Source organism: Daphnia pulex, chromosome 8 (genome assembly GCF_021134715.1).
Source record: "Daphnia pulex isolate KAP4 chromosome 8, ASM2113471v1".
NCBI lineage: Eukaryota > Metazoa > Arthropoda > Branchiopoda > Diplostraca > Daphniidae > Daphnia > Daphnia pulex.
The window spans coordinates 4,656,125-4,725,527 of record NC_060024.1 but is presented as its reverse complement, the minus strand read 5'-3'; the positions used below and the strand labels follow the sequence as shown (position 1 = coordinate 4,725,527).

The following is a 69,403-nucleotide window of genomic DNA, read 5'->3' as shown; positions in this document are numbered from 1 at the left end:
TCGTCGACGGTTGCTGGTTGTTGGTCCCCGTGTGGAAAACAATAGAAGGACTTCGAATCGGAAATCCATCATCGCTCTAACGATTTTAAAGAAATTAGAGGAAATGAGTTGAGGTCAAATTACTTTAGTTCAAGAATTTTTACCTTAGTATACTGTCTGCATAGGTAAACAGAACCGGGCATTTGAGGGGAGGGGGGAAAACAGTTATTTCTTTTAAAGGATTGCAATGGCGAATAGTCACGAAATTATGGTGTTGCAGTGATGACACACTAAAGCGATGATCAATTGATGATTCATTTTTCGATAATTAACTGGAAGTTACGAAGTGGATTTTTTGTTCACAACAAATTCAAGAGGATCCACGATCAGTAAAATGAAACGTTGTACTGTGGAGTCGGGTTTGTTTGCAACGTTTCCCTTTCTAAAACAAATAAATAAAATCAAAACCAAAGTTTTGACGATGTTTTACGCGATAATGTTGTATTTTCTTTTAATCCTCTTCTGATTTAGTTTCTCGGAAATTCAATTTCGTTATTTCTTCATGAACTCACTTTGCCTTGAGAGCTATCTATTTCCCGGCCAATTATATTCTATTTTTTTCGTTGACACCTTCGGAGTTTTTTTCTCACAAGAATTAGAAGAGGATATGTCAATGATATTGGATAAGATTGATTGAGCCAACTCCTACCATTCTCCTGAAATTGTTATTTTTTTTAAATTTCTCTAACAGTTAAATATTGCCTAGTCTGTGGTACATTTTATACACGAATTCTGAGGAAAGGGGATGATTATTGAGTAATCCAAACTCAGAAACAAAATCTATATAAGTTACCAGTGGTCTTTATTTGTTCCATCTGTCGGGTCAAATTCTGAACGTATGACTTGACTTAGTGTGAAACTTGACTTTCCGTGACTTGAGTCAAGTCCAAGTCAAGTCAAGTTTTTTGCCCAAGTCTAAATTTTTTCAACTCAAGTTTAAGTCTTATTCTGAACCAAAAAATCCAAGATACTTTTTACTTAATTTGACTTTCAATAAGTTTTCTACCCAACTTGACTTAGGAAAATACTTTGCTTAAGTTGTAGGCTCTTACCCAATCACAGAAGAGTTTTCAAAATCATTCAAGGCAATTTCAACAGAAAATAAACATTTCACTCGTGTTGTTGATTGACTTGATACACGTGTGAATAAGTTATGATTTCTGTGGAACAAGAGTGAAATAATTAACGAGATAAAATGACTGGATACTGAAAACAGCTAAACAAAGAGAAGTTTGGTTACCAAAGGAAATGACAACTCTTTTGGACCGATTTATTATTCGCAAGGTAGTAAATTACTTTGCTGTGTGACATTTTTCTACTGATACATTTTTGTGGTTTAATTCAATTTACATAGGAAACTGTAACGGTTCCATACCTGACCTCCAGTGTGTGCTCGAAAGGCACAGCGACGTCAGCATCCCACCAGTATTTAGAGGAGTCTAACCTAGACTCCACAGGACTGTATGTTATACACCGTTAGGGAATTACGATTACGGCCTGGATCAGCTTTGCCGTAGTGATCCAGCAGAATGACAAACATTAAATTAATTTAGACGAGAAGAGACAAGAAATAAATTTGAAATCGACGTGCCTAAAAGGTGTCGACGATTCCGTGATTGACCAACCACCATAGGTCGGACAATCAGTCGTAAAATAATACTCACAATTTAGTGAAGAAAAAATAGGTGGAGCTCTGCCACCACGATTCAGCAACCAAAAACCTGGGATGAAGAAGACCGGAATGCCGATTACGAGCTGGATTCGCTTTGCCGTAGCGATTCAGCGTACAGGGAAAATCACAAACACGGCAACGGGGAAGATAAGGGCCAAACAGCAACAGCAACGCGGCAGCAAAAACTAGATTAAAAACATGAAAAGTTACAAGGTTCCAACGATGATGATGATTGATGAATGACAGGAACGATAGGGAATACTTTCCCGGTCAATGCACCAAAAAAAGTTATCGAGAAAACTTTAACTCGAATTCATTGATTATCGTGTATGAGCCGTCCCAACTGTGAATGTTCGATCTACAATTACGACTAAGCAATTAAATTTCGATTCTAAAATTGAACAGATTTTGGAAACATTTCAATGTGAAGTATCTGATCAGCCAGCGTGTATTAACTAGAGTTGAACCGGAAGCAAACGTTCCTTTTTAAGTTTCTTCTAAGTTAACAGTTATTTGTTCATAAATAAAATAAATTTTCTCTAATTTTGCATGTTGGTAAGTGTTTTGTTGGTTCGCATCCATCATCCTCTTCCTTGGACTGTTTTCTTTTCTTCCTGTAGTGTGCAATGCGATGACTCAAGCTTGATTATTTAATAAAAGACTGAGAGTACGAAAAAAAATTATTAGAGAGATATCTGTAAGAGAGGATAGATAGCAAATAGTTACCTTAGAGCATACTTCACAAGTAAATATGCAAGATTTTATTTGGGCAGAGGGAGGGTGGCTCGACTTCCATGATTACACTATAGGGATTTGTCTGTTACCAGAGTAGGCTATAATTGTAATTAATTTTCTTGTTAAATAAATTGTTGTTCGACAAGTGTTGGACATGCCCATCGTAAAATTACCGGAACACGATGACGAACAAAAATATTGCATGGTGTTATTTTCGAAACTCTGATAATTTTTATTCGATTAAAAAACAAAAAAATTATACCTGATCTCGAGAATTTTTTGTTGCTTGAAAGTTGAAACTAACCCAGGATAGGTTGTTACGGGAAATAATTCACCAGTACCGAAATGAATTCTTTAATATGCAGCAAATGTTGGAGATGGTATGGTCAATAGAGTTAAAAAAAAAAGGAAGTCGACAAATTTCTTTAATTTCCTGATCCTTTTCTCTTCCATCTTCTTCTAAATTTAAAAAAATCGATATAAACGAAAATTTAAAATAAAAATTTTGTAATTAATTTTATTAGTTATCCATACATACATTCTGCAATAAGAAGTAACGATTTTCGCCACTCATTTTTGGAGCGAGTAAACTTCAAGGGATAGGAAAAAATCTTCAAAAAATAATTTTGAAATAAAAAAATTCATTATTCGAATAAATAAATTACGCCAAATCTTATGGCACAAAGAAAAGAGTTTTAGCGCCTTTCTAAGTATTTATTATTTATGTGAATAAAAGCCAGTTTTAACACTGCACTTATGGAGGAAAACGCATTAATATATGTGCCGTTGTACTTACACAAATTGAAATCTCACCTCGCATTTTAGGTCAGACTCTTCCAAATCCTCGTCGACGACAGTTGGTTTTTCCAACGGACTAAAAAAACCTGAGCGGGCGGCAAATCAGCCGGTAGACTAGGCGCGTTGCCCAAAGACAGGTTTGGCTGACTGGCAAAAGAAAGAAGATGGATGGCACGAAAATCCAAAGGCTTGGCACGAAGATCGAGAGGCAATGGATTATGATCAGGTACGTCTTCCAATTTTAGCTGCTTGGAGTCTTCGGCAGTTCCATTGCTCCTGATAAAATCACCATTTTCCCAAATAATTTAGTCGGAAATCAAGGCCTCAAAAAAGATGGATAGCACGCTTGCCAAGAGGTCTTCAATTCCGAATACAATTTCAATGTTTCAATCAACAATCTCTACCACTTTTTTCTTTGTGAAACTTCTTTTTGTGAATAAAAAATATTCTTGAAATTGATTGAAAGTTCAAATATTCGAAATGAAATATTTCTCGACTTTCTTATTTCTCGTCTTTTTCATAGTCTAAGTTTTTCTCCAAATTGGATTTAGACTCGTCGCTATCAATGACCAATGTCATCCAATTCCGCAAAGCAATAGGAATGTCTGCTGGACACGGATTGAGCTAAAACTAACACTCTCACAAAATGTTAAATATATTACTGCAATGCAATAGACATAGCAACCCCAACACTGAATTTTGAAAGACATCTCGTCCTTTCAAGGCGAAGTCCCATTTCACTATCTTGACGCCTTTCAGCTGAATGACCGTCTTCCCTTTTTTCCACTATTATTATCAAGATCTGACTTCAGAAATTCAAATTTTCCAACGATAATCTGGAACAAAAACGAATATTATTTACTAAAACAAATAATGCCATAAAAATACAAGCATTTTTTTTCCTTCAACAACGTTGCGGAGTCTCCGTCTCGCTCTCCAGCTCTCAATAGCCGCGACTGGCTTGGTCTCCGTCACGACCCACCTACCAGTATTATGTATCACAGCTTCAACCCCTGACTGTTCTATGCTGCGACCTTGCCAACACCGTCCTTGATCAGTCCGTTGCGTACACTTGGGCAAATTACCAGTAGGATAACCTCCTTGTCCTTTCACAGCGGATCTCCCGACTTTGGCTCCAACGACAAGCTGGCTTCTCCACCTTCAGAGAATGAACCCTACGGGACCACCCGTAAAGAAACCATGGTCACCGACGTGAGTTAAAATTGTTCTTCCAGGGAAAATTTGAACTTTGTGGCCGATAACCTCACCACCGAGTGACACAGGGTCACGCTGAAGCCAAATACATACTCTCCTACTACCAGCAGGCTATCCGACCACCTACTCCGCTTACTAGCAGCCCTTCTCGCCAAAGACGAGCCAAGGACACGCAAAAGCAGACCATTCGGAAAAAAAACAACCCCAAGCGATGGGATGCGGCCAGAAACTTCACTCTCTTGAAACACTTCTCCAAGCAGGCCACCCGGAAAATTCCAGGCGGATCTTCGCAGGGCTACACGGGATAAATGGAGGCTGCAGTTTCTTTCCTTAAAGGGGCCTACGAATAACTTCGTCCAACCGCCTACTTCTATTCGGGAAACCAACGGTACCGACTTCCATTGGTCTCAATCATCTGAAGAGGAAACCAGCTGTCTTGCTATCCCTCCCTTAAGACAGGAGATGAAGATCCCTCAGTCTGGAAGTTGAAGGGGGTCCAACACTCCTCCAACTGGATTCCGAAGGTCGAAAACTGGAGGTGCTTTACGATGCGGTATGGCGACTGGGGATTCTATCCTCCTGGAAAACTTCCCGCTCTATCCCATTGTACAGTACCCTGCATAAAAATCAGAAAGCGATTTCAATTTTTAAAACTATCTAGGGGCAAAACATATAACTTGTCGTAGTATTGTGCAATACCCATCCTTCATCAAGGTGAAAGGTTTGCGCAAGACAAGTGGCTGGGAAAAAAAAACATAGCTTAAGTCATAATATTTTTATTGTCTGGTTTCCATAATTTTAGAAGAAATTAAGAAGATGCAATGATTACACTTTAACAGGGAGATGTTTTCAAAATGGAAAGGAAAGACCAACTGGGTGGAAAAGTTGGATAGTGATGAAAGTAAGACAGGCAGTGATTGGAAATATTGAAACTGAGAGAGCGAGGGAGAAGAAGAAAGTTTGGGAGAAGATATCAAAGGATAAGAAGTTGACAGCGAGGAAGAAAAGAAACAGAATGCAGATGGAGGACAAGACAGTCAGAATTTTTCTTTTTCTTTACAATTACCTCTTTGCTGCTGCTGAACCACGAATCCTTTACGCTGCTTAACGGGGCTGGGATGACCTTTTTCTCCAAATACGGCACCAAGGTGTCGTCCTCCAAAGATTTCTACAAAGAAAACGGTTAGTTAATATGTATTAAAATTTTTTAGAGTAAACTTACGTGTGTTTAAAATAGTTCATTATCTTTTGATTTTAGGAGCATCTCCTGCAGCTCTTTATGAGTCATTTGACTAGGCATCTAAAATAATAATACTAAATTAGTAGAAATTTTTAAGTTATTTTTGTTTTTTGTTTTACTTACAGTTAGGATTTCCTCTTTGGTGCTGGCTATCTTCTGCGTCAGGCTTAGTGTTTAAAGGAGAAATGAAGTTATTGTAATTTATTACTGGTGCCTTTATATACAAAATGAAACTTAATTGAAAAATCCCTTCGCAAAAATTAAAATCACTTTATTTCTCCTTCAGGAATTTCCGTTTCGTTAATTAAGCGTCGGCATTTTGACATTGCAGGGATTTCTGGTTATGTAGCCGGATGTGGTTCTTCTTCCTTTGTATTTTATTTTGGGTTCCATTGATTTTAATGGCTTTCGTTGTTTATTGTCCCTTTAAAAATTTCACAGGTGAATCCAGGTGAGTCCAGTTTTTTATGGAAGACCCCAGCCAGCACGTTGTGACGTTGTTACTTTGTGGCGCCAGTGAAGTTGTTCAGATATCAACAGGATATCCGTCTGGATATTTGCAAAATACAGTTTTATGTTGCATGGATATCACTAAGACTAACATTTTGCCACCTATTCGATGTCTATGTAGGAGATCCACAAGATATCCATAAAAATATCTTTGGATATTGAATTGATATCTAATAGATTTGGTGTGGACATGGGCAATATCTTAAAAATTCAGAAATTAACATATAATTAACGTTGGATATAATAAAAATAATACGCTTAATTTGCCATTAGTTTAACCCGTAAACAGTTTTAAGGAAACAAAACAGTTACATTTGTTCGAAAATCAAACAAAAAAAACGCACATTATTGCGTGTTTAACAAAAAATAATTGCACACATAAATAACTTAAGTCAATCTTCTTCAAATTAATTTCTTTCAGCTCATCAGGAATTCGTTTTGACTCTTGCTGGTGCATGGCGTAACATATTTTTCACGTATCCAGTCATTTTTTTGTCAGACTATGAATAAGCATTTTTTGATTTGATGGTCGCTAACAAATAAAAATATTGTAGTAAATGTGTAAAAAGATTTTTTGCAAACGATGATGACCTTTAAAATGTTTTTTCAAATTTCAAATTACCTTCCCGATCTATGTGCTGGACAAGACAATCTTTAAACATTGCCTTTAAGCCTCTTTCAATAGCTTTCTTCGCGATTGCACCACCTTAAAATCTTATGAATTCCCCCTGAAAATATTGAAATCTAAATTTGTGTGTGTGTGTGTGTAAATTGTTTTGTGTATTTTTGTGTCAACCATTAACATTTGTGTTGCGAAACACAAAATGTTCCGAATGTTATCATTCTGAAGCTGGTTCTCAAGTTCTTCTACTTAATTTAACGGACTAGTGGGAGGACTTCACTGTAAGGTAATGATTTTCTTCAGGGGCTCGTGAAGGCCACCACCATTTAACAAGACGTTGATTTGTTGTTGCTGCTGCCCAGGCATGTTAAGAATCTCATCTACCACATCACCTTGTCCTCGTAGATGACGTGGTGGACGGAATTTTTAAAATTCAGCTCCATTATTATCAGTTGGTTGATGTTGTCTTAATTCTTCACGTTTCACTTGTTCACGTTCAGATTCAAAGAAATAAAATAGATTCCAGAAAGGGAAAACCCCTTATAAAAATTATAGAAAAAAATGTATACCTGTTTCTATTAGCCTATTTAATTTACCAAATTTATTTTAATTTTGCATCTCATTTTTAATATTTAGACTGCTTCAAATTCTTCTTCAAATTTTACTTTAGGATTGCAGGACATGATTTTGTTGATATTAAATTTGAGCTAAAAGTTTGAGGGTTTTTATTATTTTTGCTTGTTATCGGGATTGGTCGAGATACCCAACTTAAATGCAAAGCGACAAAAAAACTCAAGTCTCTAGAAAAATTTAACTATGTGTACTCTTATTATTTTTATCTTAACTGGGTGGGTGAAGGTTTTCTTTAACTCGGTGACATCATTACAGAAAAAAACCAAGATCTTCCAATGGAAATTGAAGTAATATTGTCATCAAGCTGTCAAGTCCCAGTTATTAACCTTCATTCCAAAGAGACACCATCTGCTCAACATCTCGTGAATTTGGAAAAACACCCCATAGTTGCTTTACTAGCTTTGGCTGTAAATTCCAGACAAAATAGATTTGCTGCATCAGCTAAGCTTTATGGATCTACCCCGGAAGAAGAAATAAATTTACTTGAAGAACTCAAACGTGTAGTGGAACAAAATTTTGATATCGTTGATTGCGGTTGAATCGTCGATGAATTTCAGCAAATAGCAATTCGATGTTTCAATAAATATTCACTTCTGTTTCGTTGTGCTTGCTGCGCAATTAGAGAATTCCAAATGAATGAAGTACTCTACCATCCAGTTCCTATCACCGAATTAGATTTGCTTCAATTAAACAGAGAACGTAAAGTGTGTTTTACGCAATACCCCACCCATATCAACTATGTGTTAGCTAGCTTAGGCAGGTCTCATCAAATGGCGACACAGGGTCCCCCCTCGAGGCCCGCAGTAGAGCTGGCGGTAGGCCCAGTTTCCCCTCGTTTTTTTTTTGTCTGTTTTTATTCTCTTGTACACATAACCCTTCGCTGTAAATACTGTATATCTCCATTGGCGTGCAATACACTGGGCTATACTCGGAATCCGAGGTGCACCCAATTTCAAAAAAAAAACAAAAAATACCTTTAGAGTTCAGGTTAGCAGTTTTCTTTAACCGAACCTTACCTAACCATAGGTCGTCAATTTAATTTCGGGGTTTGAATTGGTTATTTGTTTCAACACGTAAACTTTATCATCATCATCCTGGGCTGGTAAAAGACGGTATTGCCTCACTTTGTTCGACTTGACACATCAAAAGTAGTAAATCGAAGATTCAAAAACTCTATATCGCTGCCGGTATTGACTTTGTTCATCCTGGTCGATTAGGACTTCCGCAATTAACTCTCTCAGAAGAACTTCTTTTATTTGTCGCAGTCGTCAATATGTCTCAATTTTGAAACTTTTCAGATATAATGCTTCCGAACGAAAAAAAAAAAAAAATTTCACGTGATTACGTATCCAGATGTCACTAAAAAATTGGTGGAACTTGAGAGATCGAATTCAAATTTTTGTAATAAGTAATTTGTTGTGCTATAATCACTATGTTGGACTAACCTAAACTAACCCATCTAAACCGAACCAACTTTTCAACGGCATTTTTTTAAATCTATATTTGTATTCATTATTTAGAGATGGAGGAGAGTATCCTAGAACGTAAAATTTCGGTAAATTTCTCTCTGTTTGTTTTATCGGTTCCCGACTACAATTCGACTCTTTTATTCCAACTCGTTTCGGAGACGTCAATGAATTGCGCGTACGAGTCGAAGTTGCCTGTCTTTTGCTTTATGCTCTTAAACATCTCAACCTTGTATATCGCAATGCATATGAAGTTGCAAAATATTTTAGCAGAATTAATCAAAAATGCTTCAAATAATAGTTGACACAGAAACGGAAATTAAAACTGATCGTTTGGTAACTCCAGTCTGATGTGCCAAAAGACGAAAATCAAGATTAGGATGAAAATCCAGACAACCCAATTGCGCGTTTCTCCCCTAACTCGTAGTTTGCGTGGTGACGTGCAGGTGAAGGTGACGTTGCAGACGACAGAGGGAGTACGGGCAGTAACAGGCGGAAGCCTCTGCTTGCCTCCTATTTCCAACACTACCAACATAACACAATCTGCTAGGGTAGCTTTAAGCGGTATTTAAGGTATTTTTATTATTTTCTACATTCACGTTAACCCGTATCGATTTTCAGTGACTATTTTATTTATTATATTTTCAGAAACCTTAGATACATCATGTTCTACATTCGTCAAATAGAGAACCCTTAAATGCCGAAAACGTTAATGAAGAGATTGACCAACATAAAAGCCAGGTAACCTATAAAATAGTGTTTTGCTGGCTGAAGATACTTTAAAAATACGCTCTTCAAAGTAACGCCGATACTGAAACGATACTATATCACTAGCGGAATTAAATCGATATCGATACCGAAACCGGTATTATAACAACACAACTTTTACTGTTATCATATTTTTCTTTATTTTTCAGATTCATATCGAGAGGGAAGCTTCACCCTTCAATAAATTTGAAGAAAATGAAGGCTGTTTTACTCATCGTTGCCATTTCTCTTCATTTTGGGCTGTGGGCTTGAATCAAGTGGTGCTGTGTCTTCATCTTACGTAAGACACACGATGTTTAAATTTACCGGAAGTTTTTCATCATGTATTCGTCTCATCTTTGTTTTATTCTACCAGCTTCAACGTCACGCAGATTCACGCGTAATCGCTTCCAGGGTTAAGTGCAATCCAACATCGTTTGACACTTTTTCCAAGTGAGTTAATGATCCGGCATTTATTGATCAGTTGAAAGAAGCAGCAAAAGATCCTATATCAACTTCTTCTATGAAATTATTAAACAAATTGAATGTACACATCAATATTGCACTTCAAGAATCCCATTTACTACATAGTCAACGAACAGCTTCTGTTTAGACCGATGCTGTGGGGTTAAAGAGTGTATTACCTTAGATCGATCGTAGAAGGACGAAAGCACAACGTTACGAATAAACTAGCTAGCCAAGACTGACTCTCCTGCTCCCCTGTGCGTCCTCTGCTTGACTCGCCGTCCGCAGAGTCAATACATGCCCTTTCTTTCCTTGTTTGTTTTGTTTCCGGGGCTTTAATTGACGAGGAAAGAGGGTGAGCATAGCTGTGAAGGACAAAAAGAAATTTGGTTACGTACGATACTTGGTAGCCTTACAAGATTTAAGGAATATTTTTATGATTTTATGAATAATGAAAAGAAAAGAATGAGAATTCTGGTCTGTTGAGACGAAGGGGGGCATATAGCGGGGGAGATTGAAAACCGTGCCGCGACTCGCATTTTCCGGCGTTAGGCCGGATAGCGAAGTTGGGCGTTGTGCGTTCTGGATGAAAGTCGAGTCACCGGGTCGTAGTTCCTGGGCTGACGCTACCGTCTCTTACGCGGCTCTAGGGCTGGAGGTGGAGCAATTTGGGCTGGGACTTTCGTCAGTACCGCGGTTCCCAGCATGACCACCAAGCATTGGCGGAGTAGGCGGCGGTATTGGCAGTATAAGCGTCCTGATGCCGTTTTTAAAATGTAGTCTCCGTTGTCGCCAACTTCTACGACGACGACAGGGGTGTCCTCATCACTTTGTCGCTTGATGCTGCACGAGCACGTGAGTGCCAAGCGGGAATGCGGCTAAATGACAAGGGGAAGCGTTGTATCGGGTTGTTGTTAACGCTAATGCGCGATGCATCCGTTGTTCCAAAACTTCGGCCGCTCTCTGCCACTCGGGGGCGAAGGATCGTTGGTGGGCGGGCAAATTGTCTCGGATGGGCCTGTTGAATACTACCGGTGAGGCCCCACCATAACGGCGGGCGTTTCGAAATAGTAGAATGGCCTTTGCAAGTTTGTCCAGATCTGGTTGTCTCCCGGTTTTTTCGGTCTGGAGCCGATGACTTTGCTCGATTGGAAGCTGCTTCCACCCTGCCGTTTGATGTCGCTGTTGCGTGTGCATTATACAATTCCTGCCCGTCGGTTGTCCCATTAGCCTAAAAAATTTGTATGTAGATTGATTGAAATACAATGTTATTGGCCTCATTCTTAAATTTCTTGGTTTATTTTCCCTAATTTCACAGCAGGAAACATGAATATCTGCGTTCTCTTAAATAACAAACATGTATAAAAACTACTTGTTAACAGTACTAAGCGGGATTCGGGATGTTGAAGCTCGTTTTGATTTTACATTCGTCTGGTTCTCTTCGTCTTGCTTATTCTCTCTAACCCTCTTCTCTTTGGCTCTAACCGAACGAGTAACCTTCTTACAAGTATCACAGGACCATGACTTTGTAATTCTTTTTAGAGAAGGAGAACGATCATGAATGCATTTTAAATTAAACATCTTCAGCTTACAATTTTCATTTGAGCAAAACACAACTGAAACAATAACCGGCTCATTTGTTTGACAGTAACAAGGAATATATTGGTTTGTATGTAAAATAGATGGAGAACTGTGGAAGAAAGAGTTTTTGTAGAAATATCCAGAAATGATCTCAGGCATGATTATAGTTTGGAAATATTCTGTCGCCCTCGGGATCGCAATTTCCTCCATAAAGCAGTGGTCATAAGGAACTTCTCTGTACATGAGATCAACAGTGGTGTACACTACGAAAACAGCAAAGCGGTAGCCCGTGGTGTACATTTGCAACTGCACCTGTTAGTTATAATCATGTGCTTTGTTCATGTGTTACTCCTTTTTTCCTCATCAAAACATAAAGGGTGGTTTGGAAATTTAATTCATTGTTTTACTGTGATGAATCTCCAATTAAATGGGCACTTGATTTCAATTGTGACACATCCTAATGCTGGGGAGCTGAATATTCCATCTGGTGACGATGACAAAAAAGGATTTTCAACCGAAATAAACATTCCGGTTTTGGTAATTTCAAAACCTGGATGTTTTCCACTCTGGCGCAGATGTGCTTCAAACGTTTTCATCGCAATGCATTCGTGTTTTATGCCCCAACTATATTACAAAAACAAAAAAATAGTTTTGGTTATAGATAAAATTCTTAACAACAAAATGTAGTACCTAGTAGCCTCACTGGTGAACTGGAAAGCTTCAGGATAACATATTGAAATAGATGGGAAAACAAGGTTGCTATGCAAAACCTGTCTGAATTTTGAAGCAGTAATTCTGAAGGAATTGTATGTGAACCAATGTTTGCTAGAGGTTTGGCTAGCGGTAAGAGAGCAAATCGCTTCACTTTGTTCCTTCATCAAGGTCACAATTTTCCTCGTTTGTAGGTTTTCTCACAGTTGGTAGTAGTTTCTTACGGACTCTTTCCATTTCACGAACTTATTTGTAGGTACCCTAAAAGATGTTAAGGCATTAAATTGATACATAAAAAATTTTTTGTTCTTTATATTACTGGCTGTGAAGAAAGATATGCCCAAGTACACTTATCCTCGGTACGTCCTTTTCCCTCATGAATTTCGACTGAATAAACACTGACGAGTAAAAGACATCCAATATGATTACAAACTTTTCCTAATCTGTAAAATTTTGCCATATTCTATGAATTGTTAAATTTTTCTTATTAATACATTAAGTATTACCCTACAGCACAGGTACAATGAGCGTAAATTACACAGTCATCAACACCTATTGCAGCCCATGGTGAGTGAGGAGTTTCGCTGATAGCTTGAGATGGAGTTACCTAATTGTGAATTAGAACAGAAAATATAATTCATTTCAATAATAAACAACTTTAAGGGCTTACCTTAGCTTTAACTTAAACCACTCCAGATGACAAACACATTGCCTTAAATTTTTTCAGCCAGCCATCGTTCACTGCTTGTTTTGACTCAGCTTTGAGACCTTTGAAGGCTCTCTTTGTTTTCTCAACATCTATAATTCTTTTTGAGAAAACTAAGTAGGCGAATATATCCCCATGATCTATTTTGGGAATAATTGTGCAACACTGAAGTCCTTCTTTCCACAAATCTTTAGATAAACTGTAGGGGCAATCACACTGAAGAATATCCAATTTATCAAGGTATTTTTTTTTTGCTTCTACTGAAAGCCCACTAACGTAATTCGATAGTGACATAATATTTCAAAACATGAACCACATTTTTCAACACACATCCAACACTGAAACACTTTTGTCAAAACAGTAGAGCCTTGCTGTTGGAATACAGAAGCACAAAATATTCCACATTATATTATTGCGCTACCAAGAGACGGCGCCATGCTGCGTTGCCAGATAAATCGGCTAAATAAAACAGATCCGAAAGAGCCCTATAGCAAAAATAGGGGTTTTAAATCAAATCAAATGTATTTTTATTACTGATTTTTGTTAATTATATTTTAAAATATCAAATATGAATTTTAAAATATTAAAAATGAATTTAAAAATTCATTTTTAATATTTCTAAAACTATTTCTTCGTGAATTGCTTTATGAATAAATTGATTAAATATTATACTTTAAATGGTGTATAGGACATCGATTTACATATCCTGTAATAAAGAAATGGTTCTAACAAGTGAAATAAATATTATAGCAACTCCTATTCCTATTTCCCATTTTCCTATTTCCTATTTCCTATTTTCCTATTTCCTATTTTCCTTTTTCTTATTTTCCTATTTCCTTTTTCCTATTTTCGTATTTCCTATTTTCGTATTTCCCTTTTTCCCATTTCCTATTTCCTATTTTCTTATTTTCTATTTTCCAATTTTCCTATTTCCTATTTTCCAATCTTCTTTCAGGTCACACCATTTTTGCTGAATATGAATTTGCTATTTTGATGGTTTCACTAATCCAAAAGATTTCCTTCTTTTAGGATGTGTTAATCGATGTCCAATACACCTTTTTAAGTTTATTGAATCAATGAATTCCAAAGGAATTCATGAAGGAATAGAAATAGAAACTAGGGAAGATAGAAATAAGTTCAGTAGCTGGGTCACACCATTTTTGTTGAATATGAATTTGCTATTTCTTTGTTATAGGATGTGTTAATAGATTCTCATGAATTTTACCAGAAACAAGAATATAAAGGAGAACGAAGGCCTACAAAATACAGAAGAGCTTTCAGTACCAATCTTGCACTCAGCAAAGCACAACCAGAAGAAATCGAAAAATGGAAGTAGACGAACAGCCAACACTTTCAGTAAACGAACAGATCGAGGCAGCTGCAGCATCAGGAGCAGCGGCAGCAGCGGCGGATGAAGCAGCATACAACTTGCGACCCAGGCCCAAGCTACCAGACGCCGACGACGCTGCCTTTCTGCTAGCCAATCGAAGCAACACCATCGTACACGCCTTGGAATAGCTGCCGGCGCCCCAAATTAAACCATATCCTCAACGAAAATTGGTATTCACCTTTATCCGAGAGATCATCGTAGACAACAACCGTCCAGCAGAACCGGTGCAGTCCGAAGAGAGTTAATCGACGTGGAGGTAGAGGTTATTGCTGAACGAATCATCAGCGATTGGAGGCAGTTGCATCAATCTTTGATGCATACGTCTCCTGCATCGCCGGACGAGCGCAGAAAAGAAGAGGAGGAGCCTACCCAAGGACCCGTGCTTCCTCCAATCCGAATGAAAAAGCGGTCGGCGTATACAACCGATCAGGAAGTTGAGGAAATAATGAAACATCAAGGCAGCTGGGACATCGTGGACCAGCAATCAGCAGAGAAAAAATCCAGAAGAAGTAAAAGCGAGGATTCCTAGCGTCATCACGAGGGACCGTTTGACGTGGAAGACAGCCTGCCGGGGCACTTACAAGAGCTACGGCGCACGCTAACACGTCTTCGCGAAATCGCAAAACAGGCCAGGCGAAACTTGGACCAAGTTCGCCGCTTAGCCTATGACGCTGACCTCATACAGATCGGCATCCAACAGCTGGTAGGCGAAAGGATGTTGGAGACGGACTCTGATTTAAAAAAAAGTAACCATTATTCTTTATTTGTGTAACCAAGACATGTATCCTTTACTTTTTACCTTCAAAAACTTTTGAGACCACATTGTATTACCTTTCATTTCCTCGATCTTGACATTTTAAAGTATAACCAGCTTTAGAGTACGAACTCTAAAAGATCAAAACAACCTTACAAACACTACGCAGAACAATTGCAGGAGAACAGAAAACTGATACGTGCAGAAACCCTCGATCGGAGACACGCAGAGACCAACAACGAAGAAAGCATCGTTTAAACATCATAAAAAAGGGAACCAAACGGACACGCAAAACCAATTTTTATTACCAACCCCCAGTGCACCCCGTAACCGTTTCCCCCCAAATCCAAATACTATAAACCTTTAGCACCCCCGCAAACCAAACGCTTAAAAAAATGAAAAAGGCAACACAACCAGGCAAGTAATAACCCTATATAAGAATACTGAACAGCAACGGCAAATTATCAGACCCCAACATGCAATCCAGTTCGTCACTCGGCAGAAAGGTAGTAGTTCTCATCCAAAATAAAGTACAAAGAATGCGAAATGGAAAAAATAGTAGAGGAAGCAATTACTAGCCAACAAGCCCCGGTGCGAACTCGAAAAATCGATATGACATATAATCGAATTGCAAGCACAGCAAGCTGGTTTGAAACCAGAGGAAGTTCTGTTAACCGCCTTATTGAACGCCTCAAGATCGAGAAAAACGTTAATATATTCAACCATCGAAATGAGACGCTCCTTATAATTGCAAGCCAATTAGGAGCCTATCGTTTTGCAAGTTTAATACTTACGCAAAAGACATCAATTAATATAAGACGAAAAAGGCTTCTCAGCGCTCCACTACGCCATCGAAGCAAATACGCTAAAAGTTGTGCTAGAATTGTTAAAAAAATGGCGCAGACGTGAACGCACGTAAAAGAAGGGAACACCCCCATGCATATTGCGGTCCAACTTAACAACACAGAAATTGGGAGAGCATTAAAGAAAAATCTATTTATCAACTCTACAATATTGAACAATGAAGGGGATAATGCACTAATATTAGCAGTCAAACTAAATTGAATGAAAATTTTAAATATCCTGTTAACATCATCGGAAACCTACAATAGTCAAGACAAAGAAGGAAAAACGCCATTGCATTATGCATGCATGAATGCTAGCCCTTGCATACTACACAAACTTTTAGACAGAACCTATGGATCCACCAAAGACGTTTACGGTGACATACCCCTAACAATTGCCATAAAATACAATAATGAAAGAGCAGTAGACATGCTGAGGCACAGCATTCACTTCGATGCATCAGCAAAGGATAATCAAGAAAATACGCTGCTTCACATGGCCTGCCGTCACGACAATTTACCACTTCTTGAAATAATATTCGCTCACACAACAAACTTCAACGCAAGAAATGTGTACGAAGAAACACCCCTTCATAATGCGTGCGCTTTCAACAACGTAACGGCAATTAAAATGCTAAAGAAAAATTACGTGGACAGAAACGCTTTGGATATGAGAGGACAAACACCGTTGGTCGTAGCGGCAAGCTTTAACTATACAGAGGCAGCAAAAGAACTATTCGATGACACAAACACGCCAGTCGAGCCTATTCTATTAAATGATGACATCAACTCGACAGATGTGATCCTCGTGAATGGCGAAGCTATCAATATAAGAACATGTATTCTCCTAGACGCTACAGACGAATGTGGAAACACGGCCTCACACTACTGTTCCTTTTTCGGTAATCAAGAACTAGCAAGTTTTCTCATCCACAAAGGCACGAGAACAACGGTCCTCAACAACGAGCAAGACTCCCCTGTCACCCTTCTGGCTAAACTGTCATGGTTACAATTGCCCTATATATACGGAGGTTCATGAACCCCTGCAGGAGATGCCGTGGAATGTACCAGAGATGGAGATTCAGCAATTTTTTCCAGATGAAGGACCAAGAGGTCTAGAAGATGACCTTATTTTTCTTTAAGATCAGATATCAAATGGTCAAAAGAGTAAGAATAAAGAAAAGAAAAAAAAGAGAGTGAAAGAAAAAAAAAGTAATACAGTTCAGTCTTGCGTCAACCCTCTTCTTTACAAAAACTAAAAATGTACGGTCGGGGACGCGGATATCAACTGATAAACAACGCAACAAGTAGTGAAGTGAACAATTCAATAAGAAATGAAGAAGAACTGACAAGTGAAACAGTTAGTGAAATTTGAACAATCCCAGCATCAATTTGGCAACCTGAGCTTTCGCCACCACGGCCTGTTTTAGAGACCGTGCAGCGCCTCACTGAGTGGAGTTTTCGACGGATGGAGGAAGATGGAAGAGCAAAGGAATGTTCGTCACCACCAACTTAATATTCCGGATACACCAAGAAGTCCGTCGCCCGTTTCCATGGAAGAGCAAGAAAATTACTTTCAGCCACCCAGAATCATCCCAATGGCCCCCGGAAGTCCCCCTCCACCTTACCATTACGGACGACATTTGCCTCCATCGTAAACGAGCTCGTCCGGGCTATTGATTATGACGACTGGCCAACAGCGCGGGAACTAATGGCTGCACTACTAGACGTCGACCCCCTCAATCGGCGGACACCATCCCCGCCACCCATCAGAGGAGTGGTGGGCGCGCCTTCGACCTCCCGGGAAGAAGAAGAACCAGTCGAAAAACGAGCAAGGATGGAGGAGATGGAGCAAGAAGACCAAGCCGCGTCACACGTCGCGGACCCAAACTTTGACTGGGGAACCATCTGAGTTCCTTATCTCCCCCCCCCCACTTCAGATCGGCCTAATCCCTTTTGTTGTTTCCATAAAGTTTTTTGTGTATTGCAATCCAAATATTTTGCCCATGTTTTTTTTTACCATATGTGTTTCCCTCTTCCCCATTTGCTCTCTCGTGCTATTCCTTTCCTCTCCTCCTCTGCGCGTTCAAATGCCACGCCTTCTCCTTCAACCTCTCCTTATCCCTTCTTTAAAAATCCCCAACTGGCCGAGGTAGTCATCCAGTAGCAATAAAATAAAAATAATGAGATAAAAAAACAAAAAAAAATGCATTTTTCTTTAAAGCCAATATATACCAAACTCCGTTGGACGGACTGCGATGCACCTGCTGTCTATTAATAATAGCCCTAGTTTAGCTAAACATATTTGCCGTAACATTTTAATCATCGATATGGAAATTGTTAATCGGGATGGAAAAAAAACAAAAAAAACTGTATAAATACTAACCCCAGCGACCAACACTCGTACTCAGTCACTCTCCACTCAGTCACTCTACCACTATTACTCAGTCACTCGACCACCCTTACTCAGTCACCATGCCACACCTCTCGTGGAATCAAGAACTGGCTGCCCAGATGATGGAGCACCGTCAGATGGGAAAAATTGATTTCGTCGGGGAGTTAATATACCCCGACAAATCAATCAACCTCAAGCTTTTAGACGAGGTCCAAGGCCTCTGGAACAGAACACGGAGAGTCCAACATCAAGACGACTACTACATCTACATGCCGATGGAGCTGTCTTACGAGGAATGTTTGGACACCAGCGTCAGAAGCTTTTACCTCAAGAACCCAGGAAGAGCCAACGTAGTATATCGTCCCGGGGACAACGTCAAGGTGGCGTTGTCGAAACAGCCAGGATCGTTCAAACGTTCCCGTACGTTTACCCTTAAAAACGAGCTCATCCGGGCAATTAATTATGACGACTGGACAACAGCGCGGGAACTAATGGCTGCACTACTAGACGTCGACCCCCTCAATCGGTGGACACCATCCCCGCCACCATCGGAGGAGTGGGACTGCGTGCCTTCGACCTCCCGGGAAGAAGAAGAAACAATCGAAAAACGAGCAAGGATGGAGGAGATGGAGCAAGAGGATCAAGCCGCGCCGCACGTCGCGGACCCAAACTTTGACTGGGGAACCATCTGAGTTCATTATCTCCCCCCCCCCCACTTCAGATTGGCCAAATGGAACAACTAGGAATAGACAAAAATGTGGCAGGGCAACGCACCTCATTGGACAAGAAAAAAATGAAAACCCGTTTAAAAGCGGGGTCAAAAAAGTAACAAGTACCATTCGTATCTTAACACCCTCAGAAGATGTCTACTGCTTACCGTGCCGCATTCTTTGCCAAGTATGCCCAGACGTTGATGGACCAGAGAGCGGCCGAGAAGGTCGTATTTGAAGGAAACCTCCTCTTGGAGGACGGCACCGCCGATTTGCCACGACTCACCACGGCACGAGAGGAGTGGAGGAGACAACGGACGCTGCGGAACCCCGACGGGCAAGAAGTTGAACTGTCGTCTGCGTTATCGGCGGAAGACTGCCAAAACAGCTACATCAGAGTTTTCTACTCCGCACACCCTAAAGCAAAGTCTGTCATCATCCAGCCAGGAGAGAGACACAAGGATGCCAGACGGAAGAGGTAAAGAACATGAGGACGCTGAACCTGTCAAAAAACTCCAAGACTGGAACTTTGCCAAGGAGATATTTGAGGAGATATTCGACATAGACCCGCTGAACCGCCGGACGACTTCCCCTCCACCTGAAAACTGGGATTGCCCGCCAACGAGACCAGAAGAAGATCAAGCCGCGCTTCACGTCGCAGACCCGAACTTCGACTGGGGCAATATCAGGCAGCTGCCACCAGCAGCAGACCTTAAACAATGAGTTCCTTATCTTCCCCCATTTCAGATCGTTTTGACCAAAAATGTTTTTTTATTGTTGTTTCCATCAAGGTTTTTTGTGTGTACTGCTATCCACGAAGTGCCTATGTTCCCATATGTGTTTCCCTCTTTGGCCGCAGCCCGCTGGCTGCCGCGATCGCCATTGGCGTAACCCAAAAATTCTGCCATGAGTAACTCCCGAAAAATCAACGATGTTCGTATCAACTGTGAGCCGTTAAATGGTGACAGCGTGCTCCACCGTTTCGCTAAGAACAATTGCTATAGGGAATTAGCAAACGTTTCGCCGGGACCTGGGGTAAATTGCCGAAACAATCGAATGGAAACGCCGCTGATTGTAGCGGCGCAGAACAGCGAAATCCGCGCCATCACATCTTTAACTGCCCTGGGAGCTGACGTCGACGCTCAGGATGCATACGGTAATACAGCGATGCACTATGCGGTTCTAAACTTTTCGGATAGGGCAATTGACTCGCTCGCACACGCGTACGCGAATTTCAATATATATTAAATTCCGTTGGACGAACCGCTTTGCATCTACTGTCCATTAACAATAGTCTGACGATTAGCGAGACAATTATGTCGAAATATTTTAAGAATTGATATGGGGATTGTAGACCAGGATGGGAACACTCCATTCATGGCTGCTGCCAGATATGACAGCCGTGCCGCATGCATTGCCGCGCCAGTCCTTCCTGACTTGGCGTAAGTCCGATATGACTCGGCGCGCCAGCAACATGCATATCACCCTTCTCATGTACCCATTAATTAACCCCCAGTATATAAGCCGCTCTTATACACATCTTGTCTCTCTCTTTTGTACTCCCGCTGGTCAACGCCTGACGTCAATACAGTTGCTTGCCTCTTTTCCTGGCCTTTGTTCTTCCCTGTAAGGCACACCTTACATGCATGCGTCAAAATGCGCGCCTTACATTTCATGAACGTGCCACTTCGAATAACATCGATGCAAATTAAGTAAAAAATGAACAAAATATCCAAATATTTTTGTAAGCCTAAGGGCTAAGATTTCGGCCCGGGAGAAGCACTTTAAAAATATTTCCGTTATGATGAAATGAAATACTTTGAATTTCTAAAAATATTCTTTTAACTTCAAATTCAAGAAAATTCAATAAACTTGATTTAAGTTTGATAAACTTTTTGAAACGAGTTTGAAGTTTGCTTGAACCTACAATTTTTTATTGCAAAAATTGTAGGAGAAAGCAAGTACTCCTGGCTTCAGAAAAGTTAACTAAACACTAAAAAACAAGTCACTCAACTTTAAATGGACACAGTCTAAACATTTCAAGTATCGAAGAAATTAAACAGTGAAATGTGTAAATGTATGTTGTGGACGAAAGCTCAACACGAAATGTGAAACACAACTGAAAAATCGTCGAACTTTTAGGAACTGCAAGAAAGGGGCGTGTCAATTCAGCAGAAACGAAGAAAATGTAGAATTGCTATTGGTTGCTATTGGTAGGAGATTTATCGTGGATGCTTTGTGGGCGGGGAATGGCAATGGTTCTATGCCTGACTATAACTGTTGTCCTGAAAAGTGTAGGTCTTTATATATGGCCAATATACTGGTGTACCCGAACTAAAGAACAAAAACAGATGCTAGAAGCATGGCGCACATAAAGAAAATATAATGAAATGCTTCAAGCTGTTTGTGACGTAGTGGTAGGACTATATAGTCTGCGCCGCTAATTGGGAAAAAGCATAAACATTATTTTTATATTTTTGCGTTTTTGTTTACTAATGAAGTCAGATTTTTGACAAATTTTATTGCACGCGTTATGGTAGTAGCCCTATTTAATTGAATTGAAATGAATGATTAAAATCACTACGTTAATTCTTGATGAGGTGCAATTCAGCGAAATTCCATTATGTAGATAGGCAATATATATGATCTTTGATAGGCCTAGTCTTAAAGTTTATATATTTATATCAAGACACTTCGCGCACAGCCAATGTCAAACTTGGTATAAAACAAATATAAGGTATTTGAGTTTTTTTAACAAACATTCAATTAATTTGTTTGACGGGAGAATATGACACGAAAAAAAAATAGTGAAGAACTATTGCCAAGTCTTTTATAATATATTAACGCTTAAATTGTAATAAAGATCTGGGAGGTTTTCTATACTAATAGGGCTGTATGTTCGGGAATATGCTGTTATTGCATACATAAATGGCAAATATAGGCCTACATGTAATTCATGGCTCCTGCCAATATTATAATTATAATAAACGAAATAAATACTGTATATTTTCAACTATTTAGTTGAATTAACATTTCCGATGTAATAATTTTGGGACATTGTTGAGGGGATGGGTGGGTAAATGTACTTGATGGTGCTAGCTATAGATATAGTAGATAACTTATCGGTGGCCGCCTTTTTTTGAATTTTTTCGATTTGTTACGATATCAAACCGTCGAACTCTCCATTCCCGCCGTAGTACTTTGAAGTGATTAGGCCGGTTTGACAGCCTCCCCCCCCCCTAGCAACGTCTCCTAGACAGTATTTCTTAGAGAGTTATATAATAGCGGTATCTGCTGATCTCACTTCTAAATGTTGCAATCGCTATCGTTTTTTAGAGCAGAATATCTTCGTTATGTAATAAGTGTCGAAATTGAAATAGAGCTCTTTTTTTCAAAATATGAAAACAATGCGCGAAAATGAAACTGTTGGTGCACAGGTGCTCGTCGCTATATCGTGTTTTTTATGTGTCGCTACTCGCTAGGGCTTTTCTTCTTTTTATAAAGTTGGTTCTTCTCTCATGAGATATCACAAGAGACTGCAAAAGATTTCCACTGTAAAGCTTTCCAGCACGTCAATAAAAAAAATAAAAAGGCCAGTGTACCAATCCACGCCAATCCAGTCTTATGGTTTTTGGTTGGCGATATTTACGAGAAGTTAAAAGAGTGTGCGCGAGTGTTTCCTTTCCTGAGGTTTTACCTCTTGGGACAGCAGCAAAAAGATCTTTTTAAACACAACTCTAAATTAAATTCCCATGAGTGCAGAACTCGCAGAACTCCCTGCTACAGAATACCCGAATACCGGACCTTTACACTAAAAAAAACATGTGCAACTTTCTGTATAGCCTACCTTTAGTGTATCCAGGGGAAAACGAACTGAAGAAACCAGACTCTTTCATGGGCTAGGTGTTGGAATATAAGCGAGAGGAAGAAAAATGCAAAGCGTTTTCTAGAGAAAAGCTTAAATCATTTCATTCATTGAAACGTTAATTATAGCTGTACAAATCTTTATCTCAAACAAAACGCACTAATTGGCTTGTTATTAGCTTAATTGGGAAGAGCGCCGTGCCGAAGTCATGAGTTCGATTCTCTTACTATAGCCGAAATCACGAGCGCCAAATCTCTTGTTATTGTTATAAAATGATTTGATTATTTTGAATATTTACCTCCTAGGTGAACGTTTAAATTTCGTATTGCATTTACGACATTAAATGATTTTTTTACTATAGTTAATATCAGGCCTATAGTAATGAATTTAATCATTATTTCAATCGTTTAGATTCATGCGCAATGGTCTAAATATATATAATATTCGCGCAATGCGACCGATTTGAAATTTCCTGTTAGGCTAACAAACAATAAATTTATTGCTGCTAGATGATGGTGCTTAGGGTGCTTATCGTCTCTCACGTTGATTGTTCAATATCTTTCTTTTGGTAAGTTTTTGTGGTGGACAACCGAGTATTATAAAATTCCCCTAATATAGCTGGCGTGGTTTAACTGTTTTCGTCTTGCTTCAAGGGTATTATATATTGCGCTGGAACAGCATTCGATCGTGTTTCTTTTTGCCAGTTGGCTGACAGAGGTTAAATTTTGCCTGCTGCGCACATCACATTGCAAGACAGTAACACTTTTAAAAAAAGGAAGGGGGAGCATTCAAATATTTGTATCACAATATCTTCAATAATCCAAGGATAATAATAATAATTTGATGAAAAATGGACGAAATGAACGAACGATGGGAACCATGCAGGAAATTTTGTTCAAGGGCAAACCTTTTTTTTTTCAAAAAATTCAATGAAATAGCTCATATAGATTTCTGTCAGCATCTGGTTTTAACTCCCAACAAACCTCTAATAAAAGTAATAAAAACAACAACAATTTATTTTGAGAATCTTGGCGGCCGGCTGCTTGATGGCCGCGCCGAACCAGCAGTATAACTTTATATATAGCCTATTTAGGCTTTTTCGGAGGAGGCAGTGCACCAGCAGCAGCATCAGTCATTGTGAGCCGAAAATAAAAAGTATTATGTTATCATCAGTTTTGGATACGGTTCGTATGGTTGAAAAATATATAACGGCGTAGGATACTACGGCGACTTTGGTGTTAACGGAGGTGGCTTTGGTGACATCGATATTGGAATCGATTCAGATTATTAACTAAATTCGCCCAAATAAATAATCGTTCACAATTTTAAAATACATTTCAAAATTTTAGCCAAAAACTTTTATTCTTTTTCCAGAGAACAGTCACGATTTTTTAAGTTTAAATTATTGATTACAAAACAAAATAAGGTGAGAAACATATACTGATCGGAAGAGTCAATAAAAAACCCTCGGGCGCCCTCGGGCTTATTTTGGACCAACGACACGGACCATCGGTTGAAAAATGTGAATCCACAACGACACTGCTGGTAAACTACGATTATTTAATCGTTCTTGCACTTCAGCTCTTCGAAATGCGACACATACTCCGGAAACGGCTCGGGGCGGGCGTAAGTGGCGTGATCCGTGAGATCAGCGATTAATGGCCCGTTTCGTCACTTATTCCGTCGCTGTCCTCGTCAGCACGGCCGACGGCTTCGCAAAGTTTCCAACACGGGCGGAGATCGCTGCTCAATTTCCTCTTCTTCTTGGCCGTTTTCTGAGTCAGCTGGCCATCAAGTCATACATGGCTCCAAATAGGCTGGAGCTTTAATTGTTTTCGTCTTGCTTCGGATATCGCGCTGGAAAAGCATCCGGTCGTGTTTAGTTGGCTGGTAGAGGTTGGTTTATGGCCTGTGGGCATCGCATTACAACGTACAGTAAAACTTTTATTTTGAAAGAGAGGAGCCTTCAAATTTGTTTATACCACGATATCTTCAAGAATCCCAGGGTATTTGATGAAAAAAGGCTGTCGGCTGAGCGGAAGATTGGAAATGGACGAACCGAATGGTCGTTGTTGATGACTTTCTCGTCCAATTGCGGATTGAAATTCTGTTCCGGAACGTTAGTCAACCTAATAAAAGCAAAATTCCTTTTAGCTTTACGTTTGAAATGATTTTTACGATTATTCCGGATTATTTTAATACGAACACCAGACGATGTTTGGCCGAGCCTTGAGCATCCTTCATGTCAAATGTGCTGATTGGTTTCATCTGTAGAAACGTAATAAAGAAACGAAAATCTCGCTGGCGATCCTGTTCAACTTGGTATTGTGTGTTTTTGATCCGATCGATGGAACGTTGCAGCCATTCCGGGAACTCGTCCAAGACCACTGGAATTATTTTTCAGAAATATGTGTTGATAATTAGGGTTGACGTAATAATAGAAAAATAATTACCATCTCGACTGTTGTTGCTCTTTGACGACGCCAAGAGTTTTATGGCCCACGTTTTCAATTTGTCAGCCGTGCCTTTAACTAATTTCGTCTGATCTCTAATAAAGGCGAGTGCCTGTGGATTTTAAAAAATTAAATACGTTTGATGTCAAGAATTGGAATACAAATTTGTTGTCGTATTAAACCAGCAGGGCTTCCAACACTCCTCTTTCATAGAGGCGCTGTTGTAAGCTTGATTTAACAGCCTGGCCAAATTGTCATATAGAAAACCGCTTAGTTTTTCCGCCGGCATCTGTTTTAACTTCCTAGAATGTTAATCAAAATTTTGAACTTAAAGTCATCGGAAAACGTTTTGTAATGAATGAACCTCGGACACAGTCTGGTGGCCGCCGAACCAAAATATCCAGTAACTAGTCGGTTTTCTCGGAGGCAGCCCACAGTCATGAGTAACAACGATCCCTTTGTGATATATCGACAAATTTGAATAAATAAAATAACAGGAATAACAATGGCAACAGTTTCTCAAATATTAACTAAAAATTTCGAAAAAAAAAACAATTTTAATAAAAATGCGTGACTTACCGGGCCACCAAGTCCAGCCATCCAGCTTAGCCCAGACGATTGTCCCCAGTCGAATAAATTTACTGGAGGCTAACGTCTTTTTTGGCTCTGCGACTTCACTTCCATTTCCAGTTGATTTTCCTTCACTTTATCTGCTGCTGTTGCTACCGATTTTGTTATTAGCCATCTTTGGCGGAAGTTGAATTGAATCTTAACCAAAACTACCGAAACTGTCAAAACTCGCACTGCATGACTTCACTGCCCGATTACGACCCGTAAACTGCACTGAAACCCTTTTATTACGTAAAATGCGGAATTTCAACTTTGAGGAAATTGCACAGTTAACTTCTCTCCTATCCTAACCTAGCATCAACGCTTTTTGAAAAGTTAACGACAACAATGGCGTCTCGCATTTGCCGTCGGATATCAGTAGAGAGGAAATTGATGGGAACAAAAGAACACGATACGGATACAGCAATAACGTCACTGCACCATTTGTTTCATATGCAGTTTCAAATCGTAGAAAAATATTGAAGCGACTGTTTACGGATTTACTAAAACTCATTACCAGAAAATGTATCAGCAATTTAACTTAATTAGCATTTCAATGCTCTCCAGTGTAACGTCGAATTAATGCACAAATGAATAAATTAATGAGCACCGATCTGTGTCGAACTAAGCTCTTTTAGTGTCATTAAGTGCACCATCGATCAACGAATAAACCTATGACGTATACTTTACATTTTTAGAGAGGCTGAAAAATATAAATCAATTGATCGCCCCAAGATGGGTGAACAATCGGAAAACAAAATATGATGGGATTTTTAGCCAAAATGTTTCAGCAAACTTCAACAGATATATCCATCAACTAGTTATATCACCCAGCAGACAAATAACCCAAGCTCCGACGACAAAATGGACGCAATTTAACCAAAAAAAAAAAAAAAGTAACGCAATCACGTCAAGTGAAATCTGCTCCCAATAATTCGACGCTAAATGTCAATGTGTTGACTAGGTTTTTTAATTGAGCCACAGCAGCGTTCTAATGGCGCCATCACCTTTACGCTTTTTCGTAGCTTGTCAATAACAATCCGTGTAACAATGTCTTCACAATTTGCTCAATAAATAATACCGGAAGTATGCGAACACAGTTTAATTTGATGTAAAGTGCGAACTAATATCAATTACGAACTATAAAGCACAAAATAAATGCCAAATCCTGAAGACCAATACCGTAGTTGATTCCCTAGACAAATTTATTTATTACCAAAATACTGGGGAAAAACCTGAAAAATTTCAAAGAAACGCAAAAATATCAGCAGTGCGGAATATCAGCGTGTGACTGCCCGACACTATATCTAGATTTGCATTTTTCATATGAGAAATAAGACTAAGTTTACTTGATGACAAGAAAGCCAGTTTAATATTTAGTGATTTTTATAATAAATAAAGATTATATTTATTCTTGAAATATAACTTATTGATTCAGGAATTAAATTTTATAACCACATACCACCCAGAGCATGTCTGAACAGATTTACACAAGTTAATTTAACTTCATTCATAACAGATTTACACAAGTTAATTTAACTTCATTCATAACAACAACGCTTTGTGTAACTCCATTCATGCAATATCTACCCAAAATTGAAACAACCCGTTTATCAGTTGTGTTTTTATCCAACATAAATTTATTACCATATTCGAATCCTACATCAGTTTAGGTCACATATTTTCAGACGAAGTAGTCGGGTTGATCTCATCCATCTGAAACTGAAATTAAGAAAAGCCTGTTAATTGTGATGAACATTTTGTTAGATAAACGGAGATTTTACGTCTAAGTAACTAGACAAAACATCAGAGGTTAGCACTATACTAAAACACAAAGTCATTTAACCTACTGAATTCGAGCTAACATGTACCAAAATGAGCTAATGGGAAGTAAAGTGCAATTCGTTATACTTTTATTAAATTGGAAAACATCTGACACGAAACGCGCCTTACGGACACCATCTGAAAATCAAAGAATAGAATCGGTTATCGTTCTTATGACTTATGAAAAATGTACAACCCAATTAAAAACAAAATCAGCAAATGACAAAATGTCTCTTCCATCAAGAAATCAGATGACACGCACGAATAAACATCATTTTAATACGGAAACCCACCGCAAACAGGAGCGAGCGACTTACTTTCCAAAATGGATACCCGAGCCAATGGTGTTGCTTGCCATTATAATTTCCGACCTGCCAAAGAATTTAAAAAATTAGTAAGTGAAAAACGGTTCAGGCAATTAACAACTACAAGTCAGCATCAGATAACGATTGGTGGTCTATTTTGTCGTCATTCAAACAGTCAAGAGTAGCAAATAAAGTGTTCATCATTCTCATAGTTTTACAATAGTAAAGTAACCATTACTTACCAATTATAGAATGGATTGTACCCGTTAGGAGAGAGCCCAATTCCTAAGAAAAATAAAAAAATGTAAGTAAAAACAGACAGAAATATTTTATGGTAAAAGTGTTCATTTCAGATTTGCAAAATTTTTCTTCCTCAACATCAGATGACCTATGCTATTGAATCATCATAAATCAAAATTGTTTCACAGATTTCAATATAAACATTACCCGAGTTCTAATTGGATGAAACTAGGACTTCAACAAGGTACACCAGTACCTTCATCACAGGAAACCTATAAATAGAAGCTTGTTAATAAATTTCCCTTTTCAAACACGGAAATATGGACAGGCTTGATGAAATAGAGCTGATAAATATTTCCTCCATGATATTTCAAGTTAATATTTTACGTCAGGATTTGACTCAAGAACACAGTTTAACCTAACTTACTTCCAATTTGGTACCACAAGATTCTTTACCTATTCACAATTCACATTGATGGATACATAATCAAAAGCTGTGCACCAATCAAGACCTAAAATAAAAGTCTAAATTAATCAAAACATGAAAAAAAATCAATATCAGTTGACACACAACTAGGCTCATCAGATAGGAGCGAAAGACTATAATGCAAGATGTCTTCACAAACATTGAGATTGAATGTTCTCATCATAAATGTGTGGTAACTTAAATTAACTTTAAATGTTCACCTACATTTTAATCAGGAAGGAATTCGCCTGCGGACACGTCGGTTTGAAGATTGCTAGGATAGTGGATGCATTTGAAAATTACAACCACGTTGTTTGCCTGAGAATCTATAGTAACAAAAGCTGGAGTTTAACGGCATTTACAGAGATTAGCACATAATATCGTTAATTCAATAATTAATTTGGAACTGAGATTTAATCAAATTAAACGATATACTTCAGAATTCAAGTTCAAGTAACCTAATATTTCGGTAACATGGGGCAAGTCAAGTGAGCAAACAGACGAATCAGGATTCGTCTGTTTCGTCTGTTTCGACTGATTTTGCACTTGACGGGCCTGATCGGTCTGATCTTTCTTTTGACTGAAGAGCAACGTTGCCATGTTTTCTTATGTTTAACGGAGTACTTCGAAGTTGTAAAAGTTGTAATGTGAAAGTCAAATCAAACTTTAAAACATTGAAAATGGAGGAACTACCCATGATTCTTACTATAATCGCAGAAATGCTAACAGATGAAGATGTAGAGATTCAGGTGGGTATTCAAGAACTTGCTGCAATGTTACCTCAACGCGAATTATTTCTTGAACGCAATCGGGGGCCGACTGACTTTGTCGGTATCACAGAATACGTTCAATATACCGTGAATAGGTATACGGCTAGATTATTTAAGCAACATTTTAGGATGTCCCGGTTGGCTTTTCAAGTATTACTATGCTGGTGTGTTTTCCTTGTTCCGAACTAACTTGTAACATTTCTAGGAGTTATTGAGACGATTTGATACCTTCCCCGAGGTTGCAGAAATGAGATCTTACGTCCCCAATGACGTTAAACTGTATTTAACTTTATGGACTTTGGGCAATCAAAATTCATTTCGTGAAATTGGTGATAGATTTGGAATGCTTAAAGGTACAAAACATTAAAAATCAGTACTGGCTGTAGATTTCATACGAATTTGAAATCAAATAGGCGATGCTCATTTCATATTCCTAGCAACTTGCATCATACTCAAGAATCATTCAGCCGATTTCATTCATTGGCCGCAACGGCATGAATTACAAGAGATTAGCGAACAATTTGCTCTACCTTACTCAATTGGTAGGTTACGTGCCGATGCCGCTAGCTATAAGTTTAGAAAATGAAATGGCTGAGAAGCATATTGTGAAATTCTTGATTCTAAAATAACAATCATTTCCCGTGATTTTTATTTTTCTATAATTTATTTCTTTTCAGGTATCGTAGACAGCACCTATATCAAAATTTGCCAACCCTATGAGCATTTTGCAGCATACACATGCCGAAAGAGTTATTGTGCTATGATTCTGCAATGTACTTGTAACAAAAATTTGAAGTTTACAAGTGTGAGTACGGGATGGCCAGGGTCAATGCATGACGCTCGTGTTTTTCAAAACAGTGCGATCGGTAGACAAATACACCTAATACTAGAAGGTAACTAAAAATGTTCCCGACCCTTATCAAATTTTGAGTCGATTTCATGTTCCCGTAGAAAAATTGATCAAAATCGTGACTTATTCTTGAACTATATGTATATATATGTACTTCAAGAATAAGTCTTACAAAAATATTACTATAAATATATATATAGTTTATGAATAAGTCACGATGTAGCAAATTATAAGTTACGACAAAATTGTAATTTCTTATTGTTAGGTACGAATTATCACATCTTGGGAGACCAGGCCTACCCACTTTCTCAATATTTATTAAAATCTTATCCAAAGAGAGGATTAAACGAGGTTAACTTTAAAAATGAACCAATAGCCCTATAAATGTATTAATTCTAAATTTGCAGTCTCGCAGGCTTTTTAATCGTACACTAAATTCTGATCGTTCGAGTATAGAACGGGCATTTGGCCGATTGAAGAATAGCTTTCGTCGACTGAAGTTCTTACACATGATGCGCCTGGATCTTATTTCAAGTGTGATTTTTTCTTCATGTTGTCTACATAATTTCATACTTGAAGTTGATGGTACTGACGAAGATGACGAATACGACGTAGAAGAAGAAGAAGAACAGGAAGATGAAGATTTCGACCGCAACGAGCCATTCAGTGGTAAAGTGAAACGTGACAGAATATCGTCAATGCTGGAGTACTGACATCAGTACTCCAGCATTCTGTCCATGTGCTCGAATGTACATTTTGTAAGTCAAGGAGAAACGAAAAACCCATTACACCTTAATAAAATGTTTATTTGTCCGAATATTGAAATGAGCAAAAATAAACATTTGTTTGTGCAAACGATGGTTTTTTACTTTTTGGGTGCCTGTTGAGCAAGGTGTTCAACTGCTGCTGCGAGCCGGCCGAAAACTAACGTCCTCTCTTGTTGAGCGCTCACTAAATCCTTAAGTGTGCTGCCTTTCTCTATTTCCGCAGCCAAAAGTCGCTCATTGTAATCTTCTTTTTTTTGTCGGGTAGCGGAGCCTTTAGACTTCTGAATAACGGACGTAACATCCTACATATAAAATAATAAATTAGACTCATTTCCGGTAATCTCTCCTAGTTTCCCTAAGAGAGATTCCAACACCTAAAAATGTAACTACCTTGGACTTGGATGTAGATTCTTTCAATTCACCATCTACCACTTCTGTCACGTGTTCAAGCTTAACGGTTGGATTATTTTTCAGTAGAAGATTCATTTTGTCCATGTAGGGCCATGGCACTGGCGGCTTCGATGATTTCTTTTTAGGCATACTGGCCAGTAGTAGTAACTGATTGTAACGAGCTTTCATATTCCGCCATTTGGTGCTACAGTCACCGTCACTGCGGTTTAAAACTTTCTCATCTTTCATCAACACTGCTACCTGACGAAATAAATATTTAGTATTAATATTATTTAACATGATAATATCAATATCATATGATATGACATTGAATGGAAGGGTAGTGAAGTAAAAATTGGCTTACTTTTTTCCAGAGAGTTGCTTTAGGTAAATTGGGTTGAGCAAATTTCGGCAACATTTTTTCCATGACGTCTAACAAAATTTTAATTTCCGAGTCAGTCCAATTTCTGTTGTCCAATATGTCCTCCACTTCACTATCTTTGACTGCTGCTGTTTTTAACTTTTTCCGAGAGGGAGATTCCATTTCTTCCAACATTCGAGTGACTTCAATCGCCCCGTTATCTTCATTGATTTGATCAGGATCTGGGTCCTCCTCATCTCCGTAGAAATTTGAGAAGTCCGGTCCTTCTGCTATTGATGTATCAATAGCAGCAGTTCTCTTCATTTTTCGGCTGGTATTACTAGGCTTATTGATTCGCTTTGCTGCTTGCCGAGGACCAGCTTTCTTTGGTAGAGCACTACCATGTTTGGCCGAGGTGGAAGGTGTAGCCGAATTCTCCCTCAACATGCACAACAACTTTTGGTGCATTCCGTCATTTAAATCGTCGACATAAAGTTGGCCTGTAGATGTAAGCCAGAAATAACATTAAGACTATACAAATATTTTTTCTCTATGTGTACTTACAATTAGCACAATTCTCCAGCATGGCGTCCGTCACGTTGAGAAAAATTTTCCCTTCGTCATAAGAGAATTCTAAAACGTTGTTTGTTTTCCCACACTCCACTCTTCTATCCATTGCTTTAAAGCAAACTAATTTATGGCAAACTATTCAAAATAAGTTATTTCAATAATAAGAAAATTAATAGTTAGTTGAAGAATAAATTACTTATCAAATGGGCTCGCCTATTCTCCAATTCTCGTGTTGGTCGTCTGCTGCTGTAACAACAAATAGAAAATTAGGCCAAAAATTCTTGATTTGACTGATTTTCTGTAGCCCTCTGGTGGAAAACAGTACGCACTACACTTTACATGGAGTCTTATGGGAATCTCTGATTCGATTGTTTGCTCACTTGACTTGCCCCTGGTGTACTTACCACGGCACTACGGCAGTGAGGGCGATAACGATAACTTCTGAACATGGGCATTTCTAGACTGCAGAGAAATACATTTTCGAAGCAGAAGAAAATTCTGTTTCTAGTTTACTACCCTTCCCGAATTCCCAACCCCCTCCATCCCCAACCAATCCTAAAAATAATTTTCAGTAGTTGTTCACTTGTTCGAAATCTTTATTAAATTTTATTAAATTTTATAATTTACATTTTATAATCAAATCGCCAAACCGTTCTGAAAATCGTCGTTTCGTTTTAGTTTTGTAAAAACTAAAAAGTAAAAACCCACAGTTAGGCGCTTCTATCGCTAGATGGCTATCACCTTTTGCTTTTTTGAATCCCAACCTCCACTGGCCCCCCCAAGGGATGAAAAGATCGTCTGCTAGTGCCACCTGCTGTAGTGCTAACTATTTCAAAAATGTGCTTCCAAGAATGTGCAAGGCGAGTAGGCCCTACTGCAGGCTGCAGATTTTCGTGACACAAAATGAAATGGTAAACATTTCAAATCAATTCTTTTCTTTTGATTTTTTTTTACAGAAAATAGTGTCAGGAATTCGCTTTTGAAACGGGAACGCAAATTTTCCACGTTCGTTCAATTTAGTTACGCTCTGTCTCAATCTAGTTTTAATTATTGTGTTCTTTATTTTTCGTTATTTTTTACTATTCCGTTAAAAAAAATAAAGAATAGCATCAGCCGTCAATGGATAAATAAGCCCACAAATTGAATGCACAAGGTTGACTGACGTGATAGACGTAGCCTATCACCTGATTTATAATTAGACTTTAGCCCCCTGCGGCCTGCCTATAGATGTTATACCAATGAAAAAGTAGTAGATGCCAAAAAATCGTGCGCAGTTTACGCCGATGCGCACCACAGCGGCAGATAGCATAACTAAACTTTTTATTACGCTTGACACTTAGCGTACTTCAAGAGACGAGACGAGAACCGACTGCTTGTCGAACAAAGGATCTTGAAGTACGCTAAGTGTCAAGCGTAATAAAAAGTTTAGTTATGCTATCCGCCGCTGTGGTGCGCATCGGCGTAAACTGCGCACGATTTTTTGGCATGTCTACTACTTTTTCATTGGTATAACATCTATACTATAAATTTTGTATTTTGAGATCGTTTGTTTAATTTTAAAAATTATTTTTTTTTCTCTTTGGTTCCAGTTGACTTCTGCCTCAGTATTAGAAATTACACATCATTGGAAGGACGAACATCCTGGTCTCAAGGTCAGTCAGTTTTATTTCTTTATTTTCGTCACTTAAATGGAGTTTAAGATGACTGAGAAAATATAGAGTTAATTAGCCCTCTGTGCCTACGTAACAGAAAGTAATCTTCAAGGTTCGTTTTCTTTTTTGTGTTTGCAATCACGTAATTGTATCGCAACATTGGATTAGTAATCATTTCCACCTTTGTTTAACCAGCTCCTGAAATTTTTTACCTTCTGTTCGATTCAATTCAAATGAAATGAATGATTATCATCATACTCCCGTTCACGTACAATTCTTAAACAAACTGTAAGCTTTATATTTTGGTTGCATCAACATCTGAAAAATCGAGGAATTATTTTCTTTAGATTTCCGACATGCCACAACTGTGTGCCTTTTCTTGGGTACCAAAACTATGCGCAGATCTATCGCAGATCAAACGACAAATATTTTTCAAAGTTATTCGATCTAAAGACTTTTGTTCGGTGATTCGTTGACAAATTTTCCTTGTGTCAACCGTCGCCCATACAGGCTATAAATGCTTCAGTCGATTTCCCCGTCATGTTTTTTTTTTCATATCGTAAAAGACATTTTTCTTAGCTGACAAAGGAACCCGTAAATGCAGAACAGTTTATTTAGGAATAGATAGTAAGCATTGTTCTTGCTTGAAATGGACATCAAATCCACGAAATAATCAAGTCCATGGGCAATTTTATTTGGGGCACCAATGTCTGCTGATTGGATACTAAAATGAGTAGAACTTTGAGTTGTACCACGCCAATTCCATTGCGAAGTATTCCTCTTTCCCGTTTAAAATCGAAATTGGTTTCTGGCACCAAGGATTGGGCCGCGAACTGAATCGAATAAATTTTCCAGCTCGCTCAGTTCCAGTCATGGCCTCGAGGTCTTGCAGGATGCGGACATATCGCCGTAGAGTTTCCAAAGAGTCGCCTGCATCAAAGTGAATCTCGACAGCCAGTTGTTTGACCTTGTCGCTAAGGAAACCGCTTCGTAGCATTTGAGGAATAGCTTCCCATTCGGATAACTCGATGTCCATTTTCAGAAAATCGATTAGCGTTGAGGACCCATGACTATTCGCCAACATGTCATAGATGGACCAGGCCGTTTTCATATTCCATCCTTTAGTGGGATGCAATCCATCCACTCCGGACAGGCCGATGTTGTAGAAATGGATTTTCTCAGTCCGATTGTAATCTTTCACTCCCATAGATGGATCGAAAGAATAGACTTGGCATCCGAACTTTTCCATGGATTCATCGAACGACCCTGTCGACATTTTCAAGTTCTTGTCAGCCAAATATTTCAAGAAATAGAAAAAAGTGCGTAGGTTTTGACTCACACAAATTGTTGATGCCAAACGAGTAGACAAGACAATTATTGTAGACGGGAGCGATGGATTTGTCGAGACAGACAGCTTTGTGGCCGTCCGGTGCAAATAGGCCTGCAGCACCGTATATCATGAAACCGAAATCGACAGCGAATTGACATGTCGTGCTGTTGGTCCAGTGCAAATAGCGGAAAATCTCCTCGGCTGACATGGATTCAACTTCCGGGTGTCCGTCGATGGCGCTAGTCGAATAAGTGCTGGTTGTTGTAACTAATTGACTGTAGGCAGCAGTAGGCGCAGTTATCAGCTGGGGACTAGATGACGATTGATGAGATGACAGCCACATCAACAAAACCAAGAGGAGCAGTGCCAAAGCAATGGTATTCAAGATTGTCTTCGACATTCTCCGCGGTTGATTATTCTGAATGGACATAATGTTTAGAAAAGAGAGCAAACGAAAACAACGTCTAGATTTGAAATAGTCCAGGTCTTTTGTTATATTCCATGTAGGCCTAGTGGAATTAAGAGTAAGACAAAAAAATTATTAACTGGTTGGCAGATCGAGCGTTAGTGTTGCGACGATCGCGTTAGGATACTGACTGCGAAACGTCACAGCTTATTTCAAGGCAAACCCCCGAGCTAGTACAGGCGTGTAGAACTGTATAGATTAAAAGGACAGCGTATAGTTAAAAGCTCGTATTACTTCGATCTCAACGATGGAAACACAAGCCGTTTGCTGGACATTCCAAAGTTGATGTGACTGCATAAATCGTGTCTGCTATTGTATAATAACGTTTCTGTTATTTTCGTGCGTGCAATATTCATGGGATCAAGTTCGATGCACATGTCGTTCTAAAAAAAGTGTCGACTCTCAGTTATCGGTTTTCCCTGTCAAAGAAATGAGAACTGACAACAGCTGGTGATGACTAACCAAAACCAATAATTAGAATTCTGTCTGCGGCGGTAAATTGTATACATCTTTTCGCCTTCCAGTGATTTTACTGGACGTCAACTCATTAACGATGGATATATTTTCAATGACAAACATCGCTTTCCCGTTTCGTCGCAGTTCTCACGAAATTGACAACATCCGTCCCCCCAAGTTCACGAAATAGCCACCCATTCCATCAAGCTTATAGACAACTGCAGTTTTAATATTTTTCTTTCAGCATTTTCTCTGGCGCAATAGCAAGAAAGATTTCAATAAAAAGAAAATCTTGAGTCGTAAAATCTGATCATCAATCAAATCAATTTTAAAGACACGCATATAAAAGCCAAGACTCATTACCGGCCAACACTTTTCTCTCGGAGAAAGTATATATAGTCAAAGAAAGCTTTCCCGCTCGATTCTAGAAAAAAAAAATACTTCTAAGGGGATACTATTTTTCTTAAAGCAAGGTCCCCAACATTGATCAATTGGGCAAGTTAATTTTTCTCAATTCCATTGCTTCAATGGCATTATTTCTAAAATGTCAATGCGTTCTAACTGAACCCAGCACTTGAAAACACTTGGAATTAAGAACAGAGAGATTTACCGCCGCAGACAGAATTCTAATTATTGGTTTTGGTTAGTCATCACCAGCTGTTGTCAGTTCTCATTTCTTTGACAGGGAAAACCGATAACTGAGAGTCGACACTTTTTTTAGAACGACATGTGCATTGATCTTGATCCCATGAATATTGCACGCACGACAACAACAGACACGTAATTATTCAATAGCAAACAAGATTTATGCCGTCACATCAACTTTGGAATGTCCAGCAAACGGCTTTTGTTTCCATTGTTGAGATCGAAGTAATACGAGCTTTTAACTATTACACGCTGTCCTTTTAATGACTGAGCCAATGACTGGAATTTTACACGTCTTCTATGCAGACTTAAAGTTTTCAATTGTGTCTCTTTCTTTGTTGAGACCCAGTAAAGAGATTTTATTTGATATTTCTCTATTAACTGAGCTGCTCCTGCGAATAGTTTTCCATTGAATAACGACCGTTTAATTATTCTATCCAAGTTGGATCAAATGGGTTGCATTTGTTAGTTGTTACCATCGCATTCCCCTGCCAGATCCGGGTAAGATATCCGGTCACTCTTTTCGTCTAGTTTTTAACACAAGTCACAAAAGGCGTGACGACTCCTGTCCTTCAAAGTGAATTCGACTTGATAGTAGGCCTAATCCTTTCACCAGAAATATTCGTTGATGTAGAGCGTGTCGTTGGTGATGAGGGGCCAACTCCTTTGGTTTTTAACTGGCGGGTGTCGATGTAGGAATGGGCCGGTGCGTGTTGGGTGTAATCGGCCCTAGACGATAGGAACTAAATCTTGACCTACACTCTCGTCCTTTTTTAGGCTACATATTTGTAGCTGGTGTACAAATTCGTCTTTGTACACCTTTTGTACACCTTTTGTATATACTGTAAAGGAAAAAACGATTTGTACGCCTCCTTTACAACTATGCAAATTAGGTTTTTTCGAGTTTTTCACTCTTTTAGCGAAAGGAAGAGACCCAAAAATATTTTTTTCTCTCTTCGTTTTTTCGTTTCTCTCCCATCCCTAACCGCCCTAATCTCAAGTTCTTTCTTGAAAAGCCGCGCGATGGAAATCCATAATGGCGGCTAAAAACGAAAAATGTTTCTAAGTCCCATCACCGAAATTCAAAGATGCTTTTAGATGAACACTCGATAAGTTGTTGGCTTAATATATTGTTAGCAAGCTCTTTAATTCAACAATGATTGCAATCAATAGCAATCTTGAAATTAGAAGTTTCTTTCTCTGCCCTAAGAATTAATTAGTATTATAAGCTTCCCTACTGTATATCAATAGCTGGTGGCACAGCGGATAAATATTGGCTTGTAAATCTGAGTTTCCGGGTTCGACTCCCGATAAAAGCAAATATGGTTATGGCAGTCTGTGAAAGAGTCTAAGAAAGCCATGAACTACAGAATGAGAAGGAGGATAATATCAAATGATGAGATTAAATGAAGTAAAAGCAAATAGAGATAAAATAGAGGGAACCCAAAACTTTTTCCGTTCATTCTTGAAAGTGGGGGATGGGTGAGAAAAACGGTGGTCGCGCACTCTAAATTTTTGAGAGGCTACGAAGGGGGTACTAAGACCCTTTTTCTAGTAGTCTTTTGGGAAATCATACTAAGATGGTACTAACTCGTATGTGGGCTACGAAAAGGCATTCGTACGCAGGGCTACTAATTCATCGTACGACACATACTAATCCTTCGTACTACACATACTAACTCTTCGTAGTCATACAGGATTATATGCCCCACCCACTTTTATTCTTTCTTCGAAACCCCTCTTTCTTGTGACCCACACCCATACTGAATTACCATAACGCATTCATATTAATACTGAATAATAACCAAACAAACAAGATCATTTAAACCGCATTTATTGAAGGCGTTAAGCGAAAAAGTTAAGCTTAAAAAACGGTACATTCCTGAGTCCTTGAATATTGGGAGCATTGCATGTGAATGAATACAAATTAAGTAAGGGGCAAACACTCTAATTTGCTTACAAAAGCGCCAATATTGCAGCTACAACTAGGCACAATTCCGTAAACTGCATATTCAAAAAATTGGTAAAACTCCATCAAAACGGGTTTAGGATACTCGGTATTAAAGGCAAAGAAACTTGAGAAAAGAACGTTGAATGCATTAGAGCATTCACTTCCACAATCAATTACATAGAAGTCAACGACGAGAAAAAATTGCTTTGGAGCAATTAAAGTTCCTAGACAAACAAGGAATGGTTGTTTCAAGTGCTTAGGCTTGTTTTTTACGAATTCCTCCAAATTAGTGTTTTCCTATAAGATAAAAAGGGTTTCAGTTAGATGATGGAAAACAACGAGGGAAAAAAGTAACTCAAAATACAGTAGACAATTACCTTGAGAAAAATTACGAGTTGTTGCAGAGTTGTGTTCAGTTGACTTTTGGCTTGTTGAATTCTTGGCATCAATTTTACACACACCACCAGTACCTTTAAAAATGCTGTTGACATAAAAGAAAATATTTAAGAACATAAATATAGACAGCGAAAAGTGTTGGTTGATAGGTGTTACCATCTGTTGATTCTTGAATTTCCATATTGTTATAAAGAGCTAGACGGATTAATCTGTTTCCATACTTCGACATAAAGGTTCCGATGTCAGATGTTTTAGGATACTGATGAACATAATCGGCTATAATCTACGCATTTAAACAACTGTTAGAAAATGTTCAAATATTATTTAAAATGTCTCTAGCTAATTATACCAGTCTTCCGAAATCCACATCTAAAAATCTCGGGAATTCGGTAACAATTGCAGTTGGAGTGAGTAGGATATTTGCAATTTGGTATCTCCTGTACTCGTACGTCTCATCCATATACTCCATTATCTTCGATTTGTTTTCCAAAAAAACACCGCAATTTTGCAACCAAGCAACCTTGATAAAAAGTAAAAATATTTAATGTTTTCGAACATCGATTTCAATTAAAGAGTGGCCTACCTTTGATTTACATTCAGCGACATACTCATCTGATAGAGGCTGCTCTGCTGGACTTGACTTCTTCAAAGATTTCCCTTTACCTTTCCTTGCATCGTCTTTTGGTTTTTCCACAGATTTCCTCTTTCGTTGATCGGGAGTCAACGCAGCTTTTCTCATCCGCTTTAAGTGTTGATCAATGTAAGCATTACCAGTTGCGCTGTTGTAAATATACGTATAAGCAGGTAGGCCATCTCGAATTAACCCCATCTGAGGAAAAGCAGCTACAATAGCAGCAGCCAATTTTTGTTTGGTTGACGCTTCTGGGTAGTAATTACCAATTGTACGAATAACGTGGCCCAATGCAATATTAATAATAGTGTTTCGGTCCACCTCAGTAACAGGCATCGCAACGTCAGCTTGATATTTCTCAACGATTTTTTTACCTTCTTCATGGGCATTCAAAATTTCTTTTACATCAAACGTCAAATTCTGTGGGTAGGAATTTTAAAAAAAGTTACATTTTCAGATTATGGATAAAAACTTAACAAAAAACCATATACCTTTTCACAAACTTTTGGAGGCACATGGTTCTGCAAATTTGAATCACTTGCAGTTGGAACGGGTTCGCTGAATTTCTCAAAAGAAAAAGGCAATGGATCACGTGAGGTAGAACTACCAAGAAGATCCTCCATTTGATGATTGTTGTCCACCAATTGATCGTTCAAACTTGTTTGAAGATGACTCTCCCACAACTGTGATTCGGGTGTTACTGTACCAGAGGAAGGGGACTCAAAATGGTGCAAAATGGTTGGGTCCATTACTGTCGAATGGCTGGTACCCATTGACAGACTCTTGATGTATCGAACGAGTTTTACTCTTTGTCCAAGTGAAATGCCAAGACTCTGTAGTTGATTTTCTTCAAGCGTCAACAAAACGTCTCCGTCAATATCGTTCTCTGAAAGAAAAAGAATTTTCATTAACTGTATACTGTATCTCAAAAAAATACTGTATACAGCGAATCGAGTTCACGCGCTTTCAATTTTCTGTGTAATGAAACAAATGATCAAAAGTGTGCGATCTCCATTCGCTAAATATTGCATTTTTTTGAAGTTGTGTGGATAGTTGAAATTATGGGGAAATTTTTGATTTGAAATGGAAAGGAAATTAAATAATACGAAACCATGAAAAGCATTTCCGAGATGCTTTCTATAAAACCACTGAATATTAATTTGATTTTTGTTAAACTAAGTGGCGGGGCGACACAAAAGACTCATCTGAAAAGGGGTCAAAGTTTTTTACTATCCACAACGGTTCACATTCAGCCAGATTATTAATTGAAATCACATTCTTAAGGGTAGTTAAAGCAACTATAAACGAGTGATAATGTTCACAGAAACAAATCGTGTTAAGGAAAGTTATTAGCAAAGAAAAAACGTCATCGCCCTCTACTATAATCTTTTGAATGATGCCAAATTCAGGGAGAGCATTTTCTGTCTGATGAGAATTTCGGAGAACAACCACTGAATTTTCTCGATATTCCCAGCCTTTAACCTTCAGCCAATTCGTTACATTTACAAAGGAATGTTGCCGAAAAACGTCGTTTTCAATGTCGACATCAATCAGTTCACCAAACAAAACTGTTTTTAAGGGGCCGAATTTGGTTTTTGGTTCAAATAACTCCTCAGATAGCATTGAGGAGCATTTAAATAACTGTAAGTGGTTTGCAACAGACAAAGTAATATTTTTGAAATTGAAATTTACTTGGGCTAGTCTTTTGGCAATATTGTGATACGCTTCATAGCGCATACACCAATACCTTACAGGAGGGCCTTGTGAGCGAATGATCTGGGGATAATGAACCATGTGATGGAGCTTGTTAATGCCTTGGACACTTGGGAACGCTTTACGAAATTCTTCAAAGTAACGCATAATCAAAACTTCGAGAACGACGGTATGCTCTTGTGTTACTACAGGGGAAAATATGATATCCATAATGTGGCGCAAAGTTAGTATGATCGCAAAATGGATGTTGCCCTCCGGAATTTTGTCACCCACCAAAAGAGCAAAAATGTTTATAAGACAAAAATTTTGCCCAGCACTTTGTTTCGTCGAATAATTGCCCCTTGCTTTAATATTATCGTCAGTAAACTTGGCCGATGGTTTGTTTGAAAGATCATAAAAGCTGTACTGGAAATTCTCAATTCTTTGATTTAGGAAATCTGCATCTACACCGTATTCAGGATAAATTGTTGCCAATGCGTGTAAAACAAGTTTAATTGAAAATGGGCAAACGCCTTCAAGAAAGTCGTGCATTGCATCAAAATTTAAATTTTCTGAAAAATGAAAATATCTGCTTGCATTAAGGAGACTTGCATATTTTATTCCTGACTGAGATATATCACAAACTCTTTCATTTGAAGCTACCACAGCTTGGTCGTAGTTATTCCGGTCTCTCAAAACGAGCTGGTCGACATTACTTTTAAAATTGATTTCTGATCGATGTATTAGGCAAAGACGACAAAACTTATTTGCCGACGGACTCATAAAGCCACCAATTTCGTGAGCCCCCTTAGTGTCGGCAGAAACGGAAACAAGGGTACCTCGAATGCGAAAATTAGGCAGATCTGGAATATCAAGAAGCATCCCTTCCTCAGACTCTAGCTCTTCCAACTCTTTCATGAATTCTCGAAGAACAAATCCGAAATTGTCCTCAACAACATCTAGAGTTTTACAGACGGCAAAAGGATGGATATGGGCAAGTTGAGACATTAGATAAGGTGGTAAGTTTAAAATGGAAAAACAAAACATTGCAAGTTGATGAAATTTGGTCTTTGAACCACAAGGATTACAAACTTCCAGATCGTCATTGAAAATTTGAATTCTCAGTGCTCTTGGACACTCTTTAAATAACTCGTGTGATTTGTAGTGATTACTGTCTATGTGGCCACGCATTCTACCGTCAGTGCTTGGTTGCTCTCCAAAATACAAAGCTCTAAATTTAGGAATAGCGAAAAGCAAAGATAGTGTTCCTTTAATTGAGATGTAGTGAAAAAATCGAGGAACAATTCGTTTTCTTAGGGTGTTTCTTTGAAAACGATTTGCCCAGCGGCGTTGCTGTATCGACAGTAACTGCTTGGGTGATTTGTAACCAAAATTTTTTATGTAAAAAGCACTCCTGCTCGTCTGTGAATTCAAGTTTGTAAATGCGTCTTCTATTAGTGAAAGGGGACTTTTGGCGGCCTCAGCAAGGATTTTTGTCATTTCTGCCGAAACGAAGTTCAATGCACTATTCGTAACATTGAATTTTGTTCGAAGATTGAGAAACAACTTAGCTACCTGTACTTGCTTCTCACACACCTTTGGTTTTTCTGCAACATCAAAATCTACATCTACACTGCCATCAATACTTTCATTTTCTGTCAAACTTTCAATTTGTGGAACAGCTGTTTGCGAGGTAACATTATCTCCTTGAAAATATTCACACTCCAATAAATGATGTCGAAACGATCTGAAACTCATTAACTGAGCTGAGCAAGAGTTCTGTCCACATATTAATGGGTTACTTACACGTTTACTTGTCTTCATGTAATGCACATGTTTGAAATGTATAACAAGTTTGAGGTAAGGACCAGGAACTACTACCTTACAAATGAAACATTCAAAATTCTTCCTTGAAGAGGGTGTTGATTTGGACTTGTTCGGAGGTTTTTTTTTCAAAACTGAGTTGGACATTGCCTATTGTGGTATTTTAAGTTTACTGAAGGTGCAAGTCAAGTCAAGTAAAGTGCAAGTCAAGAGGAACTGGGATCACTAAGGTAGACAAACCTTATTTTTACTTGGATTTGTTTGACACTTTTTGCCAATTTGAGCTCTGAAAGCTAAAAAAAAATTTTTCAACTTGTTCGACAAAAATTTTTCCACTAAGAGTTGTTAAGCCTATACAGAGTTGTTTCAATTTGATCGACAAATGTCTTTTCAAAGATGGGTTGTAAAAAGGTAAAAAGCAGATTGAACTTGTTCGACAAACTTGAAGCTGACAAAACTAACATTTACCTCTAAACACATTTGAGTTGAGCTCTGAAAGCTCAAGAAAAATTTTTCAACTTGTTCGACAAAAATTTTTCCACTAAGAGTTGTTAAGCCTATACAGAGTTGTTTCAATTTGATCGACAAATGTCTTTTCAAAGATGGGTTGTAAAAAGGTAAAAAGCAGATTGAACTTGTTCGACAAACTTGAAGCTGACAAAACTAACATTTACCTCTAAACACATTTGAGTTGAGCTCTGAAAGCTCAAGAAAAATTTTTCAACTTGTTCGACAAAAATTTTTCCACTAAGAGTTGTTAAGCCAATACAGAGTTGTTTCAATTTGATCGACAAATGTCTTTTCAAAGATGGGTTGTAAAAAGGTAAAAAGCAGATTGAACTTGTTCGACAAACTTGAAGCTGACAAAACTAACATTTACCTCTAAACACATTTGAGTTGAGCTCTGAAAGCTCAAGAAAAAATTTTCAACTTGTTCGACAAAAATTTTTCCACTAAGAGTTGTTAAGCCTATACAGAGTTGTTTCAATTTGATCGACAAATGTCTTTTCAAAGATGGGTTGTAAAAAGGTAAAAAGCAGATTGAACTTGTTCGACAAACTTGAAGCTGACAAAACTAACATTTACCTCTAAACACATTTGAGTTGAGCTCTGAAAGCTCAAGAAAAATTTTTCAACTTGTTCGACAAAAATTTTTCCACTAAGAGTTGTTAAGCCTATACAGAGTTGTTTCAATTTGATCGACAAATGTCTTTTCAAAGATGGGTTGTAAAAAGGTAAAAAGCAGATTGAACTTGTTCGACAAACTTGAAGCTGACAAAACTAACATTTACCTCTTAACACATTTGTGGTTTTCTCACTGAACTCTTTCCCCAAGAGATGAGTCTCAAGTTCCAGTACTGTTAACTTTATAACAGTGCTCTTAGAATCGACGACGAACATGGCAACCGTTCCAACACACGCGGTCAGCAAGAATCAAGTAGGATGCAATCTGATGAAACGAAAAGTATGTTTATGGTAGCTCTTGCACACTTTAGTCAAAGCCAGAATAATTATTTGTTACCTTTCAAAGTTTCCAGAAATCGAATAACACAATTTGAAAATTTAGACAAGATTAAACTTGCGCAGACAGCCAGCCTATACTTGCAAATTTCTGATAATGAAAATTTCTAAAAATGGCTGACTGGCTGAGCATATTCTGAGTTTCTAAGTCCTATCAGCTGACAGGTGGACTAAACAGTATCCTTTGAAATATTTTTCATTTTCAAGTATTCAGAGTAACAACTAAAACAATAAGTATGACTATATTTTAATTTGTTTTTGAAAAGACAAAAGCAATTTCTTTTTACAAAAATTATTCAATTTCCTTACAATTTTTAATTTTATTGCCATTCTTATTCTCTCTAATCCCACTGCGCACTGCGGGTATGGGTAAACAGTAATATCCTTTCAAAGGATATTAGTCTGATTCACTGAACCGGTAACACAAACACTTGCTTGCTTCGAAGATCCTTAAGATTTTGTGTTGTTTCATTTTACCTGAACTATCGCTGTTATTATTTAAAAAATGGACTATGTCGAAGAAGTAGAATGCAAACCGAATAAAGTTTACGACTTCTATGCTGACATAAAAGTTCATATTGAGGATGGGGGTGTAATCATGAAAGAGGGAGTTCCCTTGAAAGCCGATTGCTATGAAAGGATGCTGAGAGAAGGTAAATTTGATGGTATTTTCTTATTATTGATTGCATGTCTCACTCTTAAATCTATTACATTTACAGTACACTTTTACCGGAAAATGAATATGGCAAAAAAGTACACTCACCGGTACTCAGATTTCACACACCAAGGCAAGAAACTAATTTGTGAACAAGACTTTTTGGATGCCATGAAGAATGGAAATAGGCCTACCTTTACCATAGATGCCTATGTCTATTTACAGGACAATACTGTTGGTTGGCTGAGGTTCATCCCTCAAGAGATGAAACACACCTATTACGTCGACGACTATTGAAAAAGATTATTTGATTTTCCCGTATGTTCATCATGCAATATATTTAGGAAGTAAATTATGTTCATGAGTTCCTACTGCATATCAAATCAATAAAATCTTGGTCATAGTAAGACATGGTTTTTTATTTAAACTTAAAGAACACTTTTATTTTAAAAGAATGGTTTTATAAGATAGATAAAGTTAGTTGTTTAATTAAAACTTAAGACGTATTAAAATACTCTTTAAAATTAAATGTTAGGGTGCGTTGGGAGGACGAGAAGGCCAAAAGGGATGCGAAGAGGGGGTGTTATAATCCATTTTACTCGTACGGGTCTTCGTAGTGGCTGACTACTGTATTTTTTTAATGAACATACTAACGGAGTACGAAGAGGGTTCGTACATGCACATACTACATAGTACGGGTCGAAAATTATAGTATGGTCTCTTCGTAGTAGTGCATACTAACAAAAAATATTTTCACTACTACGAAAGGAATACTAAGGTTCATAGTACTCACATAGTACGTACCCGTACTACGTAGTACGGGTCTCAAAATTTAGAGTGCGCGAATTTTATAAAACAAAGACGTTATGACCTCGTGCCAGGGTATACAAAAGGTGTACAAAAAAATATGTACACCTTATGTACACCCGGGTGTACAAGCTTGTACCCACTTTCATTTAACACCAAGTATGTACACCCTTTGTACGCCCAAAAAGGACGAGAGTGTAGAATTTAGAAGAATTTTCCAGAGACGTAATCTGGACAAATGATAGCATTTTGTCCAGGTTGCGTTTGTTGTTGAATTCGAATTGCGGGGAACAGCAAGTAGGCCGCCTAGACAATTTTGAGTAAATATTGCTTGAAATACATGGACGACTGTTGCCAATTTCAATTTCGTGAGAACTTCGACAATACACGCGCGGGTAAATAATTAAAGCTATTTTAAGGTTATTTTTAGTCTACATTAAAAATAGAATGTGAAAGGTTTTGTTAATACTGGCCAGCCACTCAGCTACACGTCGGACATGCCGGACAGCGACAACAACATGATCGAGATGATGCGCATCGACGGAACGCAGGTCCCGCGACGACTCACAGAAGGCCTCGAGCGCGGATAAGAGTACGAATTCCGGTTGGCAGGACGCAACACACGCAACATCACATCGGCTTCGGCCAGGAAGCCGTCCGGGTTGTAACGACGCCGGAAAGGGCCCCGTCGGGTCCATCACGTACCGTTTTCAGACGCCCGACGTGGTCGCCATCCGCTAGTGGGACGTTCCGGCCCTGGCCATGGAGTACCACGACGGACGAGTCGTGGGCTACCTGATTCAGTTCCAGAAGAAGGCGCATGGATCGACAATAGTGTAAGGATAAGGAGTGTATTGCTAATACTACATTCTAGTACAGTCACTGTTAGACAGCCAAGGACGGCCAGGGAACAGCCCCGATCAGTCCGATGCTCTACGCTTATATACCCGGCTAGGCCGGCACAGTCATACAGTACGTCCGGTTGGACTACATACCAGACGTATCACATAGCGTGGTCATTGACCACGCGACATCCCCCTCTTTAACTCGCAGTCGTCCCCGACTGCGGCAACACAACGACAAAATTCATTCAAAAACATACAACACATATCAAATAACTCACATCAGCAAAAAAAAATTACTCGTCAGGAAATATCTCACACGTGCACGTGCCGAGTAGTCAGGACAAAACAAAGCAATCGTCAAAAATATCCACAACAAAATAAATCTATACGAACAAAATTCACGCATCGACAGCAAAAACAATAATTCATTCACACTTAATTTCCTATCCCACAAAATCCATACAATAATAACTAATAAATGCATCTCTATGGCAAAGAAAACCAAACCGGAACAGTACTACGACTTAAAAAAAATGCACAAAATACTGCAACCATTTGAAAAATCAATCACGTACAAAATGTCACAAGCAATGAACTCAGTTCGACTTCCAGATCGTCACCCGTCAGTCTCTCCGATCGATAGCAATACTAATATGTAACTTTAAAAAATAACGTGACAACAGGAAAAAACAATTTTTCGGCGCATTCCGTCCTTCGTCTAACACTCAACCGTTCTCATCGTCACTTTTCTCTCCGTTCAATCACACTCCGTTCTCTCCTCCGTCGCTGTCTCCTCTTTCCTCTGTCGCTCTCTCCTCTGTCGCTCTCTCCTCTGTCGCTCGTCGCTCTCTCCTCTGTCGCTCTCTCCTCTGTCGCTCGTCGCTCTCTCCTCTGTCGCTCGTCGCTCTCTCCTCTGTCACTCATCGCTCTCTCCTCCGTCGCTGTTTCCTCTGTCGCTCTCGTTCCTTCTTCTTTCTCTAGCTTCATTGTTTCTATCCCGCTCTGTCGTCTCCGTCGCTCTCTCTCACCGTTGTCTCTTCCGTCGCTCGCTCCTCTCGCCGCCGCTCGTCGCTCTTGCCGCCGCTCGTCGCTCTCTCCGCCGCTCGTCGCTCTCTCCGCCGCTCGTCGCTCTCTCCGCTGCTCGTCGCCCTCTCCGCCGTCGCTCGTCGCTCTCTCCACCGTCACTCTCTCCGCCTCTCTCTCTGTCGTTCTCTCTCTCCGCCTCTCTCGTCGTCGCTCTCTCTCTCCGCCTCTCTCGTCGTCGCTCTCTCTCTCCGCCACTCGTCGCTCTCTCCGCCGTCGCTCGCCGCTCGCCTTGCTGTCGGGCTCCCGACCTTCTGCCGGTCTCGCAGCTTCTCTTCTCCCGTAGGTCTCTTTCAATCGCTCTCTCTCCGTTGGTCTTTCTTCTCCGCTCCTTCCACGGGCTCTCTTCGATCCTCTCGCCATCGCCAATTCTCTTGTCGATCTCCCGTTCCATAGGGGCTGATCAAGTCTCTCTTTCCACCGGTCCAACTGCCTTCCTCCTTCGGCCATCACTGTTTTCGTCTCCGTACACCATACACAGCACACTTTTCCACAACACAACAAACACACACACAAAAAAAAGAACACGAACAAAACACTAAACGACCCCGGCATGTTGCAACCTTCGAGAAATGAAACACTTCCCGTTGCTCACCGTGCGTTTTCAGTGACCCCAGATCTTGCCCGCGTCCGAAAGCTTTGACTTTTTCCGCTGCTCACTGTGCACTGTGAACGACCCCGTTTCTTGCGGAAACCGAAAAGATTTACACCTTTTGCCGCTCAACGTGCGCTCTCAAGCGACCCCAGGTCTTGCCCGCGACCAGAAGCTTGACGCTTCCCGCTGCTCACTGTGCGCTTACAAACCAAACGACCCCGTTTCGCGGACAAAAGGCTCACGCTTTTTCCCTCAACGTGCGTTTTTTTCCAAGCGACCCCAGGTCTTGCACGCGGCCAAAAAGCTCGCTGCTCACCGTGCGCTTCCTACAACGACCCCGTTTCGCGGACAAAAGGCTCACGCTTTTTCCCTCAACGTGCGTTTTTTTCAAGCGACCCCAGGTCTTGCACGCGGCCAAAAAAGCTCGCTGCTCACCGTGCGCTTATAACCCAAACGACCCCGTTTCTTGCGGACAAAAGGCTCACGCTTTTTCCGCTCAACGTGCGTTTTCAAGCGACCCCGGATCTTGCCCGCGGTCTGAAACCCGCTGCTCACCGTGCGCTAACAATAACAAAACAACAAATCAACAATCAACAACAAACAACAAATGCTACTCCCAAATTTCTACTTATCCCCCGCTCCGTTCTCCTCACCCTTGTTACCAGGGATCGCACTCAAGGCGCCGTTTTCTCCGTCACATCGTAGCTTGGCCGGAACAAATCCGCACCACCGCAATTTCACGGCACACACTGCGAATAAATTACAACACGATGGAGAAAAACGGACTTACCCTATGAGGCCTGCATCTCCACCATGTAACATACAAGGATAAGGAGTGTATTGCTAATACTACATTCTAGTACAGTCACTGTTAGACAGCCAAGGACGGCCAGGGAACAGCCCCGATCAGTCCGATGCTCTACGCTTATATACCCGGCTAGGCCGGCACAGTCATACAGTACGTCCGGTTGGACTACATACCAGACGTATCACATAGCGTGGTCATTGACCACGCGACAATAGCATGAAGCGACGTAGCGCAACGTGCTGTCGGTGCTCGACGGGCAAGGCCGTCTTCATCTGGCTGGGGGAAAACATGCATGAACTACGAATTCCGGCGATCTATGCCCGGACCAATAAGAAAAAGGGTCGGGTCCGTTCAGCGACAGCGTCTTCTTCCGAACGGAGCGGAACGTCATCCAGGCACCCATCTCGGTCCGCACGACTCCAGCGTAATCCACTCGAACGATCTATACCTGTCGCCGGCCCGCAACATCGTCATGCACCACCCAGACGGCGGCCCCGCGGCCCCGCTGCCCGTGGTCTAGCCGTTCTTTTACAGCAGCGTCGTCAACGGCAAGGAGATCACGGTCATCCTGCCGCAGGCCTCGGAGGAGTACGGATGACCCATCAGCCACTATACCTGCTCGTCGTCATGCCGGAGGACAAGCGCAGCGAGCACAAGCAGCATCCGGACCAGTTTATTGACAGATTTGATGGGATTTGATCCAGGTATTTGACGATATTTGACGATATTTGACGCGATTTGATCCAGGCCAACAGTCACGCCGGCGGCGGCCATCAGGGTCACGACAATCTCAAGGCCAGAACGACAAAACTTTTGGAATAGCGGATGCAACCCTATTACGTGGCGGCTAAGTTCCTCCGGCGCAAATTGCCCTACATTTTCCTGCTGCTGGGCAACGCGCGGCGAGGAGTTTGCAGTTTGAGGGCAGCATGCTCAACCGCGCAAGCTGGACAAGACGATGCGCTACCGCGTCTTCCTTCGGGCCATCTTCGACACGTCCAACAAGCAACTTTACACGCGTCGAGTTCCTTTTTCCGACTACCTACACTCTCGTCCTTTTTGGGCGTACAAAGGGTGTACATACTTGGTGTTAAATGAAAGTGGGTACAAGCTTGTACACCCGGGTGTACATAAGGTGTACATATTTTTTTGTACACCTTTTGTATACCCTGGCACGAGGTCATAACGTCTTTGTTTTATAAAATTCGCGCGACCACCGTTTTTCTCACCCATCCCCCACTTTCAAGAATGAAAGGAAAAAGTTTTGGGTTCCCTCTATTTTATCTCTATTTGCTTTTACTTCATTTAATCTCATCATTTGATATTATCCTCCTTCTCATTCTGTAGTTCATGGCTTTCTTAGACTCTTTCACAGACTGCCATAACCATATTTGCTTTTATCGGGAGTCGAACCCGGAAACTCAGATTTACAAGCCAATATTTATCCGCTGTGCCACCAGCTATTGATATATAGTAGGGAAGCTTATAATACTAATTAATTCTTAGGGCAGAGAAAGAAACTTCTAATTTCAAGATTGCTATTGATTGCAATCATTGTTGAATTAAAGAGCTTGCTAACAATATATTAAGCCAACAACTTATCGAGTGTTCATCTAAAAGCATCTTTGAATTTCGGTGATGGGACTTAGAAACATTTTTCGTTTTTAGCCGCCATTATGGATTTCCATCGCGCGGCTTTTCAAGAAAGAACTTGAGATTAGGGCGGTTAGGGATGGGAGAGAAACGAAAAAACGAAGAGAGAAAAAAATATTTTTGGGTCTCTTCCTTTCGCTAAAAGAGTGAAAAACTCGAAAAAACCTAATTTGCATAGTTGTAAAGGAGGCGTACAAATCGTTTTTTCCTTTACAGTATATACAAAAGGTGTACAAAAGGTGTACAAAGACGAATTTGTACACCAGCTACAAATATGTAGCCTAAAAAAGGACGAGAGTGTAAAGATTTAGATATTTAAAAAAATATTATGAATTTACTTACTAGGCCTAGTGAATAAAATTAATTTTTTAAATATCGGAAATTGGTAAAAATTAAATGGAATGGAACAGCAATCTCAAATGATTTAGAAAAAACAAAAACAACTTTGGGCTCAATGAGAACGGAATTGAACAGCACCAAGTTCGCCGTTGCCGATTTGGCGTCCAAATTCAATGGGAAAATTAAAATAAAATTGTTTACTTATTAATTTCATGAAAGAATTTGAGTTAAACAGTCAAAGATCGTTATTTACTACAACTTTTATGCTAATCAAAATGGGGCATGTATATACCACGTGTTTTCATTTATTACTTGTTATTTATTGTCTAATTCTTTTGTTTAAACAGCCAAACAAAATTGGATAGGATACGCCAACGTCAAATCCGCGTGTCCATCATTTCTACGTCCAGCAGAGAAATTCTTCATTTGACACACGATTAAATCGAATTCCTTTCGCTTTTGCGGTGCTGAACGAGGGAAATACCATGAATTTGATATCGGGGATATTCACGGGCACCGCGACCGGGAATTTATTTCTTTTCTTTCACGGGAACGGCGCGTCTTGGATCGTCGAATCGTTCTTTAAGGCTCTATTTTTCTCTTGTTTTAAACGGGAAACTAATCGCGACGAATTTTGTTCAAGAGGATAGCGTCAATAATAAATTTAGTCTGTTGAACCTCCAGTCATCGACGTTATAAACATAAAAAAAGGCGCTCAAGTAGCCTACCTATATGGGTACCGATTGAATATTTATTCTGGTTCACCCTCATGGTTGCATGACGACAGAAGCGTAACGACCACACCGATTTCACGAGTTTCATGTTGGAGGAGGAAATAATCGTGATCCTTTGAGATTTTGGGTTCCGCAGACGTCGACTCGAAACTTTTGGGGAATCTTATTCACTAAAAGTCATTCAGTTTGCAACCATTTGTGACTAGTTGGAAGTTATTATGTGGGGTTAATCATGTTCGATACATGCAGCATCTCGTCTAAAATAATAAGCCCAGATTAATAAAATGGCACACATAGCTAGCATTATTTACATACGTAGCCTATAACAATACGGTTACCGACTAAAAATTTTTTAATATTTTACACATGCCTGAATTCTTCGTTAAGCGGTTAAGGTATGTGGACCAAATGATGGAATCGAGGATGGAATGCCAGTAGCAGGAATGTCAAAATGCAAAAGTCGAAAACCCAAACCAGCAAAACAGCGGTTGGTATGGTATATCAAATATATATTCTGGTATTTGGCGGGCTATATACATTTATGGATACAGTAGGGTACATGATTTTTCGTGTTGGTTACTGAGATGTAAACAAAATTTGAAATGTTGAAATGCCATAGTCGACAGAAAATAAATGCATTCGAACGTAAAAATTTTTATGTGTATATATAAGCAACAGGTAGTGTATATAAGCACAAATATTTCTTAATATACAACATCTTTTTAACTAAAACATCTGAGAAATGGAGAAGGCTGCTGTTTCGGGCTGTTTGATTTCTTATTTCATTATTGAATTGTTTTGCAAACACTCGCGTCGGTTACATACAAAAATAACCCCCGTAAAACGAGAAAAACTCATCGCCGTTTTATCTCGTCTTGATGTTTATTCGTTAATAAAAAGCAATCATTGATGATACAATCCTTGTTGCCCACTCTTTATAGTCAAGTGAACCTCCGGCAAAAATGAGAAAATTGAGAAATTATCTTTTCTGCGGCGAAAGAAAGAGAAAGGATTTTCCCCTTGTTTTTCTTATTTTTCTCGATTTCCGGCCGAATTCGGTCATTTTTTTTTTCATTTTTCCCTGATTTTTTTCCCGGCAAGTGAACCATTGGAAAAGAGTGGGTGACCCCTCAATATAATCAGAACCATTTTTAACTGCTGTTAAAGTTTCCCGCATAACATTACGTGACGGACTGTTATGACAACAGGTATAGGGCTACAGGCCCAACCGAATTAAAAATCGCAACGATTTCTCATGATAGATTCAAGCATAAGCAAATCAAAAATCGTAAAATTTCTAAGATTTAATTAAAAGTAAAAATCATACGAGTATGACTAAAATCGCCATTTAAATAATTTTTTATTTAATCGCAAAAGATTTTGCCAAAACTGATAATTATACTGAACGAATAAAAAATTTATAAGGAATATTTTTTCTGCGTCAATCAAAATAGGATTGAAGTTCGTTTTATAAAGTTAGAATAAGCCAATTCTTACTTTTTTTCGAGTCTGTCCGACTCATAAAAAGACAATAATAAATCCTTGATCAAGCATTTTTAGAAAGTTAAGGTAGTACCTACCTATCCTAGTTTGGCCAAATATTCAACAGAATGAAAGGGGCGGCTTGAAAAATTCCACGCCCATATCCGTTTGTTTGGAGAACTGCTGAACTTCTAGATCCAGAATTCAATATATATTATAGCCTATTATACGTCAAACTTTTCACTTCTATACGTTCAATTTGGCGGTTTGAGTGCAACCCAAAGTTGCCTTTATAGGCTAAATATTAATTTTTATTTACTAAAGTAAACTAGATTTTCTGTTGTGACAAGTGAAAACATTTTTGAAGTGAAGAAGAAAAGTGTGTACGTAATCATTTCAACATGGAAATCTTTCGATTACATTTAGGCCTCATGATTAAGATTAATATTGTCATCCTTGGGAACATTATGTTAGTTCCTAATACCTATTCCCATAATATTAAAGACCCAGCATCGAGTTCTAAACAACTTCATCTATTTGATCCTCCTCTTATCAGACCTTATCCTCCTCATCTTATGGCAAAGGAGGTAAGATCAATAAGTATTAGCCTATATTTATTCGAATGAAAATAAAACATTTATAGTAATTTAACATGCGTAGAAAAAAATATATTATATAAAAAAAAATACAAAATTATAATTTTAGCCTATTTAGGACTATATACTTTGAATATTATAAACGTATTTATTTTACGATATTTTAAAAAATCGCAATATAGCCGACTATGGAATTATGTCTTCCGCATATTGATTTTAGTCTACATTTTCTTTTCGTCCAATAATGTTCCCAAAACAGATATTTCAAGCGGGCACAGTGAAAAGCAGCAATACGAAAATTATTTTGTTCTGGAACTTGTTTTACAACCAAACGGACACGACATTTGGTTTTGGTAAATCCCCGTTCGTCAAAGCAGGTTGCAAAACCAGCAACTGTTTTGCAACCAACGACCGACATTTATTTAATCAAAGCGACGGAATCATTATTCATGCTGGCAATTATGAAGAAAGCGATTTGCCTAAACATCGCTTTCCGCACCAAAGATTCATATTCTTCAGTCAGGATTCACTTTCTGATGGTTTTCAGCAATCGTGTTTTTCGACGCCCCATTTCTGGAACTGGAGAATGAGCCATCGGCGAGACTCAGATATTTATCTTGGTATGCCCTTTACTTGGTCTTTGAGGAGGCGAAATAACGATTTATCTGCCATCGTAAACGATTTTTCTCAGAAGAAATGTCTTCAATTGGCGAAGAAAACTAAGCTGATTGCATGGTTTGACTCAGATTGTTTCACGCAGAGCAAGCGAGAAGAATATGTTAAAAAGTTAGGCGAGTACATTCCTGTTGATATTTACGGAAAGTGTGACACACCAGTCGATTGTTCATCTCGAAACGATCCTCGTTGCGACGAACGTGTACTACTGGAACAGTACAAGTTTTATATCGCTGCAGAGAATTCCCTCTGTCCCGATTACATCACAGGAGAATTTTACCGTGCTCTTATCAACAACGTCATTCCAATAGTTTATGGTGGTGCCGATTACACACAGTACGCTCCTTCTAATTCGTACATCAACATTGCTGACTTTAAATCGCCAAAGGATTTTTCCGAGTACCTGCTGTTGCTGAGCAGCAATGAAGCACTTTACAGCAAATACTTTCAATGGAAAAAAGAATATGAGCTGAATTGGAAACCTCCTACTGCTGGTTGGTTTGACCTGTGCGAAAAACTTAACGATCCGACAGAGAAGAAGAAAAGCTACGAAAATCTGTCTAAGTGGTGGCACGATGATGTTCCTTGTTTCAAAGGATCGTCTTTTCTAAGTTTAATCCAATCAGAGTAAATTGTATACATATATGATGTATTCTGCTTATGATTCCTGTTGTTACGGGCTTACGGCATAATATACAACTCATACACTTATAATGGTTATCTTCACATTATTATAGGGTAATATTAATAATTATTATATTGAATGTTTTTCTCAATAAGCTAAAATATCGGTTGCAGTCATGTGGTGTGGTTGTACTAATAAAAAGTATTTGAAACATATGCTTTATTCTCATTGGTTGAACCTTATTTTTCAGCTTACGGAAATTCTCACTACGGAAAACGTTTGAATCGTTTCAAACTTTTTTCTTACAGACATACAGGCATACGGTTACGAAAAATCGCTAGATTGAAGGGAATAAGCTTTCCGTATGTCTTTGTATGTCTGTATAACCGTAACTTGTGAACTTGTCTGTAAAAACTGCTAGTGTATAGAGGCACCTATAAGCACGAATAAGATTTCTGATGATATTCACGTAGCCTATTATAAGATGCATGCATAATATTAGGCTACGTACCGTAGGCCTACGTACCCTACCGATATGTAATTCATAACTTCCCTATGCGATTTTTAGAATAATAGCCTACCAGTTTAGATAGATATTTTCTAAAATAATTAACATCACAAAATCACACAAGACTTACCAAAAGTTTGAGAACGCGCGAGAATGAAAATTTGCTATTTTCTCAGCGCTCTAGTCGAGGGTAATTAATTTTTAACCTCGGACAAAATGTAACATGAAATTGTTTTTAAAAAGCTTTAGTGTTCAAGATGTGACATACAAAACCCTCCGCGAAAATATTAAATATTTCTGTAAAACAACCCAGTTGAAATTCAAATTTGTTTATTTTCGTAAAAATACGGTACTTCTAATTAGAAATAAATTATTTAATAAATTTCCACGTGTTCTACGTTTTTTACTTTGTAATATATCAAATTTTCATAAAAATTATGTGTAAAATAGGTTATTTATGAAATAAATAGTGACAGATGGTCAAATCATTTTCAGCCGCGCGGCAGTCGCGGTTTACATGGTGCCTTATGGCAAAGCGGCCATGACAAAATAAAGTTTTTCTGTTTAACTAAAAAATTTAAAAATTAGAGGCTTTCGTCATAAAATAAACAAGATTATACCCTATTAATTGTAAAAAGGCCAATTAAAAGCAATGTATAGCTTTCTAATTATTGATTGGTAAAAAAAGTCCTTTTTGCACTTTCCAATTTCTCAACAATAGCATTAGTACAGAAACTCAACGCTCGACGACGAGGTGACGGAGCATGAGTTGTCTTGGTTACGAAGACAACTCGCGCCTCGTCGTCGCGGCGTTGAGTTCCTGTACGAATGCTATTTTTGAGAAATGGGAAAGTCAAAAAAGGACTTTTTTTGCCAACAAAGACGGCAAAATTTCCCCCGAATGATGAGTCTCTCTAGTGGTAGACATAGCAACTTCTTGTTCAGAGACGGGAAATTTTGTCGTCGTTGTCTTTTTATTTTTTTATACCCTTAAACGTCGGGCTTAAGTCTAGCGGCTAGTTTTTGAGATTAAAAAAAACAGGGCCCTATTTTGCGCAGTGCCATAAGAAAAGCACGGCAACTGCCCCAACTTTCGCTCGGCGAAATTGGTACAGTTGGCGCAAGTTCCAGGGGGTAGGGAAATGTACATAAACGGGTGGCGTATTTTTTTTCTTGTTCCCAGTTTTGTTTCAAACCCCCCCCCCCCCCTAAAAAAAAGTGATTACAGCAACAAGGGTGCTAATAAAAAAATAAAAACTAAAGACGCGTAGCGCCATAAGATGCGGTGTTAAAAGCGGCCGAAATTGGTAATTCGTGATTGAAATTCGCATTTTTTGGAAAATTGCGCCAAAAAAATCCAATCAAATGTATTTTTTATTATTGATTTTTGTTTATTCTATTTTAATGAATTTTTAAATTCATTTTTAATATTTTAAAATTCATATTTAATATTTTAAAATAGAATTAACAAAAATCAGTTATAAAAAATACATTTGATTTGATTTTTTTGGCGCAATTTTCAAAAAAATGCGAATTTCAATCATGAATTTAACATATATTAAATTGTCTAATCTAGATGAATTAGGTTTTTATGGATATGGAATTCAATAAAGCTTAAATGAAACCAATTTCTGGACCCATTGATTCGTAATTTATATATTACGAACGAAAAACCCATATTTTTGCTATACCCCCGAGAGGCCAGGGGCCTCCTAACCTAGCGAACCTGGCGAGGAATTTTGGGACCCTTTACTAAACACCCGCCGGTCTTGGGGATAGCCGAGAGTGTACCTTTCCTATTATATCGTGTATAAACATTCAATATAAGCAAAGGATGTCAAAACCACTGAATTTTTACTCAGATTTGAGAGACTTCGGTGTTTAGTATTTTACTATCATTTTTGGTCAATTATTATTTAACATATTTTCCTTTAAATTTCAGAACGGATGTCTTGCGTGTCACTGGAGTTACTGACGCTATTTATTTTAATTGGGAAAAGAAATAAGAATTCCAATCTAAATTTCGTTGCTGATTGCAGAGTTGTGAGTACTCTGGTAATCTTATTTGAATGTTATTGGTAATCAACAACATAAATGATAATATTCTTCTTTAAATTTCAATAAAGCAATTGTAAGTGGCGTTAGTGTTGTTGTTACGACCGACAATAACAGTTTAATTGCCTAGTTGCAGATCCTTATAGAGACCCACTTCAAGTATTGAATCAACCCCTTAAAATTTTGGTGTTTTAACCCGCGCAAGATAGTTCTTAAGGAGTTTCGCGCGGAATTTTTTTTTGTACCCTTAGATTTCCCCTACGAGTTTCAATTTTTTCCCTCAGAGCGATAAATGACTGGAAACACGGAAGGCTATGACTATCTACTCCGTCAGCTTGGCTAATAGCTGTAGGCCTATGTGACGCATAGCCTTCACCTCTTCTATGTATTAGGGAAAGTTAAATCCGATTGAATTCAATTTGAAGTTGTGGCCAAGCAGAAATTTATGGAAGGTTCAAGGTCCCATGAATATTCTGCTACCCCTAAATAAATGAGATTTTTTACCGCTAGATTGATCTCCTATATTGACCTTTCTTCGACTTCTTTTCGGCAATAAATGTGAATAACGCGGCAATGCTAACTGATATTTTGCGCTAAACATTAACACAGTTACCATTACGGCCGATGACAAGTTTTCCTTGTATCAAAATTATCTATAACGGTTTTTTAAAGCACACACACTCCGGCATACAGTTTTGGAGTTCTAAAGTAAACTAGAATAGCCCTCTCACAAACTGAGAATTTCACTTTTCTCTAACTAAGTTAAATCGCATGCTTTCCCCATTTCAATTCCTTCTCCAAGACTTGTTTCACGAAAAGAGTAAAAAGACTTTTCGGCAGTCAAAAATATTTAATGAATGAAGTAAGGGAACTTTAAATGAGATGGGTAAGATAACCAAGGACGAATTAATCATCAGACTTGACACCAAACAGATATTTATTACATATATTAGACAGCATAAGTTTACGACAAGAGGGTCGTAACTAGCCGATTTTCTATCCACGTTTCTGCTGCGTTTTTCCACCCTTTGAAATATTTTTTAGTTTGCCATTGTTTTGCTCAAGTTGCAACAGTTATGGCTATGTATTTCTTAAATTCATCATTTTGTTACCATTTTATGGCCTCTACTTTAATCACATTCATTTTTTAAACATTTTTCTTGAAGTTTGTTGTTTGTTTCTTTCAAAAAATCTTAAATAGATGAAGTATTAATTGATTTCAAAGTATCTTATCCTACATCAACATCTCAACAGCCTCTAACCTTTCGCGATAAACTGCTTCAACAAACCTATCCTATAAGCATTTAATTTGTATTATATCTCATGCATATTAACTTATATATTCTCAGTACCGCAGAATATAAATATATAACAGGCACTTCGATTCGTTTGCTAATTCCTCTTCTGAAATTGATAACAATTTTGCAAAAAACAATTGCACAACTTAACTAACAAACAAATTTTCACATTTTTAAGAAGGGGAAATATGTAATTTAACGACAGATCTATGGTACAAATATTAAATTAGTATTTTTCAACTGCTGACTCTAACAATCAAAAATGAAAAGACCAGAATGCAGTCAATCATCAGTATGTGCGTTGTGCTGGAACAACAACAACTACATATAATGCTAACTAATTCCCTCTCGTCATCTTTGAAATTCATTTTAGTAGGACCAACCAAGTGGAAAAACTTTGAGTCATAGATTAGGTTAACAGAACGTTATTCTTCCATATTCGGAATGTAAAAAAGTGTAACCAGATATAAGAATTCCTAGAAATGAAATATTCTAAAGATAAATATTATTTTAATGCTGTTGCTATATACGTTCGGAGTAATCTTTGGGTTTCAAAGCTAACCGATGAGTTCCTGTCCGTGTTCCTCACGATGAGAGTGAAAAATTGTTTCTGGATCCAACAGAAAACGTGACAGCATTTCAATAGCGAAGGATATGCTCTCGGTCCAATAGCTGAGTTCTGTTCTAATCCATGAGCAACCGACATGATAATCCACGTTGTAACTGCTGACTTCACTGCTATGAAGCCTGTAAGTGTTTAGACTGAAGCTATGAAGTAGAATTATTCTGTGTATTACCTTTAGCCAGTGAGATAGGACGAGAGCACAACGTGAGGTGGTGGCAAGCCAGTCAAGACTGATTCCCCTCTACTTCTCTTGTCATCTGCTTTCTCGCCTAGCCGCGAGCCAATATATGCCCTTTTTTCCGTGTTCTTTTTTTGACGAGACATACAGTATGTAGCGGAAAAGGGAATTTGACTAAAGAGAACATGAGGATATCACTGATTTAGTGTGACATAATACACAAAAAGAGCTAGCGGAATACCATGTGATTCAATGGGGGCATAGTGTATGAAGGGAAAGTAAAATATAAAACGAAATTGTGGATGTGGCCCAGCACTAAGCCAGGCGACGCTTCAAAACGTTGCGTGGTTTGCTGGAGTGTCGAATTGCCTGGTTATACACTCTGGGATGGCGCCGACGTCCTTGCTGTGGGTCTTGTTCTATGTCCAATTCCACTAGTGGATTAGGCTGAAGGGAAACCACTGATGGAATAAGCTGTGTCTGAGCGATTTGAACAGCCAACGGATTTGTTGCTGGGGAAACTGCCACGTGCTTGCGAAGAAAACATCTTTTCTGGCGAAGTAAATGGCCTGAAGCCGCCTTGATGATGTAATCTCTGTTAGGCCCCAGTTCCACCAAAGGAAAATAAGTCCATTAAAGTGATAATCACGTACGTTGGCGCATTTTTGAGGTCCCTTTGAACTTTTTCTTCATTAGAGAGCGCAGGAGAACGATCCACAGGCCACACACTAACATACAATCACTTTTGTTATTGTTTTACTTGTGAAAGTACACATTTCTCTTACGTTCATTTATGTACACTAAATATTACCTTATCATATAATTAGTTTCCAAGCAGGCGAGTGGGTAACACCGCAACACTACATTTCAGGTATCAGGTGATTAACATCTGGAGTCCTGTGGCACCCTGAAATAAGGTGGCAAGCAAAAAGGGAAAAAAATTTTGGCTTTCAATATTTCATCGTCCATATGTTGAATAAAAAAAACATAAGTCAACATTGCTATGAGATTGCCGTCGTCTGCTTTAACTTGAAATTCTACTATTGGATTTTAAAGTGTAAAACATGGAGAGTACAATTTCAGTGACAGAGTCACAAGAGAGGACAAAACTCTGAGTTGTCGATGGGGCTCAATGCCGCTCGATATTATCTTTCGAAATCTGTGAGAAACTCGACAAAACAGCAGGTATGAACCACTTAACGACTCATGAAATAAAATGGTCATAAAATCTATGTTCTTGAACTTATAGTACGAACGCGTGTATGATGTCTATGATCTGGCCACTTGTCTCTCCTTTGTGATGATGCGAGACAAATCAAATTCGAAAGTCGTAATGTTGAGTGCCGTGGTCGCCAATGAGTACCGTATTCGTATGCTACCATCTACTACGGCTCACGAAACGATATCCACATTGCTTCATGGATTCCGTAATGAGCATCCTCAAATACGTACTGCCAAGTTACCAATTACTGAAGAAATTCTTTTTTAGTTCTAAGTGTTATACCCACCTTTACCAAACTAAGCACGAAAGAGATGGATTGCGTGCGTTAGATGTTTTGTGGCGGACAGTTTTGAGAATTTCAGTGGAATACCACTGGAAGGTTTAGCGATATTTTCAATTTACGTAGAAGTGACGTAAAATACGTTACGGATCTGTCATCCCATTTGAAGATTCTATTCAAGGGTGGAAAAACGACCAGTACACCGAAGGAGCCGGACGAGTAGTTGCATCGAATCCAATTGCCAGGCGTTGTCCAGTCCAACTCACATTTGACTACTTTAAATACTTAGGAACATCCTATATAGGCTATCTTGTCCCATTATGTTCTGCCAAAAATGCTTGATCCAGACGAAACGGTAGCTTACAGTGGAGCCCTGACTAACATGAAGAAACTAATGGACTCCTTATATTTTGAAGGGAAACTTTATGGTGAACATTCCGGAAAAAGAGGTGGAGCGACAACGTCAGTAGCCCATGGAGCAACTGAAAAACAACTCAAACGTCTTAGAGGCTGGCGTTCCGATGCGATGCCCGCCAAATATGTGGATCGATTCCAAGTAGTTTATCAATGTCAGAGTTGTTGCAGAAAAATCCAAATACTACAAACATCATCTGATGTGGATCTCCTTTTGTTGCGCAATAAAATTAAACAAACATCGGCAAGAAACTGTTTCCACATATTTTTTATATTTGATCATCCTATTCTATCGAATTTAACACTCAATAATAAGTCAAAATGTAGCTGAAGGAAATCAGTTTTATATCGCCCATAGAATGGAGAGCGTGGATTATTATGAGTTCCTTTAACGATGAAAGGTCTACAATTTCTACCCAGTAATCTGCCGTCTTTCATTTGGGTACGAATAATACTCCAGTCATTCTCTAGATCTTTAATTTCCTAATAATCCTGGTGATCTCTTGAGCAGGTGGGCACACAGTAGCGGAAAACTACTTATTTTTACCGATTTTTCCTACTTAATCGTGGAACAAAGACTAATTATTTAGTTCCATACTTCTAAATTTTTTCCTACCTATAAATTTTTCAAAACTACTTAATTTTTCAGTAGCCCGAAACTGCTTAATTTTTCAGTAGCCTAAAACTACTTAAATTTTTCACAATATTTCCCTAATTATTTTAAAAGGCTACTAGTTATTTATTTACTTATTCTGATAACCTACTTATTTTTTAAATTTACTTATTCTGATTACCTACTTATCTTTTTTATTTACAAAATTGATGTAAATATAAATAAATGAAAACAAGTTAAGTAAAAAGTTGTATTTAAAACAATCGCCACAAAATGAACATTTTCATCTCGATTATAAATGGCGATTTATTATTAAAAAAAACTATTTTTCATTTGGCAAGAAGAGGTGGAAATCCCTGATGAAGTTCTTCCAGGTCAGTTTGTCGCTTTTTTGGCCTCCTTTTGCTCCGCCGATTGCGCAGAGGCAATACCTTTCGATAACAAGTAGAATCCCGTAGAGCGCCGGATAGTTCCTGTCGAACGCATAGTAGACGCTCAGCAGATACAACACCGTCTGCCACATGGTTTGCGTTTTGATGTTCTTGTAATTGATGAAATTTCCACATACAATGAGTATTGAATTTACGTCAGCAGCATCGAAATACACCGTGACACTTGTGTTAACACCTGTGTAATCAACGGTTGGTGGTTCTCCACGCTGCAATAAAGAAATTAATAATTAGTTTCAATGAAAATTACTCCATTGTGTAATATTACCTTTCCGTATTGGAAGACGGGTGTGGAGTTTTTAGCTCCTTGTTTGGCAGAACACAATCTATTGATTGCAAAAAGAATTTGTAATGTTCCTCTTGGCCCTTCTTCGTACTGCATTTCGGCATTTTTATGGTGAAGGTAACGCCTAAATTGACCCACCAACAAGTCGAAATTTGTTTTGAAGATATCCTCACTTGGAAATGGACTCCATTACAAGAAAATCAGCATAAACCTAAAATAATGAAAACAATAAAAAATTTAATGCAATTAAACTGCTCCGATGCATGCACAACCACCGAGCATTCTTACGTTTTCAAAAACTTTGTAGTACGGGACAGCTGACAATATATCCGTTGTGGATAGTTTTCTGTTGTCGTTAACCACACCGCGCCTCGATTTGAACTCTTTTGTTTGAGTGTCTTGCGCAGTTGTGGAATGCGCAGCTGAATGTGGATCTTCTGTTGAAGTGCTATTAGCTCCTCCCGCTGTTGAATTAGAATGGATTCTAGCAGAAGAAGCACGCTTTTCTTTTAACTTCATTTGACTTGCGAGATTGCGAAGACATGTTAGGAATTCCGTCCTAACAGTTTCCCAAATTTAAAAAAATTGTTTTAATTGAATCATGATCATCTTAAATAATGTGTACATTCACACATGGTATGTAATGATAACTTAAAAATTTACGGAATCCTTTTTTTTCAAGACCGGGGATTTGCTTGTCCTCCAAACATTTATATTTGGACACAATCATGCTGGCATATTTGTCATACAGATCCCTTGTTCTAGACTCCAGATATAGTCTTAGCAGATGCTTTGTAAACACGATAATGAAATTCTTTAAACAATCAAGAGAAAGTTTATCTTCTTTGATTATTTGAGCAAGGCTTGGGTTGATTTCCCAAGCTTGATCTCCTTCCTTTGGTAGAGTAGGCCTACATAGCGACAAATCACATAACACCACTGTTGACGGAACTTTAGAAGCAGCATGATAGACAACTGGTAACAGAAAATTTAGGTTTCTCAAAACACAATAATTTAGCTGTATTGTTTAAGAAATGATTATATTACCAGTTGTCTTTGATGAATTAGTGCAGTCTTGAACACCCACTGCTGCAGGAATATCCAACAAGACATCAGAAATTAGAGTACCATGACCGACAGTATTTCCTTTTAATAAATTCATGTTTTTAATGAAGACACGATAATCTTTATGTTTAATAAATGAATATTTTTACCAGTAGTGCTGATTGGTGCAATAGAACTGTCTTCTTTTGAGATGTCTGCTTCAGTATTCAACACCACTTTTGCTGACAGATCTGTAGAAGCAGCACGGTAGACAACTGGTAATAGAATAGTTAGGTTAATCAACAGACAACTGTATCGGCATTGTTTAAGAAATGATTATTACCAGTTGATAAATCAGTGCAGTCATGAACATCTGCTGCAGGAATATCCAACATGAATTCAGGCATTGGAGCAATCTGACTGACAGCATTTCCTTTAAATCAATTCATGTTTTTAATGAAGACACAATAATCTTTACGATTATAAATGAATATTTTTACCAGTAGTGCTATTTGATGCAATAGAACTGTATTCTTTTTGGATGTCTGCTTCAGTATTCAACACCACTTTTGCTGACACATTTGTAGAAGCAGCACGATAGACAACTGGTAATTGAAAAGTTAGGTTAATCAATAGACAACTGTATCGGCATTGTTTAAGAAATGATTATTACCAGTTGATGAATCAGTGCAGTCATGAACATCTGCTGCAGGAATATTGTAGAACTCCTCCCGTCTCCCTGTCTGTTGCCCGAAAGGATTGATGTGTGGTCAATACTTTCGGCCGACAGGTACAAGGTCTGGGTGTGAAGGTCTCATCTAGTGTCAGCTGTTATGAGAGATACAAGGATTTTTCGAGACTTACTGCTGAACCATGTTTCAGAGGGGGGTAATGGCGTGAAGGCGAGGTGGTGGAGGTGGTGAGCTAGTGGGCAGCGACAGTAGATGGAGCTAGATGAGGGTGAGGCGGCGGTCGGCGGGGTAGACGGCCGGCGTGACTGGACGAAGCGCGGTTGGCTGGGTAGACGGCGGCCGTGGCTCAAGGATCAAGGCGGCGCGGAGACCGGGACTGGGTGATGATGGGGAAGCTGGCACTATTGTAACTGACACGGAAAGAACACGACACGGAACGAGTTGGGTTTGAGGGAAGCTAAAAGTTTATTTACTAAAAAGGACAATTACTAATACAGAGAGGAGCGTTACAACCACCCGCACAGTGCGCGTATCAAAAATGGACTGGCCCATCGGCCAAAACGACCAGCTATTTATTTCAAGTTGCAAGGTCGGATGTTTTTAATCACCGCCGAGGGAATTAATATTCTACGTGCTACACAAGTTCTTATCAAAGTTCATAGAAGGTCAAAATGTTGGTATACAATAGGCAAGGTTAGCGATAAGAAAGTTCAACGGAGGGCAAGTCATAAAAAAGAGGGTGTGAACAATTAGGGTTTGAGCGAAGCAAGGTGTGAATACTCCGATCCCATGGGGTCGGAGTCAACAAGCAGTCATCTGGCCTTGCCAGATGTGAAAGGAGGTCAAACGGATGCATTTTTTTATTCATTTAGAATTATACTTAAATTTAACTGTAGTAACATTTATTTTCGATTTCACGGCGTTCGCGGTCGATGGATCCTTACATAGCTTACCCCCTTGGAAGATTGCGTCCCGCAATCCTCATTCTAAGTCAGAGTCGGAGACGTATTCGGCAAACGGTTCGATTCGTTTCGTTGGGTACACGAAATGGCCCTCGACGTGGTAGTATTCTTCGGCGTCGGAGTCAAACTCGAGGACGCTGTCGATCCACCACGCGTTTGGTCCGGCATCTCCTTTGACTCGGCTTATACTGTCGTTCATGGCTGCTCGGTATATGCGTCGGTCGTCTAAGATGGGGGTTTCAACGGGCGTGGAAGTACGTTCGACATCCTGCGAGACATCGTAACTGAAATGAAAAATGTCTCCGAAATCGGAAGAGTCATCGGAAGCAATGGATTCCCAGTCTTCTTCTTCCGGGAGGGAATCGTCCGAGTTCCCAGCGTCCTGGTCCTCGTCGTCCTCCTCCTGGTCGAGTTCTATGGTGGTGTCTTCTTCTCCGTCTTCCATTTGGCGGGGAAGCTCAAGTTCTACGGTGGTATCATCTCCTCCGTCTTCCATCATCATCGAGGGTTGTTTGTTTTCGGCGTCGTATTCAAGGTAGTCCGGAACGGGGGAGTATCGCTCATCTTCTGGGAAATCCTCCGGAGGGAAATCTACAGGAAACAGCATCTCTTCGTAATCTCCCCAGTCCGAGTAATCATCGGTCACCATGTGATCGTCGACATGACTGGAACGGGCCGACAATCTTTCCGACTCTGGGATGTCGGGGTCACAGTCTTCGATGACTGCGGGCTCGGTTTTTGCCGGTAACATGTCTGAAAGTCTAGGAAAAATAAAAAGGAAGGAGGGAATGGGGTGAGGATCTTTTTAGGTCAGGGGACCGAGGGGGTTTGGTACACATATCTCAAAAAGGTTTTACATAAACGGTTAGCACAAAAATCGAGGAGACACGTTATACGAGTGGATTGGAACAGTTAATACGAGGAAGAGCGACATAAAAAATGGGAAGGGGGAGAAGGTGGTTTGGCCCTAACGACGGTGTGCTTGCAATGGGATCGCTTCAATCTGGCGGTTGAACATGGGTCCTTGTCGAAGGACCCGAGTCTCCCTAGGTTCGTAGCGTCTAAGTACGTCAACGTCCGACACTTCGTTGAGTCGAGCGGGAGACTCTGCGTGAATTTGAGGCGGCACATTCACTATTGTTACTGGGTTTCCCGCAGCACGATTCACTTCACGACCTGTCTCGACATCTCTAGCTGGTGGCGGCATCGTGGCCAGCCAACTAAACGGATTGCAGTAACGTAAACACGGAATGTATGCACCGAGGCAAGATCCTATTCCACAGAATCGGAACGCCAACGCCACCGACATTCCAACTCCTGAAAGAATACCGAAATTGCGTAACCAGTTTCCGGCACGAGCGACAAACGACACGTCGGCTTTTTCACTCGGATGAACGAAGATAGATTCTATCTGACGGTCACCTTGCAGATTCACGGCATATCCTGATTGAACGTAAGCGAGAATGTCAGCCATAATGGTGGAACCACTGATGGGGTGAGAGGCGATGGCAGGATGCATCTCACGTAGAGTCCCGAACGAGTTATCCACCTCTATGGGCAGTGAGTCGACTAGACGACGGCCATGCATGACGATGTTGGGGTTAATGGGTGCCCATGTGTTATTCCTAAACGTGTGGGCTTTTCCATTAAAATTGACGAAATTTGCATGCCAGTAGCAATCGGAGAACTTGGTCAACTCCCAGCCTTCATTATTGATGGTAGCATTTCCTGAACGTGGTTGTGGGCCACAGTTAGTGAACACTGGTTCAAATGTGCGGTTCTGAGGGGTGCAACGGAGGACGGATGCTGATTCTCCTACCACTATTAACTTGGAGCAAATGGGTAAACCCAAATAGCTGGCTGCAAGCCAACCATTGTATTGAGCCGTAGATATAGCGGCGTAGTGGGCGGCTTTCCGTTGCTCGCATTGCAAGTTACGAATTTCTTTAGCCAGATGATTGGAAACCTCCATGGCCAAGTCCCGGGCGTATTGGGTATGGCTAGCAAACTCGATCTCAGCTCGTGTTATGGGAACCGTGAGTGCGTCGTCGGAGGTAGAAATGTTAGACGTAAGACCAGGAGGCATTCGGATCGTTACGTGTTCACCTTCCGGAATTTCACTTGGAAGTAACTCCACGGTGATTACTACCTTGTCCATCCCTTCAACAGCTCGGAAAGGGGAGGATTTTTTGGCCAGTGTACAGACGGACACGTTTTCTGGACGGTATAAGAAGTCGAGTTGTTTGAGAGGGTCTCTAACTCGGAAGGTGGTGGAGTTGTTTTCGGAGTAGCGCATTCCCGTACCTCTTTCTACTACTCGTATCTGGCACGCTTTAGTTTCCTTCCATGTGTCATCCCATACCAAGGTGACTAAATTGTGTTGAAACGAGCCCTTCGCTGATCCGGGGACGTCGCCGAGAGGAGAACTAATGGTGCAGTTCGGGCATTCTGATTGAAGAGTTACTTCCTCAAGCCGACAATTCATCATTTTCTCGGCAGAGGTACGAAGCCATGTCGTTTCCACGAAGGGGTATCCTTCCAACGAGAACACGTTGTTACCTGCCACTTCCATTGGCCTTCCGCGGCAAATACGGGTATCTCTCATTAAGCGA

The 69,403-nt window shown here is 39.2% G+C and overlaps 6 protein-coding genes and 1 long non-coding RNA gene across 9 annotated transcripts; 3 read left to right on the top strand and 4 right to left on the bottom strand.

Annotated features, from left to right (window-relative positions):
- Window positions 1-16,436: 16,436 nt before the first annotated feature.
- On the top strand, window positions 16,437-17,168 carry LOC124200548 (serine/threonine-protein phosphatase 6 regulatory ankyrin repeat subunit C-like). The gene has a single exon (XM_046596816.1). The coding sequence runs from the start codon at window positions 16,437-16,439 to the stop codon at window positions 17,166-17,168; it is 732 nt and encodes a 243-aa protein (XP_046452772.1).
- A 7,279-nt stretch (window positions 17,169-24,447) lies between these two features.
- Window positions 24,448-29,474, bottom strand: LOC124199331. Of its 2 annotated transcripts, XR_006876782.1 has the most exons (13): window positions 29,432-29,474; window positions 29,222-29,322; window positions 28,987-29,042; window positions 28,738-28,802; window positions 28,533-28,575; window positions 28,303-28,356; window positions 28,073-28,123; window positions 26,132-27,883; window positions 25,917-26,008; window positions 25,553-25,854; window positions 25,306-25,486; window positions 25,082-25,228; window positions 24,448-25,008 (listed from the first exon to the last, which is right to left on the bottom strand). It is a non-coding gene; the product is annotated as an uncharacterized LOC124199331 (long non-coding RNA). The 2 variants fall into 2 exon arrangements; XR_006876783.1 differs by lacking the exons at window positions 29,222-29,322; window positions 29,432-29,474 and having other exon boundaries at window positions 28,958-28,991.
- Window positions 29,475-31,470: 1,996 nt separating this feature from the next.
- On the bottom strand, window positions 31,471-32,928 carry LOC124199330. The gene is made up of 5 exons (XM_046595147.1): window positions 32,901-32,928; window positions 32,699-32,839; window positions 32,138-32,634; window positions 31,774-32,034; window positions 31,471-31,685 (listed from the first exon to the last, which is right to left on the bottom strand). Exons 2-5 carry the CDS (start codon window positions 32,808-32,810, stop codon window positions 31,482-31,484), a joined length of 1,074 nt encoding a protein of 357 aa, XP_046451103.1. The 5' UTR covers window positions 32,811-32,839; window positions 32,901-32,928; the 3' UTR covers window positions 31,471-31,481.
- Window positions 32,929-34,948: 2,020 nt separating this feature from the next.
- LOC124200328 (probable methyltransferase-like protein 24) lies at window positions 34,949-36,327 on the bottom strand. Of its 2 annotated transcripts, XM_046596530.1 has the most exons (3): window positions 36,233-36,316; window positions 35,696-36,104; window positions 34,949-35,622 (listed from the first exon to the last, which is right to left on the bottom strand). In XM_046596530.1, exons 2-3 carry the CDS (start codon window positions 36,084-36,086, stop codon window positions 35,081-35,083), a joined length of 933 nt encoding a protein of 310 aa, XP_046452486.1. In that variant the 5' UTR covers window positions 36,087-36,104; window positions 36,233-36,316; the 3' UTR covers window positions 34,949-35,080. The 2 variants fall into 2 exon arrangements, with proteins under 2 accessions (XP_046452486.1, XP_046452485.1); XM_046596529.1 differs by having other exon boundaries at window positions 35,696-36,327.
- A 2,438-nt stretch (window positions 36,328-38,765) lies between these two features.
- On the bottom strand, window positions 38,766-45,507 carry LOC124199706. The gene is made up of 8 exons (XM_046595623.1): window positions 45,270-45,507; window positions 45,040-45,197; window positions 40,723-41,117; window positions 40,184-40,651; window positions 39,950-40,120; window positions 39,757-39,883; window positions 39,582-39,685; window positions 38,766-39,501 (listed from the first exon to the last, which is right to left on the bottom strand). Exons 2-8 carry the CDS (start codon window positions 45,146-45,148, stop codon window positions 39,181-39,183), a joined length of 1,695 nt encoding a protein of 564 aa, XP_046451579.1. The 5' UTR covers window positions 45,149-45,197; window positions 45,270-45,507; the 3' UTR covers window positions 38,766-39,180.
- Window positions 45,411-46,289, top strand: LOC124199707. The gene is made up of 2 exons (XM_046595624.1): window positions 45,411-45,921; window positions 45,988-46,289. Exons 1-2 carry the CDS (start codon window positions 45,774-45,776, stop codon window positions 46,218-46,220), a joined length of 381 nt encoding a protein of 126 aa, XP_046451580.1. The 5' UTR covers window positions 45,411-45,773; the 3' UTR covers window positions 46,221-46,289.
- An 8,247-nt stretch (window positions 46,290-54,536) lies between these two features.
- On the top strand, window positions 54,537-56,188 carry LOC124199605 (3-galactosyl-N-acetylglucosaminide 4-alpha-L-fucosyltransferase FUT3-like). Its single transcript, XM_046595446.1, has 2 exons — window positions 54,537-54,856; window positions 55,125-56,188. The coding sequence occupies exons 1-2, from the start codon at window positions 54,671-54,673 to the stop codon at window positions 56,169-56,171; spliced, it is 1,233 nt and encodes a 410-aa protein (XP_046451402.1). The 5' UTR covers window positions 54,537-54,670; the 3' UTR covers window positions 56,172-56,188.
- Window positions 56,189-69,403: the final 13,215 nt, after the last annotated feature.

Coding starts and splice junctions, on each gene's coding strand:
- LOC124200328 (XM_046596529.1), bottom strand. CDS start 36,116: ATGTCCATTCAGAATAATCAACCGCGGAGAATGTCGAAGACAATCTTG. Junction 35,623..35,695: donor GTTTGGCATCAACAATTTGT/GTGAGTCAAAAC, acceptor AAATGTCGACAG/GGTCGTTCGATGAATCCATG.
- LOC124200548 (XM_046596816.1), top strand. CDS start 16,437: ATGAATGCTAGCCCTTGCATACTACACAAACTTTTAGACAGAACCTAT.
- LOC124199707 (XM_046595624.1), top strand. CDS start 45,774: ATGGACTATGTCGAAGAAGTAGAATGCAAACCGAATAAAGTTTACGAC. Junction 45,922..45,987: donor TGAAAGGATGCTGAGAGAAG/GTAAATTTGATG, acceptor TTACATTTACAG/TACACTTTTACCGGAAAATG.
- LOC124199330 (XM_046595147.1), bottom strand. CDS start 32,810: ATGGATAGAAGAGTGGAGTGTGGGAAAACAAACAACGTTTTAGAATTC. Junction 32,635..32,698: donor GCTGGAGAATTGTGCTAATT/GTAAGTACACAT, acceptor TTACATCTACAG/GCCAACTTTATGTCGACGAT. Junction 32,035..32,137: donor AAGCAACTCTCTGGAAAAAA/GTAAGCCAATTT, acceptor TTATTTCGTCAG/GTAGCAGTGTTGATGAAAGA.
- LOC124199605 (XM_046595446.1), top strand. CDS start 54,671: ATGGAAATCTTTCGATTACATTTAGGCCTCATGATTAAGATTAATATT. Junction 54,857..55,124: donor CTCATCTTATGGCAAAGGAG/GTAAGATCAATA, acceptor TTCCCAAAACAG/ATATTTCAAGCGGGCACAGT.
- LOC124199706 (XM_046595623.1), bottom strand. CDS start 45,148: ATGTTCGTCGTCGATTCTAAGAGCACTGTTATAAAGTTAACAGTACTG. Junction 40,652..40,722: donor CTCCAAAAGTTTGTGAAAAG/GTATATGGTTTT, acceptor TCCTACCCACAG/AATTTGACGTTTGATGTAAA. Junction 39,884..39,949: donor ATGTGGATTTCGGAAGACTG/GTATAATTAGCT, acceptor TTAAATGCGTAG/ATTATAGCCGATTATGTTCA.